A 72,089-nucleotide genomic window follows, 5' to 3' on the forward strand; every position below is an offset into this window, starting at 1 on the left:
AAACCCATTCTTACTCAACAAAGATCTAGAAACAAGATTCTTGTGAATGTCCGGTACATGCAATACATTGTTGAGAGTGAGTTCCTTTCCAGATGTCATTTTCAGAATAATCTTTCATTGTCCTTCAACTTTAGAAGTCGAGGCGTTACCCATAAAAAGTTGTTCACCATTGTCCACTATAGAATAAGATGTGAACATCTTTTTGTTGGCACAGATATGGCGAGTAGTACCAGTGTCCACCCACCATTCTTTAGCATTTCCGACAAGATTTGCCTTGGAAACAACTGTAGAAAGATTTATGACATCTACACCATTGAAAATTGTATCCATTTCGGTTATATCGGCTTTAGTAACCTTGTTACTTGTTCTTCTTTTGCCTTTGCAAAAATCAATTCTTAAGAACTTCTCTAGCTGTTTACCATGATTCACTGGCACAGTCCCAACATAAGGAGAGGTTGGCGTAATGGCAATCACCATATCAGTACTGGTTTGAACATTAGTTTGACCAGTTTTAGTAGCCATAAATTCTAAATTCTAAAATAAAATTATAATTAGAATTTTATACTACACAGAAAATTTGAACAAAAAAATACAGAATTTTAAATTCTGTAAAAATAAAAGAAACAAGAATTGTAACTTTTATTTCCAATTAATTTGAAAATAAAATAAAATTTTATTTAAACAAATTAAACCAAAACTACAGAAATAAATTCTGTTAAAATAAAAGAAACAAAACAAAATGTAACTTTTATTTTCAATTAATTTGGAAATAAAATAAACTAAAATTTTATTTAACCAAATTAATTCCACACAGAAAACTAATCCAAATTCACAGAATTAAATTCTGTAAAAATAAAAGAAACAAGAATGTAACTTTTATTTTCCAATTAATTTGGAAATAAAATTTTATTCAACCAAATTAATTCCACACAGGAAATAAAAGAAATAAGAATATACCTTTTATTTTTCAATTAATTTGGAAATAAAATAAAATTTTATTTAACCAAATTAATTCCACACAAGAAATTAAATTCTGTAAAATAAAAGACATAAGAGACATAAGAATATAACTTTTATTTTTCAATTAATTTGGAAATAAAATAAAAAAATTTTAACAAAATTAATTTCACACAGAAACTTAAATCTCTTGTAACACTCCAATAATTAAAATACTGAACTAGAATTTTAATTAATGAAATCTCAGAAAATAAATTCTAAAAACCAAAATTAATTTTCTGACAAAATTTCACAAAAATATATTTTGAATTGTTAATGACACCAGTATCGTACTACTAGTTGTCAAATAAAATAGACAATATATTACTACTATCCGTCAAATAGCATATAATCACTATTTATTTTTCCAACCAGAATATTATTTTGTAAATCCACAGAAAATAATTTTCTATAAATGAATAATGGAAAAAGGAAACAAACGAAAAATTCTGTAAACAGAATAATTCGAATCTTTCTTAAGATTGTTGGAACAATCTTCTGTGTAAATAAAATAAATCAAAACAACTTCGAACAAAATAAAATAAAACTTACAGAATTTATTTTGTCGAACCAAATAAAATCAAAAGGCCAAGTCGAGTGTGTGACACTCTGTCCTTAAGACAGATTCGCCCCGCTACGGTGCTTACGGTTGTGTGGCGTCTATCTCGCAGGATACAATGATCTTTACAAACTTGTTGTAACACACCAAACAAATTTGTACAGTGAACCAAATCTTGTGTTCTAATACTCTCTTTAATTTATTCTAAAACTAAAATGAAGAATAATGCAAAAGTAGAAAATTTAGGACAACAATGGGACAAAATTTCATACTGTTTTTCAGATGTAAACACTGCTGGAATAGCAAGTATATATAGGCAAGAAAACCTGACCCGAACAGGTGTATTTCCGAAGTGAACAGTTGCAAAACATGGACAGATTCAGAATTTGAATTCAAACTGTTTTACTGACCATTACACATGGAACAAAATTCCTTCAAAACACTTTTGAAAAGTAGCCGTTGGTTTGTGGAACACAAATAGCCTGCTGAACTTTATTATATAAACTATTTTGAATATATATAAATTAAACAAATTGAATGGTTTAATAAATAAAGAAAGAGGTACAAATTTTAGGAAACCACTTAGGAATCCAAAATTTGAATTTAGAATTAAATTAAATTCCCACAATTACAAACTTTAGGAAACCACTTAAGAACCCAAAATTTGAATTTAGAATTAAATTAAATTCTCACAATAATTTTTATTGAAAAAATTCAAATGAATTTTATCTAAAAAATTAATGTTAGACCCGAAAACGACGTCAACTTTCCATTCACTCATAAATGGTTTTGACATTCCATCTTCCCCGTGTGACTTGTCACGCGGCAAGAAACACTTCACCTCTTCAGACCCACCCCAAAAGACGTTTGGGGTTCACTCAATTTTGGGCTCAAAGTCGGCCTAAAATATGCCTTATATAAACCAATTTTCCAACAATTTGTTCTTGTGTTTCTTTGGTTATGTTATATATATGATTAGATAAAGTGTGCCATATTTATTTATTTGTTTGTAAATATCATTATATTTCTTTCTTCAGTGTAGAGGAAGCTCTTGCAAGATTGTATGTCAGACATGATGAGGGAAACTAATGGAGAAAATAACAAAGAGAAAAATCTAGTTGGGGGTGGTGCAAAACCAAAGGAAGGTAAGCGCAAGAAACCATATAAATCTAAGTCTCTAGTGTGGGATCATTTTACAAAGATTAAACAAACTAATGAGAGTAAAGCAGAATGAGCAAATTGCAACTATTGTGGACGTGAATTTGCTTGTCCAAGTGTTTTAGGTACTAGCACACTTTGGAGACACCTTAAGCAATGCTCTTATTATGACGGTAATAAAGACCCAACCCAACAACATTTGTCTTTCTCCTCAACAGTTGATAGTCAATCTCAAATTGTGAATTTGAAATTTGATCAAGAACATTGTCGTAGGGAACTTGCTTGTATGATTATCATTGATGAACTACCTTTTAGTTTTGTGAAGAAAGAGGATTTTAAAAGGTTTGTGAATGCCTTGCAACCAAAATTTCACATTGTCTCAAAAACCACAATCACCAAAGATTGCATAGAAATTTATTATTTTGAAAGGAAACTTTTGAAAGCAATCTTTCAGAGTTCAGCTTCACGAGTTTATCTCACCATAGATTTGTGGACTTCCATTCAAAACCTTCGGTACATGTGTCTCACAGCACATTACGTTGATAATGATTTGAAGTTACAAAAAAAAATTATCAATTTTCGTGTTCTTCCAAGTCCACATCGTGGTGAGGTAATTACACAAGCTATGGAAACATGCTTACTAGAGTGGCAATTGGAAAAATTAGGCACACTTATGGTAGATAACGCAAGCTCCAACGATGTAGCAGCTTTAAGTTTAAAAATGAAGCTTGTTAAGAGGGATGGGTTGTTATTAAATGGTGATTTTTTTCATGTGAGGTGTTTTGCTCATATCCTAAATCTGATTGTGAGGGATGAAATTGAGGAGGCTAAGAGTTCAATATTGGCTCTTAGAGATTATGTGAAATATGTGAGGAGTTCCCCATCTCGATTGCTTTCAAAAAATGTGCCAAGGAGGAAAGAGTTTTGGGTAAGAGGGCTTTGTGTTTAGATATACAAACATGATGGAATTCAACTTATATCATGTTAAACAATGCAATTGAATATCAATTAGTATTTGAGAGATTGGAGGAGAAGGATGTGTGTTTCAAAATCGAGGTTAAGAATGTTATGACGGAGGAGGTTTGGATGACAGTTAAAAGTCTTCACAAGTTCCTTGAGAACTTTTATGTGATAACAAAGCGTGTCTCCAATTCCAACTATGTGACTTCTAATTATTTCTTTCTTGAGACCAATAGGATTCAAGCTCTCCTATTGAGTTGGGCAAATCATGAGAACAAGTTCTTTTCTAGCATGGCCATGAAAATGAAATTGAAGTTTGAGAAGTATTGTAACATTGAGAAGATTAATCTTTTGTTGATTGTTGCTGTGGTTTTAGATCCACGATACAAGTTGAAGTATGTTAAGTTTTCTTTCACAAGATATTATTCCATTAGTGATGTTGATGCTATGATTAAAAAAGTGAAGCTTATCATGAAGCAACTTTATGAGCATTACTCCACCTCTGTGTTAGAATCTATGGAAAATGTGGGTGTCTCCAAAGGTGGAAATGATGTTAGAATGGATGATCTTGGGGTTTCAAGTGTTGGGGTTGATATGCATAAACAAGATTGGCATCAATTCTTGAAAGCTGAAGAAACTGTGGTCATTAAATCCGAGTTTGATCGTTATTTGGAAGATGGGGTTAAAGAGGAATCCGAACCCTTTGACATTTTAGCTTGGTGGAAAAGGAAAGCTTCTACATATTGTGTGCTTTGTCTTATAGCACGTGATATTTTATCCATTCTTATATCAACTGTTGCTTCAGAATCGACATTTAGCACCGGGGGTTGAGTACTTGATCAATTTCGCAGTTCTTTAACTCCTAAAATTGTGGAGGCTTTGATTTGTGGACAAGATTGGTTAAGGAGTTCATCAAGTCCAATTGATGTTGAAGAAAAATTAGAGGATCTTGAGAAACTAGAGTCAAGTAAGTTAGTCTTTACACTTGTGCTTTGTTTTTAATTTACAAATCTTATTATATTATCTCAAGTATTTTAATTTTCGCAGCTATAACGGATGAAATTGGTACTCTTTCTATATCAAGTTCAAGTAATGTTTGAAAGAAATTTTACCACGAGGTAAGAATAATTTAATATTTCATTTGACTTGTATTATTTTATTGGAGTTATTTGTAATTATGTTCTTTTTTTTTTTTTAGGGCATGGTTGCATTGAGATGAAGATGTGAAGATCAAAATATGAAATTTCTGTTGGATTGAAGTTTCTGCTAGACTGCTACTTGGATCACTTCTTTTTATTTTGTTGTTTTCAGTTTATGTATGGAATAATGAAGCACTATTTGATGTATGGAATAATGAACCATTGTTGTTTTCAGTTTATGTTTGGCATCTAGGATGATTTTGAAGTTTGTATTGAAGTTTGATGATGTTGAAGTTTGTTGTGTGGAAGTTTTATATGTACTAGTGTTTGTGGTTGTTGTTTGATTTATGCACCAGATTTGAAGTCTATTGAGAAAAGTGGGACTCATTATATGGAAAATTATACAATTGTCTGGCCATCACCAATGGATGACAAAGTTCAGTCAAGGGTTTAATAGCATAGTAGTCTATTAATGTTTGGTCAATTGTTTATGTTTAAAGTTTGGATTAAAGTCATTTTATATAATTTATGGTATTTCAATGTTATTTTATTTTATTTTTGAACTTAAACTGTTTATTGTAAAAGATTATTGTTGATCTTTAGTATAGCTATTAGCTAAACAGTGCTCAGGTTATTTTAGATTGCTGGACTTGTGAATTTCGGACAATTCGGGCAATTCAGGCTAACCCGAGTTCAAAATATAAAGCTTGGTCCGGCCTTGGGCAGCAATGCTCAGGTTGATGGTCGGGCTTAGGCGCTGCCAAATACAATTCGGGCTGGGCTTGGGCAAACCCCCAACCCGACCGAACCCGTCCGAGTTGCACCCCTAATCTCTACATCGCAGTCATGTTACAAATGTAAGATTCTACAAGAAAGGTTAAAACCATTGCTCTGATACCACCTTTATCATGATCTAACCCTTAGATGCTTAGGGCTAGAATCACAACTTATTAATTCTAATTGAAAAAATTAAGTAGCGCAAGCAGAAGCAGAATAAAAGTAAGAAAATAATTAAATAGAAAACTAATTCGTTAATAATCGAAAATACATCAATAGGGCTTTTATTATTTTATTATGCGGTGACAAAATTTTAGGGAAAAAAAAAAGAAAAAAAACAAAGCGTAACAGGTCGGCATCAAATTCCGTGCAGGTCCCATTATACAAGGTTACAGTTCTTCTTTACATCTCATTACCTGAAATGGGTAACAACTATAAGCAAATAGCAGAGCGAGAAATATTATGCCAAGAGTATAGGGGACACAAAATAACTATGGATAGTTATTTAAGTTAAAACATTAACATAACTTAATTTAAATAACCAATTATTTAAGTGACAGAAGCTGAAATACAGAAATTATGTAAATAAATAACCATAACTACGGTACAGAATAGAACAGAGGTTATTGGAGTAATAGTCAGAACAAATGTCAATGGATCCATGACAAACAGAGGGCCACAAAGTGACCAATCAGGAGCCAATGGTTTAATTAAGTCCCCCAAGGCATGGGACTCCTGTGGTGGTACTTACAGAAAATAATTGTTTATAAAAACATTGTCAAATAATTTCTAAAATTTAAACAAATATATCCATGAGTTTCAATTTAAGCAAATAGAGTTCAGAAAATAATCAACGTAATTGAAATATTAATATAATTTATAAAACACATTGTGTAAAATAAATTATGTTAACTCAAAACATACGTAAAATATATTATGGTAACTCAAGGTATAATATAACTCACTATAATATTAACCCTTTACTATTACTTTCCACTATCACAGCCTTCTTACTTATTAGTTTACTATCTCTAGTGTATCTTTTTTGTTGTTGCACTGATCTTAAGCAAATTCTTGCTATTTATAGGGAGGCAACCCGTGCCATCAAACCACAAGAGTCCTCCAAAACTAACACGTGTCCATAGCTAAATTTTCCTTAGATTTTTTATCAAAAATCTTCCTTAGATTGATACTTATCTTATTAAATTTGCATTAATTATACTCTGGCCCAGTTCTTTAAAATAATTATATATCATTCGTTTGATAAAAAGAAACAAACTAATCTCTAATTAAATTACACTCAACCACAACATCTAATATTTTATTTACTCTACTTATGTATATATATAATTTTACGCAGTATTTAATTAAATATTTAGAGTGTCACATTGTTTTCCTCTGATTCAACCCCTGAATCCCTTATGGATAATTACATTTCTCTTGAAGACGACAACAGTCCAAGTGTTGGTAACAATCTAACTGTTGGTAATAATCCAATCGATGGGGGTAGTGTCTCTATAAGGGGTAAAAGGCTTATGGGTAAGAAATCTGCAAACGAATTGCTTCGAAAAAGTGAAACTGTTCAAGTTGAAGTCCACAAATATAACAATTTGTTGGAAACATTTAACCAATACCTTATTGAGAAGGAAATGGAAAAAGCTGAAAGAGAAGAAAAAAGGATTCAAGCATTGCAGGAAATGAAAGAATTAGAAATCAAAAAGAAAAAACATTTGTAGAAGATGAGAGAACTTGAGATAAAAAAGGAAGAACGTTTGATAATGACTACAGACATTTCTCATTTGGACCCTTAGACGAAAGCATATTACATAATACGCAAAAATGAGATTTTCGCCAAGTGGTTGGCACATGCCAGCAACCCAAATTACTATTTTCCCCTGTCTCCTAATAAATAATTACGAGAGAATGCATTTTTTAATTTTGAAATGTCATTTATTTTTCAATGTAATTTTGAGTATTTTATATTTAAATTTACGGGTGAATTATATTTAAATTTTTTTGGAAAATTTTTAATTTTTTATGTTTGTCTAGTTGGGTATAATTAAATATATATATATATATATATTTATTTTTATTACTTTTTTATTTATTTATTTATTTTTTTTACAAATAGTTGAAAAAAGGTCACAAAAGACAAAACATAAACAAAAAAAAAAAAACTAAAAAATCTATATCTAAATAATACCTATAAATTTAAAGGGAAAGTTAGTTGAGATTTGGTAAAATAATATGTAACCATTGAAACACCATTGTTATAATTTGGCAAAATAACATTAGTCATTACCAAATTATAACAATGACAATGCTATTTTAGCAAACACCATTAGAGATAATCTAAGACAAACATTCCAAAGCTTGAGAGTGATCTCGGGGCCAAGCATACCTGGCCCAATTTGCAAGGCGGCTTAAAAAAAAAAAATTTAAAAATATTTTCTCAAAAACTATATTTCAATATAATAGTAATAATATAAAACAAATTCCTCTAAAAGTACCCAATATATATATATATATATAAAATAATATGGCATAGATATTGATCAACCAATGTGATTATTATATAGGATTAAAGAACTTTTGTACCCTATAATTTTATAAAATTTGACTTTAATATTCAATTAAGGGTGTAATGTGTATATTCTTTAAAATTATATGATGCAAAGTTACTTTATTTTCAAAGCATGAAAATTTTAAAATATATTTATTTATGTTGAGATTTAGTGGAAATATATTGAAATTTATAATTTTGATATAATTATACTAATCTCTTTAAGGTTGTAATTTATATAACATTTAGCTCGTTATTCATTAATAATTAATTAATCTTATATTAAAAAAAGTGACGTTGTGTAGACACCCCATTTTTGACCGACCTTAAGACTCAGACGTCACCGATTGAGCGCTTGGTGATGTTGCATAATGTGCTTGTTCAGAAGTTTCAGAGTCGCGGCCGTGAGCCCTGCCTCCGGACTCCCGAACCCTTTTCTGTGCCTTGTCTCGGTTTGCGAACCAGACTCGGTTTTCTCTGTTTCTTTTCCTGAGGGGAGAGAGAGGTCCCGTAGACCATCTCTCAATATCCGTAGACTACATTTGGTGGCCGTAGGCCATTTTGCCCATTTCGGAGTCCGGTTCCCGGTTTTCGGAGCCGTCAGGCCGTGTGCCTCGGTTCGGGACCGCTTAACCATCTCCTATTGCTCTGATTTTTGGCATACATCTTATTTCATACATTTTGAGGGACACTGAGGGCTGAGAAACCCATTTCGAGGTCAAATACAATTTTCGGTGCTTAACAGCCCATTTCCGGGACCCCAAACTGCGTGTTTTGGCTCCGGAACATTCGTTTTGCAACGGTTTTCGCTCATTTTTGGCAGGTACCTCTGTTTTATCACAGGGAAGGTCACTGAAGGGTGGGAGGCCAGCAATTGTTGCGACAGCCAGTTATCTCTCCTCCCGAGCCTCCCGGCGCCCGTTTTTCGCACTTCCGGGCTAATGTTGAATACCTTAGAGCTAGCGTTGCCAACTTTCGACCACATATCTGTGATCTACACATCAGAGAGGCCCCTAAAAGTTCATGGCCGGCCATTAAGGTCACCTGACCCTTTTGACCCCTTTCTTCCGGGCTAATGTTGAACCCCTTGGACCTTTTTTCTCGAACTTTGAACCACATATCTGTGATGTACACACCTGAGAGGCCCCTAAAAGTTCATGGCCGGCCAGTAAGTCAACTTGACCCTTTTGACCCCCTCTTTCCGAGCCATTGTTGAACCCCTTGGGCCCACTTTCTTGGAATTTCAATTACATGGTTGTGTTGTACACACATAGGGCTACCTCCCCAATACCTGGCCGGCCAGAAAATATGGTTGACCCTTTTGACCCCTAGCCGGCCGGCTAGGGGGTGTGGCCGGCCGGCCACCTCCAGCAAAAGTGAGCGGCCGGCCGTGCTCTCCTCACTGTGCCCCTTCCAGCTGTGAGGCAATATCCCCCAGATATTTTCTGTATCCGGGGGATATTTTGGGAGAGAGTTATGCTCTCCTTTGCACCCCCCTTTTACAACCCCTCTTTGATCCTTATAATGAGCTGGTGGTCTTCTTTACAAGGGTTAGAAAAATTCATCTCCAAGGCTAAACCCTAAACTCCATTGTTATAACTCCCAAAACTTCAAAAAACCCTAACTCCTTAACCTTCATTTCTTCTACACCACCAAGTCCTACCACCACTATCTCATTTCCAACAACAAAGAAGGGTTCTTGAAGGCCAAAGGAACAGCAAATCCATCCAAGAAGCAACCAAAGTCTAGATCTTCAAGGGTAAGTTACACTTTTACCCTTTTGACCCTTTTTCTTAATCAATATGTAAGCCATGCATGCTTTTTGTGTTGAGCTTCGGCCCTAACTGAAAAGGGCCATATTTTGAGCTCATCTTCATTTCTCATCAAGGGCCCAACCCTGTTTGAGCCCTCCATAATACACTTGCTTCATTGACCATCTTGTATGTCACAATTTTGCATGCTATTTTTGACCTATGAGTAATTTATTTTCGAGCATGTTGTAAACTGATTTGAGGCATATTTTGAGCCCCTCTTCAACATTGGAGAAGGGCTCAACATTGTTTGGTGTTTCCATATGTCACTTGTAGTTATATCCCCTATTTGGCCCCATTTTTGTATAAATTGATAGCCCTCTTTGCTTCTGTTTTTGGACCTTGGTCCGAACTTAAAGTGGTCTTGTTTTGGCCTATACTTCATGTTTCATTCACATTTTTTTTCTGTTTGGTGATTATTTTGTATACTTCATGTTTTAGCACCTTTTGAGCTTCATTTTACATCACATTTTTAGCATATTTGTATACTGATTTTGAGACTGCCATATACTGTAAATGTTCATATTTTTGGTCCATCTTCAGTATTGTAGAAGGAAATTTTTCAGTTTGGGTTTTTCTTATACCACTTGCTTCTTTACCCCTCTTTTGGCCCCCATTCTTGCATGCTATGCTTCCCTTATCTATGCTTGCTGTTTGGCCATGTTCATAACTGTGAAAGTGCATCTTTTGGGACTGTCTAGCTTCTGTCTTTGCATTGCATGTCCATATTGTGCATGTTTAGCATGGCTATAGGCCATTTCGGATGCCTAATGTTGCATTTCGGGACATTTCCTTGCATTTCATGTCATTTCGCTTCATTTCGGGACTGTTTTCCCCCATATTTTGCTGCTGAAATTCCATTGGCATGCTTGCATATCATTTTTGCCATGTTTCATATCATTTTATCATTGCCTCGGTTTGCGTGCCCGTGTGCACGCATCTCGAGGCACTCCGTTTTTATCCGTCGGCATCTTATGTGAGCGTGGCTGAGGCCCTCTCATGTTAGTATAAGTCCATGTTGCATTTTCCATGTCATTTTATCATTTTATCATTGCCTCGGTTTGCGTGCCCGTGTGCACACATTTCGAGGCACTCCGTTTTTATCCGATCGGCATCCGATGTGAGTGTGGCTGAGGCTCATTCATGTTGGTATAAGCCCATTTGTCATTGCCATGCCATTCTGTCATCGCCTCGGTTTGCGTGCCCGTGTGCACGCATTTCGAGGTATCTCATTTTCATCATTCTGTCATCGCCTCGGTTTGCGTGCCCGTGTGCACGTACTTCGAGGCATCTCATTTTCATTGCATTTATCATTGCCTCGGTTTGCGTGCCCGTGTGCACGTACTTCGAGGCATCTCATTTCCATCATTCTGTCATCGCCTCGGTTTGCGCGCCCGTGTGCACGCATTTCGAGGCATCTCATTTTCATTGTATCTGCCATCGCCTCGGTTTGCGTGCCCGTGTGCACGCATTTCGAGGCACCTCATTTTCATCATATCTGTCATCGCCTCGGTTTGCGTGCCCGTGTGCACGCATTTCGAGGCACCTCATTTTCATCATATCTGTCATCGCCTCGGTTTGCGTGCCCGTGTGCACGCATTTCGAGGCACCTCATTTTCATCATATCTGTCATCGCCTCGGTTTGCGTGCCCGTGTGCACGCATTTCGAGGCACCTCATTTTCATCATATCTGTCATCGCCTCGATTTGCGCGCCCGTGTGCACGCATTTCGAGACACCTCATTTTCATCATATCTGTCATCGCCTCGGTTTGCGCGCCCGTGTGCACGCATTTCGAGACATCTCATTTTCATCATATCTGTCATCGCTTCAGTTTGCGTGCCCGTGTGCACGCATTTCGAGGTACCTCATTTTCATCATATCTGTCATCGCCTCGGTTTGCGTGCCCGTGTGCACGAATTTCGAGGCACCTCATTTTCATCATATCTGTCATCGCCTCGGTTTGCGTGCCCGTGTGCACGCATTTCGAGGCACCTCATTTTCATCATATCTGCCATCACCTCGATTTGCGTGCCCGTGTGCACGCATTTCGAGGCATCTCATTTTCATTGTATCTGCCATCGCCTCGGTGTGCGTGCCCGTGTGCACGCATTTCGAGACCTCTCATTTTCATCGCATTTGTCATCGCCTCGGTTTGCGTGCCCGCATGCACGCATTTCGAGACCTCTCATTTTCATTACATTTATCATCGCCTCGGTTTGCGTGCCCGTGTGCACGCATTTCGAGGCACCTCATTTTTAGCATTGTGTATGTTAGGATCGCATCTTAGTTACATTTCATGCATATCATGCATATTGCATCGTGTCCGGAATAGGAGTTAGTCCGGGCACGGGAATCGAGGTACATTTCGTACTCCGAGTGACGGAATGTGTCTCAATTCCCCAGTCACCGACACTCCGGATTATCCATGATGGGGTTAGGTTTTAGCTGTAATTTCATGTGCATTCATCCTATATTGAGTTGTGCATTTCGACTCCTCGACCATCATGCCTCGGTATGCGTGATTGGTGGCACGAGGATCGAGACATGCATATATTTGTGCAAATACATTGCTATGCCCCTTTCTTGCTCTCTGTTGCAGCAAAACGCAGAATCAGCAACTTTTCAAGGCTTGGCACGCATTTCAAGAAACAGGTGTAAACAGAGGCTAATTGGGGCATTCCGGTGGATTTCCGCGCAAGACAATTCGGACATGCATCATCCATCAGAAGCAAGGCAGTCCCTGGCTTGCACGCCAGTTTATTTACTTTCTAGTTAATTCATTAGTTAGAATTCTGTAATATTCTTTTATTCGGGACTGTAATATTCGGACTGTATTATTTATTCGGATCCTCCGAGTGAGGACACAATTGTAATAAGTGTGCGTGAGTGTGATGTATGTCTTCCAACCCCACGTCTTTCTCCCTTTTATTTATCCGCTTATGATGGTTAGATTAGGGCATGTTTAAATAAATTAGCATTCAGTATGACAGCATGTTTGCATCATTCATCTGTATTGCATGCACCGGGCTCGGCGCACCATACTAACTGCATCGTACTTTCAATTCCAAATTGAATACATGGTAGCTGTAGCATTTCATGCACCATCTTAGAATAGCCGAGCCTACTATAGTTGCATTTTCGCATGTGTTGCATTAGGCATTTCTGTATACTTAGGATCATACATGATTTCTAACATAATTTCTATTTTGGCTTGGAGTACTCGGTGAGTTTTTATGCTTTAGCATCCTTGCATGCGTGTGAGTGAATGCCATGATAGCATGCTTACCATGAGACTATTTGCTTATCTGACATAACTGCCTGAATGCTTGTGGGTGAAGGTTGGGTTGTTTAAATTGGAATAAATCATCAAATGTTTCAAAGCCTACCTGCGGGTAGCAAACCATTTTCAAAAGCAAACATAGAATGTTTTGTTCCAATTCGGACGACCCGGTCTATATTTATATGCTGTGAGCATCACATAGTAACCTAGGCAAATAAACCGGAATAAGAACTCGCAATGTTTTCAAAAAATTGATATCATGGTTAGTAGAGGCCGGTCTATGACCGGGCGAGCGGGGGTGCTCACGAAGTGACCTTCCCCAATCGTACCCAAGTTCCCGAGCCGAGGCAACTTTGGTGATGACGGACACGTGGCCTTTTGGCACCGAGTCAGGGTTTCCTAAATTTCCCAAAATAAAATATTTAGGTGGCGACTCTGTATCTGGCAAAGCAGTCCATGTTTGGCACTTCTTTCAAAAATCAGTTTTCCTAAAACGATTTGCCGGATTTGGACTCTTTGGTTCAGACTTAAAACCGTGACATTTTGAGAGTCCGAGCTGTAGTGACCCTAAATGAACAGAACGGGACCTAAACCCTCCCGGGGCGTTCGGGGGACGTCTACACGTTGTCATTTCTTTTATCAGAGCTGCTACAGACCTTGAATCACATAGGCGCGAATGGCTCGAATGAGGTTGCCTGTCCATTCTTCACGTGCAAGAATACCTGTGTGGATCTCACGAGCCTACAAAACAATATTACAACCTAGAAAGACCACTTCTCAGGAGATCGAAAGACCACGACCTAGAAGATGGCAACGACGATGACGGCCTAGGTGGCCACTGATGAGGAATAAGACCACCAGTGACCATTGACCACCGTCTACCACTCTCAAATTCCTCTAATTTCACTGAAAATTTTGACTCCACCCACCAACAACGAACTGATTCATGGGTCACTACTGATATTGCTTCAAACATATTCTTTGCTTTACGTTGGTTGAAATCTACTTGTCTATAATTTTGCTCCTATTTTCTTTACAACGGTTGAAATCTTCTTGGTCCATAATTTGTTTTAACATGATTTTGGTGTTTTTGTATTGATGCATTCTATGTGTTTGTTGAAAGTCCACATAGAAAGAGATTGGACATTCATTGAACAAAATCTGTTATCCATTGAAAAAAATTAAGCTCTTTGAACATTAAACAAAAACCAATGATGGACTACCAATGATTTTGGAGTCATCTTACAACTCTTTTATGGTAGTGTTGCCTACTATTGGGGCTTAACTGGTTGCGTCAACTTAAATATAATTAAAAAAAAAAGAAATTAGAAGAGGGAGAGAGATTGGGGTAAGTTTGTAAATAAATGGCCAGGAATTTGTTTCATTTCAATTGGCTCTGATCTATCTTACAAGTAAAATATCTCTCTACATCATGTAGTGTTTAGAGGTTTGATAAAGTATATTGACTTCAATTTCTTGATGTTGTGCTATATCCCACTTGAAAGTTTAGAGAGCTCTTATCCTACATCAGTTTACATGATAATAGATAACCTAATGTAGACTTTTAATTGATTTTGTATGTGATAATTTTTGGTGGAATTTGATATGCCTATAACCAGAATTGTCTTTCTAGCTTGGTTTTGTTTCATATGTTTTTGATGGTCACATAAATCATTTCATGTTTCAAATGTTTTAAATTGTCAACCTAGAAGCTTCATTTTAGCAACAAAAGGATGGAAGGTTCAAACAATCTTAGTGAGGAAGTTCAAGAACCGGAAAGTGGTGAAGTTGAAGAACCAAAGCAGGGGATGTGTTTTTATCTCAAAGCAAGAAGTGTGTGCATTTTATGCAAAATATGCGAAGCACTTTGGATTTGCTATAGCTTATGGAACACAAAATTTTGGTAATGATGGGGAACTAAAATACTTTGGAGTTGAATGTACTCGGACGAGGAGGAGAAGAAAAAAATCGAAAGTAAACCCTCTGGAACCATCTTTGTTAGCCAAAAATGATTGTAAAGCAAAAGTAAGAGGGAGTCTACAAAAGGATGGAACATTTAAGTTAACAATCGTTGTGTTGGAGCATACTCATGACTTGGTTCCTAGTGACTCACAACATTTTGTAATGAATAAGAGAATTCTAACTCCTATGAAGAGAAGATTAGAAATAAACGATGAGGCAAAGATAGGGGTGGCTAGGAATTTTCATTCTATGGTTGTTGAAGCAAGGGGATATGAGGCATTAACATTTAACGAACGAGATGCAAGGAATCATATTAAGAAGGCTATAAGATTGAGGCTTGGAGTAGGAGATGCCGAATTAGTTGCACTTCATTTTCATAGGATGCAACAACAACATTCGAACTTCTACTCTGAAATGGACTTTGATGGAGAAGGACGCTTGCAAAACTTATTTTGGGTTGATGCAAGGAGTAGGGCAGCTTATAAAGCATTCGGGGATATTGTCACATTTGACACAACCTATCTCACAAACAAATATGACATGCCGCTTGCTCCATTTGCAGGAGTTAATCACTATGGGCAGTCAATTTTGTTTAGTTGTGGGTTGTTATGTAATGAGAACACTGAGACATTTGTATGGCTATTCAGAGCTTGGTTAAGTTACATATCAGACACTCCTCCAAATGCTATAATAACTGACTAGTTCAAAGCTATGCAAAATGCCATAGAAATTGTCTTTCCACAGGCTTAACATCGCTGGTGTTTATGGCATATAATGAAGAAAATTCCAAAAAAATTGAGAGGCAATTCGCAATATGAATCCATAAAGATTGCTTTGCAAAATGTAGTTTAAGATTCTTTCACAAAAAAAGAATTTGATGAAGAATGACAAGCAATGATTGTAAAGTTCAGTCTACATGATAATGAGTGGTTGGGGGTATTATATGGTAAGCGACATAAGTGGATTTCTACTTATGTAAAAGACATTTTTTGGGCTGGCATGTCAACTACACAACGAAGTGAGAGCATAAATGTATTTTTTTGATGGATATGTGAACTCGAAAACTACTTTAAAGCAATTTGTTGAGCAGTATGACAATGCCTTGAAAAGTAAGGTGGAGAAAGAGACCAAAGTAGATTTTAAATCTCGAAACAAATTGTATAATTGCCTAACGATGTATGCTTTTGAGAAGCAATTTCGTGTAGCCTACACAAACACAAAATTTAAAGAGATTCAAGCAAAAATGAAACGATTATTGTATTGTCGTGCGAATCTTGTCAAAGAAGAATGATCAATTTGTACTTATCATGTGAAAGAGGTTGTTCTAGTCGGTGAGCAGATGAAGAAAATAGAATTTGTTGTGTACTATAATTCCATTGAATGTGACATCCAATGTATATGTCGGTGGTTTGAGTTTAGGGGCATTATGTGTGCCCATTCACTTAGTGTGCTCCTTGAGAGGTGCACATATGAGGTTCTAGATAAATACATAGTGCCAAGATGGAGAAAAGATTTAGAAAGAGGGTACACATGCATTCCGACCACATACACTACATATGGGGCTGTTCTCAATGCAAAGGTGCATGATAACTACCACAAGACAGTGGATGAAATTATAGAAATTGTTTCCAATGATGATGCTAAGCACAAAGTCATTTAACTTGGGTTGATAGAAATTAAGGATAGAGTGAGACAGGTTGATGCGGGTTGTGCAAGTAATGTGCCACCTTCTACTAGTGGTGTCCCACCTTCTACTACTTCCCCCAAAACTCATCCCGGACCCAGTTCTACAAATGTAAGCATGACTCGCAAGGTGCTTAGTCCTATGGTTGCTCGCCGAAAAAGCCGTCCATGTATCAAATGGAAGGTTAGCAAAGTGGATGAAATAGTGAATCAGTTGAAGGGAAAGAATAAAAAGGCTACAAAAGTACAGGTAAATTTTTAATTTTGTTTGATATATAAATTTCAGAATTTTGCTTACTTCAATTACTCACCAATATGTGTTCCTATAGGGTCGTAAGTTAAATTTTACTTCTATGAATGGCATGCAAGTGCGTATGCACGAACCAATATGTGCTTAAGAAAGGACTTTTCATCTTTCCATTGTTTTTATTTTCATATTTGAAATTACTAATGAAGATACTATGTTTGTAAGGTGCCGCAAACTCAACCGTACTATATTCTATGTATGGATGGCACACAAGAGAGTATGTATGTATCGGTATGTTTTAAAGATATGACATGAAATTTTTTTGCTTCTTTTGATTTGCAGATATGTTTGCCACAAAATTTTTTCATATTATTACTTTCTCATTGAATTGGCACGAGGTAGCCCAATGCAAATGGTGGATAATATTGGAAGCGAATCTCCTAGTCATTCAAGAATGGTGAACAATATAAGCAGTCAAAGTGGACCAATTGCTTCAAAATTTGTTGACTTGAATATAGATGTGGATCCTTATGCCCCTTTTTATTTTTAGTTTTTTAGTAGTAATTTTATGACTTTGTTTTGTAAACTTTAGATACTTTGGTTTGTTTAGGATCCAATCAAGTCTCATCACTTGTAGTGTAATGGTTTAAAGTGATTTTGGCTGACAATATATTTTTTGGAAGGTGACTTATTATTCTCTTGGGTGTTTTGATGATGTTGATATGGTTTTATTTTGGCTTAATTCGGTTTTGGTTCCAGTTGTTTGGGTGCTTGTTTTTATAGTATTTGTGGTGGTGCTCTTTTGGCTTTACTTTGCTATTATAATGTGATATAATATAAGCATAGATGTATGGTTAGCTGAATAATGGGAAGCAGGGACAGATCCCTGATACCACAGATGTAGTAGAGTGGCTGTAGTTTTAACTTTCTTTGTGCTTACCTTTTGTTTTTTACCAAATGCTATCAAACCATTGAGAGAAATTAGATATTGGAGTTCTGCTTAATATTTCTTTGATAGTAATGTGACCTTAGATATAAAAGGTAACAGAGGCAAATATTTTCTTTTAAAAAGAAACAGAGGCAAATATAAATGCTCATTAGTGTATATTCCTAATAGGAACTGAAACATTTCATAGTTTGGTAATGTTTTTGTGGTGTTTCAAAATATTTTAGTGCCTTTTGATGGAACAATTTTTGTAATGTTTCATAGTTTTGTAATGTTTCAGTGGAATAATTTTCAAAATATTTCAGTGCCTTTCATAGTTTTGTAATGTTTCATAGCTGAAACGTTTCATAGTTTCATAGTTTTGTAATGTTTTTTGGGCACAAGTATTTCTTGATAACTTAACTGCAAAACCCATGTTCTTTTCCTAAAAGCACTCAGTCCAATCCCTCACATGGGCTTTATAACCTTCCTTGTTCACATCATTCCTATAACCTTCCTTCCTCACATCAGAACTCACAACAAAAACACTAAATCATAGCTGGTTCAAGAACCGAGCAACAAAACGCCACTGTTGAACACAAAACCAACACAATAACATATACACTCAAAACAAGAACTCTCAAAAGCACACACAAAAATTCTCAAGAACACATACAAAAACTCCATTGTTGTTTTGTCATAGATGGTTCAAGAACACAAAACCAGCAATAACATATACACCAAACCAAGAACTCTCAAAAACTCTCAAAACCAAATGTATAAGTTTACAACATTCATTTCAACATTAAACAAATTAACACCATTAACATGCTAAAACCAGTACACACTATGTTTGCCTTAAGCTGCTTCAATCTTCGCTCCAATATGTCCAAAGCTTTATTATTTCTTTTAGAATCATTCATCTCCTCATTTTCATTCTTCCTATGAATAGGATTAGGCCTCCATTGGATATTTGATGCATTGCCATGTTGGCTAGCAGGCGCCTACCATGCAAAGTAATCACACTTGCCATCTACACACTTGAAGTAAAACCTCCCTAAATTTTTCTGTGAGTTTGATATCTTAACGGCTGCTTTTTTTGCCACATTTGCAACCTTGATTTTCGAAAAGGTGACCATCATTGTTTGAACTAGTGGATATGTAAGCCATTGACATGTCACTCCTAATAATAGTATTTTATCAAATAATTAGGAAATTATTCAGCAAAAAAAAAAAAAAAGTGTTCATTAATAATGTCAAATGGCTCATGGAAGCACAAAGCATTTCATTGAGACATTTTATCATACACTTGCAATGCAAAATGTAAGTCTAGAGAGAATCACACATGCTTTGAATTCTCACACATGCCTTCAATTCATCATTTCAACAAGTTGATTTTTCTTTCAAAATCACAACACGTTTCATCATGTTTAAATTACTACTAAAGCTTTCTAACAAGTCTATTTCATAACATTTTTTTGAAGATATAGGTTCATTTCATGTACCAATTTTGCACTCATTATAAGTCCAGAACAACAAACCAACAATGTTAAGCTTGGAAGAAGGTTTCAACGCTCTATGGAAAATTCACAATGAAACAGAGCAAGAAAAACAAGATCTTTTTGGCACTCGAGGCTTGGAGAGGATTTAAAAATGAAACATTTTTTTGAAAAATCACACAACTTTTTATCATGGGGATTAAATGGAACGCATTTATAAAAATAAAAAAATATAAAATAATAAAAAACAAAAATATGACCTTTTCTTGGCTCTCAATGGAGGAGATTTGGGGATCTAGGGTTTGGGTAAACAAAGCAACGTGGCCGAAAAATGCCGAAAGCCCTCCACCGCCGGCCGATGGGTTGGTTGATTTTGCTCTGCTTGCTGGACTGAATCAGTTTATGGGTTTCAAGAGAGAGAGAGAGAGACCTAAAGGCTGAGAGAGAGAGCGAGAGAGGCTGAGAGTTTTGGGGTTTGAATAGTTTTGTGAGTTTGAATACAGTAAAGTGCAAGAGAGGGATGAGAGTAGAGAGTCAGTCACACGCGTTGAGGCATTCGCGCCTCACTTTGTCGAGGCACTAATCATTTTTCTTCTTTTATAATGAAATATATATTTTTAATTTAATTATTTTTATGTTTAATATATAACTTATATTGGTTTTGATCACTTTAATTTTATTAAAATGAAGTTTTTATAATCATGTTATCTATCTATACTATATATATAATCAAATGTAGTGGTTTTGTCAAAAATCTGTAAATATTCATTCCTAAATTCTCATAATTTTAAAATTATCTCTTTCCTACGTGGCAACCCTTTTTGATTGTCTTTCGTGTTTTCTATTTTTCTCCATTTTCTATTTGTTTGATTAATTAAAATGAAAATTAATTTCATGGCTTATGGATAAAGATTTGAATTTCAAAATTCCTCCATATAGATAAACATATAAAAACTGATAAATAATTTATGAAAATTAATTTCATGGTATACAGATAAAGATAAAAATTAAATACTTAATTTCATAACTTAGAGATAATTTAAAATTTCTTCCCATAAATAAGCATATAAAAATTGATAAATAATTTATAAAAATTAATTTCATGGCCTACTGATAAAAATAAAGGTTAAAAAATTGATTTAAAAAAAAAATTACTCATGTTTTTTGCCCTTCATTTTGTACTTTAATTAATTTCATTATAAATAAACATACAAAAAAATCATAAATAATTTATGGAAATTTATTTCATGGCATTTAGATAAAGATAAAAAGTTTAAAAATTATTTGAAAAATAATAATTTCATGACTTATAGATAAATAAACATATAAGAATTGATAAATAATTAATAAAAATTAATTCCATGGTCTACAGATAAAGATAAAGATTAACTAATTGATTTACAAAAAAAAATTAAAATAATAAAATTTAGATAAATATATGATTTGTTAATCCATATCTATCAAAAACATATCTATCTAAATCTTTATTTTGGTTTACTTATATTTTTTTTCTCCTATTATCACATATTATCTTTTTTTTATTTTGAATTTTTTATCTTGTGAAATACTCTTATCTATAACTTCTTATCTCCTCTTAACCTACCCCTCATAATTTTTATTATTTGTTATTATCTACCAAGTGATAAAGATATATATAAAAAAAGAATGGTTGGCTATGAATAAGAAGAATATTAATAATTAAATAATGAAAGCTGTATGGGAGAAGCAATACAAAAATCTCACAAAATTATTTTCCGTCACTATATTTATCCAAGGTAATAATTTGATATTCTTTCTTTTAATTTTTAAAAATAGTTTACATTAGATCATTACTATGTGTTTTTTCTTTTTGATTGTCATTTGTTATAGTATTTTTTCAATCCCATCTCTAAATTTTCTCTTTGAAATTTCTATTTTTTTAATAATAAAGTTTAGAACTAATTTCTTATCAAATTTGTTTTCCTGGTGCTTATTTTATTGAAAGATTGAGACAAATAAAACTTTCATATGATATATGAAATTAATGAATATAATACAAAGATGGTAGAGAAATATTACATATTTGTTGATATCTCTCTGTTATTATTAGTTGATTTATTAGATTATATTATCAATTTAGAGCCCATATGATTTAATTCAATGTCTATGACTTTAGTTATATTCGACCATTTTGTTGTTGAGTAACCTATATAATTTTTTTTTTTTTTGATATATAATGATTAAAGCTATCATTTGTTATATTTCTTCAAATACAATTCAAATAATCTGTCATCATTTTTTTTTATAAATAAAATGGATTAAACTATTTTCTTATATAATTTTTATAATCCTACGAAATTCTTATCTTGATTTTTTTTTTTAAATGTTGTAGAAACTATGCAAGTATTATTCAAGTTATGGAGAATGATTACTTACAAATTATAATTAAAAGTTGAGATTTATTCATGATTTGGTCCCACAATAATAATATAAATCATTGATTTAAAATAAGTAAATTTATGATAACTTATACAATTTATTTCTTTTAATGCTTTGTTTTTGTTTTTGTTTTGTTTTGTTTTGTTTTTTTTTTTTTTTTTTGCATGACACTATAGTCTGATACAAATTATTTATGTTGGCAAGTGATTGTAATACTATTATCCTAACAATCTTTATAATTAACAATTTTTTATGTATATCAAATTTTTATTGTGAAATTTTGTAGATTAATTATTGTTAACATCAACCAAGATGGCCTAACATCATGGCTTGCAGCTATTAAAATATAATTCAATATTAGAATAATTTATATATCACACAAAATGTATATAGTTTATTTTTCTGTGCATCGCACGGGTTATCCCTAGTATTTAAAAAATTTATTGTATTTCTCTAAACTTCATTAACAATTAGTATAATTTACGATTCACAAATTTATGAAGGACAATTACAAAAAAAGAAAAAGAAAAAAAACCCTTAAACTTAGGGTCTGAGACTTGTAACAAAATCAATTCTGAATTTTTAATTTTGTCAATTTAAATTTAAATTTTTTGATTTATTTTCAATTTAAATCATTTGCCTATAATTGTTAAGTAAAATCGATAAAAAAATATTAATATTTTAGCCATTAAATACAATGTAAGTATACATTAAATATCTAAAATATAATTTTTTATTAAGTTTAATGACTAGAATATTATTTTTCTATTGATCTTACTTAACGAAAATAGACAAATGATTTAAATTGAAAATAAATCAAATGTTTAAAATTTAAATTGACAAAATTAAAGCCTAGGATTGAATTTATTAAAAGGGTAAAACCCTTGGTTTTTTTTTTTTTTTTTAATTGTAATTTCCTCAATTTATAATGGAGATTATTTCATTTTTATCTCTATACTTTTATACGATTTTCAATGACCCCCCAGATTACTCTTATTTTTACGCGTACCCCTATACTATTAAAGTTACTATCAATTTTGCCCCTACCGTCACATTTGAAACGGAAAACGTTAAAAAAGTTACATTTTTGCCCCAAATTTCAAAAGAAAGATGCAAACCCACCGTTTGCTACCAGCAAACCACCACCACTAACCACTACTTTAAGTTCTTCTATCTCCTTCGTCATAACTCTGTTTCGCCTTATTTTTACGTCGTTGGATTCAACTCACAGTCTAATTTTCGTATCACATCTCACACGTCTCATTCTTACTCTTTTTGCATGCTATCAGAGCTCCGAAAGTTGATAAAAAAAAAAAGACTTTTTCTTCTCATTTTTGACTTTTCTTCAAGCCATCTTTCGGACTTTATATCTTTCTTGATTCTTGACGGTTCTACTTCATTCTTTCGCAATTCTCTTCGCCTTACTTCCCGCTTCGCCCTATACTACCTTGCTTTCTCACTTCTTCGTATAAATGGGCGGTTTTGGTATGCCGAAAGTTGTCTGAAAACTAATTTTGAAAATTTCAAAACATTACAGCCCATATGGTGCAATTCTGTGAAAAAAAGTGTTTGGTACCCTTCCGCCGCATCTCTCGCCACTATATCTTGACACTCCCATCTATAGAGCCGGTGAAGACCAACCCATCAAATCCGACAACCACTGCATTAACTGCGTTATCATGAACATGAATCGATTCCAAACATTTCAAATTCGATACTCTCCAAACCTTTATTGTCTTAACCCAAGAAGTTGAGTATAACAAAGATTTGTCTTCGCTCAAACTAAGACACGAAATCACATCGAAATGTTTGATCCAAACCGTATTTCGATTCCTTCTCACCTCAACATAATTGCTCGAATTGATGGAGCTATTTATATAAGGTTTCAACGCGGGTAAAGTCCCGATTCATTTGTGAATTGTTGGATTCTTCGCAGAAATTTTCCATAATCGAATCTTCCTGTCTTGATGGCCCGTGAAAATGATTTCATTTGTAATTATAATGGCTTTAACTAACCCACTATTCGATTTGAACCCAAAAAACTCCTTTTGATTCTTTCATACCCGAATGTTCTTGCTATTAGAACCAATGTATAACAAGTCGCTAGAGGTGGCAAGCGAGCATATATGGCCTTCTTCGCGAACAAAAGAACCCATTAGGCCTGCGTATGAATAGCAATCGTCGATTTGAGCGGCGTAAGAGGACCATGGAGATTTCGATAATGGCAAGGATTCGTTCCAGGAAGTCGCATTTGGTGAAGAAGTGTTAGGAGGGCTGGTGTCGACATTGCTGAATCAAAACGATTCGTTTGCAAGTTGGAAAAGTGTTAGGAAGGTTGGTTTGCATATTTATTTTAAAATTTGAGATCAAAATGTAATTTTTTTTAACGTTTTTCGTTTCAAATATGACGACAGAGGCAAAATTGATGATAATTTAAATAGTATGGGGATATACATGAAAATAAGAATAATTTGGAGGGTCATTAAAAATCGTGTAAAAGTATAGGGATAAAAATGAAATAATACTTTATAATATGCAAACTGCAAAATTTTAATTTATGGGACAGTATAAATTTCATAAAATTATAGGCCAAAGTGCCATTTACCCATTATATAAAGGAGAATTGCTTCCATTCTTGTACAAAACTATAGAGCAGAGAGAGAAGGCTGATCTAATCTGTGTTTCTGTACATATTTTCCCACTATATTTTCCCGAGATCCAATCAGCCTTTGCTCGCAAGAAAATCCACAATGTCTTCGACATTCAGCGGAGATGAAACCGCTCCTTTCTTCGGCTTCCTCGGCGCTGCTGCTGCCCTTGTTTTCTCCTGTAATCAAACCCTAGATCTCATTATCTCTTATATATATATATATTTACATTATTATGTTGCAAACCCTAGATCGTGAATATTTGATTCTGAATCTTCAGGTATGGGAGCTGCATATGGAACAGCGAAGAGTGGTGTTGGTGTTGCATCGATGGGTGTGATGAGGCCAGAGCTGGTGATGAAGTCGATCGTTCCTGTTGTTATGGCTGGTGTGTTGGGTATTTATGGCTTGATCATTGCTGTTATCATCAGTACTGGTATTAACCCTAAGGCCAAGTCGTATTACCTCTTTGATGGTTATGCTCATCTTTCCTCTGGTCTCGCTTGTGGTCTCGCTGGCCTCTCTGCTGGAATGGCAATTGGGATCGTCGGTGATGCTGGTGTTAGGTATTGATTTCTTGTTGGATTGTTCGTTTATTTCATTGTTTCATGTTGTTAATTTCCAGTGATAGTTGCAATTTCTATTTTAATTGTGAAAAAACATATTCAGATTGGTTATCAACTTATGATTTAGGGGTTTTTAGTTTGTATTTATGTTGATATTGGTCTCGAGCTAGGACGGTTAAATGTGAGTTATTTGAACAAAACCCAGGAATAGATTTGTGAGCAATAGGAGTAGTGTTTTCTATGGATGGAGATCACGTTCTAGAATTATTGAAAATTTAGTTGCATGAAGCCGGAGTGGGGGTAGGGAAACGAGGACATAGAGAAAACTCTAAGGTTGAAGTGCCTAGTGGAGAGGTTATGCATTGTATATCTATTGCTCTAAACTCTAAGGTTTAGAGCAATGAATTTGTACTAGTTTAGAGAATGGTATGGAAGAAATGACCAATCACACAGCACATGTTAGTGTATAAAAGACAATTGTGACCAAATAAGTGATTGTCCATAGAGTAGATCATATTGTGCCAAGGCCATCTTGAGTGATAGTTCCCAAAGTTTGTAAATGCAAATGTGTAACTCTAGGTCTTTATCCTTTGTGTGGTGAGGCGTCTTAAAGTGTTGAGGCAAAAGCATTTCGAATTTTGATTTTTTATATTTATTTAGTAAATAAATTAAATATTTTAAAATAGTAAAAAGAATTAAAATTTATATATGAAGGCTCCGAACATGTCATTACAGAGAAGGAAGCTTGTTCTCATCAAAAGTGAAATCAATGTTTTGAGCTTCAATTATCGAGCTTCTCAATTACGCACTTTGTCTTTTTTCTTGATTGGTCATTTACTTTAATTTCCTTGTGGAATATAGTTGCACAAGAGATTTTTCTTTATTTTTTATTTATGCTTAAACCATTTAATAGACTAAGTTTAACAAGAGTCTAAGTCAAGCTCTTCATATGCGTACTTTTCATTTGTTTATACGCAAAGGGCGTACAAGGCGTATGCCTCAGACTATGGTGTGCAAGCCTTTGGAGAATATCGCCAAAAATCGAAGCTTCATTGCATTTTGCATTAGCCTCGCCTCAAGGCAAGCCTCAATAAAGTTTTTTAAAACTTATTGTATATTCTTTTGACAGTGTATAGTGTTTTGGATGCCTTTGTTAACCAAATTTCTGGATGGTGTGTGATGGTGCATGCACTGCTATTGGCTTGTCTGTTGTAGGTAGAAGTTTTCCCTCATGTGTTTTAATAGACGTGTTTACCATGTTTGTATATGTTTATGGCATCATTAGCATGGTGTGTGGATGATATATATGCTACTATTGAAGGCAAAAGTTTTGCCTCACATATTACATGCCATTTCTATGGATATTGAACAAATATTCTCTGTGTCCTTCACCCCTTTGCGTTAAAGAGGTAGGCTAAGAAGCAAACACTTCTAAAAGGGTATCATGACACGCGTTGGACACACATTCAAAATGTATCATATTATTATTTTTTTAATTTCTTTTAGAACCAACACACTTAGGGCCTAGGGAACGCGTATCTCCACTTAGACATATATGAGATGCATTGTAAGTTCAAAGAAAAAAAACTTAAGTTCTAATGATAAAATAAAAATAATATGGATTTAAATCTATTTATCCGTCCTTGAGACTTTAAAAAAATTTGTAAACCAAACCAAACCAAACAAAGTCTTAAATCCCATCAAATGGGGTCGGCTATATGAATTCTTATTCTCCACGCGGTTCTATCAAAGGCCATTTCGTTAGCCAAATTAAATAGATTCATATCTCTATTTACAACGCTAGTCAACGTTAATCTAACCCTACTCGGTCCCCTAACACTTCCATCTACCGTCACTACATCGCATCTCTTCACTACTACCTCTGTTGGTTTCCGTTGAATATGACCAAACCATCTCAATCGATTCTCTCAACTTATCTTTTATCAGTGCTACTCCTACCTACCCATTCCCGAATACACTCATTCCTAATTCTGTCTAGTCTAGTCTAATCTTGCCACACATCCACCTTAGCATTCTCATTTTAGCAACATTCATCGTATCTATATGTTATTTCTTAGTTGCGCAACACTCTGTCCCATACAACATCGTTGGTCTAATAGGCGTTTTATAGAACTTACCTTTACTCTAGTGGGTATTCGTTTATCGCACAATACCCTAAATGCACTTCTGCACTTAAGCCATCTCGCTTTAATCTTATGGGCCGCATCCGCATCAATCTCCCCTGTTGTTGTGATAATCGACCATAAATAACGAAAATGTTTACCTTTAGGCAGTTCTTGGTTCTCAATCTTCACTTTCCCTCAGCTTTCATTGTTACTGTTACTAAATTTACACTCCATGTACTCTATCTTAGTTCTGCTTATCTGGAATTCTTTAGATCAAGGGCTTTTCTCCAAATCTCCAACTTTGTATTAACTCCTTCTCTAGTCTTATCCACTAACACGATATCATCTGCAAAAAGTATACACCATGGCACGTCATCCTGAATATTTATCGTCAACTCATCCATAACTAACGCAAAAAGATAAGAACTTAAGGTAGATCCTTGGTGTAAAATGTGGAAAATAAATTCTTATTCTTTTAATATAATAAAATATATATGTAATTGTTGTGGAAAAAATAAATAAGTTGTTGTTTTAATGTATGCATAATATATGTGTATATGTATTTTCTTCTTGTTTCCATGTCATGTCGTGTCCTATTTTTTGAAAACTATCTTGTTGGCTTGTTCATATTATGCTATGTATGTGTCCTAGGTTTGTATCAGTGCTTCTTAGGAGGTAGGCATGCTACATATCTATTAGAATTCTCTAATAGCTCATTTAGAGTATACTATATAGCAGGATTTTCATTTGCTCTGGTCTCTAGGAAGTCACAATTGGTTGCTGGATTCTTTAGCAATTTCTTCAATCTGTCTCCTATTTTGAAGGTTGGTTGGTTGGTTGGGCTATGGTCTCTCTTAAGGCAATCTGTAGACACTATTTTGCTTATTGCTTGAAGAAAAAGCATCTTGCACTTCATTCCTCTGATTATAGACCTTTCAGATTTATTGCCCTTATAGAGGTGTAATGCATGTTCTTGCTTGGAATGGCTGATACTGTAAAGGATTGGAAGAGTTTGCCAATTTGCATATGTGATATGTTCAATTCAATAATTGGTTTTGGTTAGCATTCATGGTCTTAATCCTTAAATTTCTTGTGTCAACTTTACCAGCCTGATTGCATAATATAAGTGGATAAAAAATAAGTTATTAGTAAGACTCCTGGTACATGTAATGGGTGCAAGTATGTGTCCAAAGCGTCAAAATCATCTAATTCTGAAATGTAGCGACACTGAGACAGTTAAATAATCATACTTTTAATATTATTCTTTTATTCCCCAAGTTAAACTGGTGTTTCCATTTGACGTCATGCATTAAGCATGGGAATATTGTAACACGGAAACGGTGTGTAATGGATCATTATGGCCGTTATGGTATTGCTATAGCCGTTACATAATACCGAAACGGCTATTACACATGTGAATTTCCGTCACACTGCTATAGCGGCCGTAACGGGTGGTGGTGACCACCACAACCATTACGTAACTGTTGCGTTTGCTTTTTAAAACCTTAATGGCGATACATTTTAGTGTACAGAATGGAAATACAATTGACGAGTTGTCCTATGGGATTATGTGAGGGTAACCATAAGAAATGACTTTGCAGTGCCAAAAGGAAAGGAAAGCACACAAACATAGGCAGACCCACTGTCCCTTATTTTTTTTCCAACTTAGGCAATGCATGAGTTTGAGAATGGTTAATTGCATTCTGGTTACTTAAATGGACGAATTTGGCTAGATCTATGCGGCTCTTACTTTACCTTTAGTTTATATCAAAGCCTTTGCTGATTCAGTTATAACCGATGTGGAAGGTTGTTTGCCCTGTGATAGCAGTGGTTGAAATTTCTTGGTTGGGAGTTGGGCTTACAAAGATATTAACTTGGCTTAGCAATTTAGGTGGGGGCAAGATTTTAAAAAGTGGCTGTGGTGGTGGTTCTTGCCATCCGTTACGGTCACGCTATAGCAATGTGACGGAAATTTACATGTGTAACAGCTATTTCGGTGTTGCTTAACGGCCGTAGAAATATTGTAACGGTTGTAACGGTACACACTTTTACAATATTTTGAATAGATTCCTTTTTCCAAAAAAAAAAAACCTTAGAAAAAAATAACAAATACTCAAGTGATCCAAACAAACAAAAAAAAAAATCCTTATACAAATTTTTTTCTTTATAATTTATTTTTTAATTTTTATTTCATTACGTTAGCATGTAAAATAAAAAAATATATATATATATATATATATAAATAGTGGTTGTATTTATTTTTCTAATCATTTTATTTAATATATAATTATAAATATTTTTTATTTTGTTACTGTAATATGTTGTTTAAAAAATATTTTTTAAAAAATAAATAAAATCAGTAGCTTAAAAATAATTTTTGTTTCTGACACAATTTTTATTTTTATAATCATTTCATTTAATACTTAACGGTAAATAATTTTATTTAGTTAATTGTAAAGTGTTGTCTAAAAAAATGCTTCAAAAATAATTTTTGTTTATGGCACAATTTTTATTTTTATAATCATTTAATTTAATAATTGTGAATATTTTTTATTCAATTAATTCATGTATTGGTTAAAAATAATTTGTTGGCATTTAAAATCAATTATTCTTAAAGTCGTTAACTATTGAAATAAAATGTGAAAAACTCTTTTTGTAGTGATATAAAAAAATGAAATATATGTATCATACTTAAAAACTAATAAAAATTGGTCAAAATCTATTTTAAATCCCAATAAATGTGATTCAGAAAAAAAAAATTTAATTATATGCTCATTGGTAAGTTTTTTTTTTAAATTGTGCGAAAAATAAAAAAAATTATGGTTTCGGTTACCTCAGCCGTTATGTTACGGCCTTCACACTCTGCAACCGCGCCACCGCAACTGTTATAGCGATCAAAACCACTTTTTGAAAACTTACCTGCAACCGCAACCACTTCTCGAAACTTTGGTTTGGAGTAAGAAATTTAGTTATGAAAGTTCTCCATATGTCCATCATGTACCAATATGCGTAGCGCAGAGATTCTTGGACATTCCCGTGTGCTTCCTATCATTCGGCTTCAGATTGAGATGGGAGGTGAGTCCACTAAAGGCAAAAAATAAAAAATGATCTTGGAACTTAAATTTCCCTTGCTTGAGAGTAGTGTTAGTTTCAGAATTTGGACGCTCTTTGGATTTGGGAATTATTTCTCTCCAAAACGCTTCACAGAGAAAAAACCCCATTTGGTGAATATTTTTTTGTAATTTTATTTTTTTTCTATCATCAAAATTTCCAGCACCTGAAAAATATGTTTTTGTTTTGCAGAGCAAATGCGCAGCAGCCAAAACTTTTTGTTGGGATGATCCTCATTCTTATCTTTGCTGAAGCACTGGCCCTCTATGGCCTCATTGTTGGTATCATATTGTCTTCTCGAGCTGGCCAATCCAGAGTAGACTGAGAAGGATTTGTGTTTTTTACCTTGTGTCCTTTTGTATTGCTTTGTGGTAACCATATTCGGAAAGATGAAAAAAATTTATAAGTTTTAAATCTTCTTTGGTTAGAACAGCACTCGAGAGTTCGTCAAATTTCTCTTGAATTCGAAGATTGTTGCTCAAAATACACTCATTTTTTGGCTGCTCATTGCTGTTTATAGAGTAGTAGACTGAGTATATCTCTGCAGAATAAAATCTCATGAAGGTGTCTCTGTTCGGTTTTTATCTATCGCGACTTCAGACCAGTGTGGAGGCTATTGTCTTGGAACTACTGTGTTGTATCAATTTTTTTTCTATGAAATCTTTGGTTCGACTAATATTTTTTGTTATGAAATTTTACCGGTATTCTTCTATGGTATTAGGATCTATTTCTGGTCTTGTATTTAGTGGTTATTTCTCTCTCCTGGGTTTAAATTTGGGGAATGGCTTTCCTTCTGTCCAATCATGGACTAGAGGGTACTATTGGACCTGTGGGGGTTCACCATGGGTCCTGTTTTGATAATTCAAACCGTGTAATGTATAGAAATCGTCGAATATTATATGCTTGTAAAAAATTACTTTGATCGGATATTGATATTTATGTGATTAATTTTGTTTTGTATGAAAAAAAATAGACGGTAAAAAATAAATAACTTACAAAAATCTGATTTGATTTCATCCCTTAAATTTCTGTTGTTTTCTTTTGATAAAGCCGTATACACAATTAATAATTTCATTTTCAAATACAAGCCTTTGTTTTAGCCCATACACTTATTTAAGGTCGATGATCATGGTTATCAAAATTCCCATCTGTATTAAGATCATACAATCTTAGTTTGACTAAATGATTCATATTGTACTAGGTTATTATGTGTCATTTGTAGGGGTGTACATGTATTGGATTGGTTTGGTTTTAGAGTAAATTAAGAACTGAATCGGCTTTTACAATCCTAGAAAAATTGGAATCAGAATCGGAATCAAACTGTTCAACTTGTGGAATCGAACCATTGCCGAATCAATAGAAACTGATTTAGTTCGGCTCGGTTTTATGGTTTTAGAAATTTTATATAATAATAAATATATATATTTACGTTAGTAAATAAATTGATAATAGTAGCTTGGTTAAGACGGTTAGTGTTTATCAATTTTATAAAGAAGACTAATGTTTAAATCTTATAAGAAACTTCTTAGATTTTTGCATATAAAAATAATAAATAAATGTCCTGGTCCGGTTCATAACAAAAGTTTTGGAATTGAGAATCAGATTGATTTGAACAGTTTCACGATTCTAAAACTAAAATCAGAATCGAAATTAATAAAAATCAAATTAATTCGACAGTATGAATCATAGACTGACTGAAGTGGTTTACTAGTTATATCGTTTTTTTGGAACACCCCTAATCATTTGTATTTATGCTTCTTTCTGCCGAATAGATTCTTATGACATTGAAGTTGGGTACATCAACAAGGCTAGGGTTAGATTTTATTGGAGATATATGGGTAGGGTTTGGTTTGGATTAGTTTAGCTCATGTTTCTCTTAAAATATGAAAGTAGACGAAAATTATAATCTTCCAATTTTCATAAATCTCATAACTAGAAATTGTATCTCATTTGGTCCTTGTTCATAATTTATAATTTCATTTAAAGTCTCAAAGCTTTCAAAAGACCGAAAAATCCTCTTTTAATGTATCTCCAAATTTAATAAATGGAATCTCAATTTAATTTGTAGTTTGATTATAGAAGAAGATTTTATTAGCGTATCTAGTCTAATTTATCTTCTACAATATTATATATATATAATCAAAATCTATATTTTTTGGGGAAAAAAATCATCATAATTAGATAATAATGTGAATTTCTTTGGTGTGAATTTTTTAAGAAATGTGATAATTACAAATGTGAATATTCATACTTTTAATATGAAATATTGTTATTTTTTAAAAAGTGTAAAAACTAGAGTGAATATTCACACTTTTAAATACAAATATTCAGATTATTCTTATATTCATAACTAGTGTGAATATTCACATATTTTATTCTATAAAATTACAAAAATTATTCGACGAAAAGTTATGAACTTTATAAAATATCTTTTGAACTTAATATGATACCAAAAATTTTATTAACTTTATTTTATTTTGCATTTAAAAAATTGAAATAATAATAATAAAAAAAAACTATGTGAAATTTCAAAAGTGAAAATATCTATACTTCAAATTTGAAAAAAAAAGGTGTTAAGTATTTATATTTTTTTCATTTTACAAATTTTATATTCAATTAAGATCTTAGTTGATAGATCACATTGAGTATTTTTTTAAAATATAAATTTTATCAAAAAGAGATGTGTTCATCCAAAGTTATGTAATTTTAAAGTTTGAAACATAAAAGAAAATAATAATTGCTATATAAGTATGTTTACTAGTTTTCTAGATTTGTGCTTATACAAATAAGGATTTAGTTTTCTTATATAATGGGACTTTATTGATTAAGAAAAATGGCACGGGACGTAATGAAATACAAGTGAATAACATAAAATTTATGAGTACAAACCACACCCCCCCCCCCCCCCCCCCATATATATATATATATATAATCTTTCAAGATGGGGATGTAGTTTTGCAATTAATAGCCATCTTGATGCAAGTTTTATTTTAAATTGAAAGATTTCCATTCGATCAAAAATTATGTATAATTTTTTATTTGTATAGTTTTATTCAATCAATTAATTCAGTTGTTCATTCTTGTACACTATCGACTGAAAGGTCATGAAAAATGATTGATTAATTACTCCCTATTAACACTTTTATAAAAACTTATAAATGTAATAATATATTTATTTTAAGGTCCACACCAAAAAGTGGTTACATATGTATATTTCCTCTCTCTCTCTTAATTTTTTTTTTTTTTGTGGAGAATATCAAAAAATTAGAAAGTAGAATAATAATTACCAAAGAGATAGAAGTATGAGTGATTTATATATTAGATCGGGCAAGTATATCTTGCACTTTCATCATTTTGTAATTATTTTGTGCTGAAACTATTTTTGTTTACGATTATATCATTTTTATTTTTATTTTTATTTTTATTTTTATTTTTATTTTTAAATTGAGAAATTTTGAGGTGAAGTAAAGGAAAGTTAATCACCTTGCTTGGTTTTCAGTTTTCCAAAACACTTTTCAGAAAATTCTACTTTCTTATTTTTCGTATTTTTTTGTTTTTATTGAATTTTTTTAATATTTTAAGTAATTTTTTTACTTTTTAGACACACCTAACATAAATACACCTAAAAAGTAAAAAAATTGTAAAAAAAATCTTTTAAAAATTCACTAAATACCAAAAATACAAGAAAAATACAAGAATTCAGTATATTTTTTGTATTTTTATGTATTTATTAATTTTTTAAAATATTTTTTCACAATTTTTTTACTTTTTATATACATCTAAGTAAGTTGCATCTAAAAAAGTAAAAAAAATATTTAAAATTTAAAAAATATTCACTAAAAATTAAAAAACACAAAAACTAAAAAAGTTAATTTTCAAAAAACTTAATCCAAAAAATTCAAACCAAACACAGTAAATGATTTTTTATTTTACCCGAGACTCTTTATAAACTAAAACAAACTCAACTCTATTAAAAAAAACAATGAACTCAACTTATAGCCTCTTTTACGCATAAAAACAAAAAGGTTTGGTTTGTTTTGTGTTTCCCAAAAAATTTTGGAAAAAATTCTTTACAAATAAGTTTTCAAAAGTAATCAAACCAAACAAATTTTTTCAAAATTTTTTTTCAAAACTTGTTTGGTTTACAAATTTTCCAAACAAATCTCTCTCTCATACACATCAAATCAATCACTTTTTCCAAAATTCTCTTTCAAAATAATTTTTCAAAACATCTTTTGAAAAAAAATCAAACCAAACAAATTTTCGTACTTTTTATCTCAAAACATATTTCTCAAATACAAACTCGTTTCTTCTCTCCCAAACAATTTTACTTCCTCTCTCTTACTTTTTCCTCCATTTCTTTTCCTTCTATTTCTATTCTATCTACACTTCACTTTCATTCCCTCCAAACACAATATTAGGTAAGTCACATTTCATATGCAGTATGCTTGCTACTTTTTCCTTTTTCCCTGAAAAGAGCACATTACAAACAAAAGTGAACATCATCTATCTTCTTAGATTTGCTGCAAAATCAATAACTTTAGGTGCTTTAACAAACAATTTGATTGTCTCTTTGGAACTTTTTCCCTTTTTGCCTGAAAATCCTGCCAAAAAAAAAGAGCACAATTAAGTTTTTTTTACAATTTTCTTTTCCAACTACATCATATTGTCACTTACTTTTTAAAGATTGAAAATCACAATTTGCACTAGGAAGTACAAAATTGATCATATACTAAATTTTAGTGATTAAAAAAAGTCATACTATGACATAGGATTGTGATTGTTAATTCATGAAATTCACATTTTATTATTTTATTACAATTTTTTTTATTCAGATTGCAGTCCAATGAACATTTCTATTAAACAAAATTGACAGATTTTTTTAATCCTACAACTAATAATGCAAAATAAACATATAATTGGGATAATATTTTTATATCCATTGCAAAATAAACATGAACGAGAGGAATTATTTATATCACTAATCTAACTGGATAATCAATCCTACATTAATGCCATGGATAGCTAATCCTCTCATCATTGATCCTATTAATCAAATAGGGTCTCAGTGAACATGATTATGCTTGGAGTTTAAAACTTAATTAACCTATTTGTATTTGGCTTTAAGCTCAAGCTTGATAAATTTATATGCAATATTAAAAAATTAAACTACCCCAACTTGACTAGATTGAATTTTGAGATCTATAAAAAAAAAAAAAAACCTAAATAAGTCAAATTTAAATACATTTTGAAATTTGTTAAGTTTTCAAAAACAAATTTAAATAACCATTCAGTTGGCTTAAAACGTTTAAAACCCTAATCCCACTTTACAAACTAGACTAAAAACAAAAAAAACTTCAGTTATTTTGGGTAAAGTACACTGACCTAAAGTTTGAACAAAATATAGCAAGTCCTACAGTTTAGGTATAATTACAACAATTTCCTTTTAGTAAAGCTAAAGGGACCAGAACTAATACAAATGATGTGAAAACACAAAAATAAATATAGATTTTAGTATAAAAAAGATTACTTTATATATATATATATATTTTTTATCAATAAGACTAACGAATTATTAATAAAAAGATAGATAATTAAGTGTTATATAAAATAAAACCTTAAAGAACCCAATATAATTTTGTTAAATTCGTAAAATTTATTATATTTTTTTAAAATCTCAAAAAATCAGTATAATTACCTTTTTCTTTTTCTTTCTTAGGCCTCGTTTGGGAACGCTCTATTTTAGTCAAAAAGTTACTAAATTAGCCAAAAAGCCAACAACCCACACCAAAAAGTCAAAGATTCTCTTTTCTCTCTACTTTTTGCACATCTTTTTGTAAAAAGCCACAAAGTCATCCCAAACATATTAGTTTTTTGTAGCTCATATTTTAACCAAATAGTCAAAAAGTTACTAAACTAGTCTGTTTCTAAACGAGGCCTTAATAGTTAATAGGCACTATGGATATGCTGTGGCTTGAAATCAATTTTAAAATTACAATATGCCTACAAATACATCACCCATTTAATCAACAATATGAAATAATTTTGGTCATACATCTAGGGTTCTTTCCTAGCTGCACTCATTCAATCTAAAGTTACTACTTTTTCTACCTTATTTTGCCTATCATGAATACTAAGGAGTTGTTTGACATATATTAAAAAAAGTGTATTTTTTTATATTTTTATTTTTTTAAATCACATCACTTCTCTGCTTTTCTGTATGTCTTTTCATAACAAATCAAGAAATATATTTATTTAGCACTTTCCGAGCAACTTTTAAAAGAATTGGCAATTTACCGTACTATGAGTGAACTTGTTTGTACTTATTGATTGCATATATATGAGACTGTCATAAAAGAAACGATTATTCTTAAATTGCTTTACTTATTCTGTGTTCATAATTTTATTGTGAAGATTATTCGGCTTCATTTTATTGAATTTTCCTTTGTTGTTCTAAGTGAAATTATTGGTAGCTAATAAACAATGAAATCCTTCCATTTATTTATTTATTTATTTTGTGGACAACAAACACTCCATTTAAAAGACACCAATCATAGTAACAATTATCAACTAACTCTCTCTATTTGAACAAACTTCTAGTTTAGTGCGATCCATACGTAATGGTTGTCCCTGATAACCAAACAAAAAAGAGATAGAGAGATAAGGCATAAAAATTTGAGAACTACACTGTCTATGGTGAACTATTCATATAACCAACAAGTTGAAGGACTTGTTTAGTAGTAGAAAATTATTATGCCTTCGTTTGGAGTGTGAGTTGATTTTTTTATTTTTTAATTATTTTAGTTTGGAGTTAAAAAGTCTCGTTTTAGATGACTTTTTTGACTTTTATGAGAGAAAGAATGAAATGATTATAGTTTGAATGTGACATTTTATCTTATTAATTTTTTATTCTATTTTATATTTTTGTGACTAAAATAATCCTTATCCAACCCAAACCTTCATGTCAAATGAACCCATATGAATGAGATGAACTGAAAAAATTAGGTCATGGCTCAACACAAGTCGTCATGTCCCATTTATATCCTTTGTTTTTAACCCAAAAAAATAATAATAATAATAATAATTAGGTTACATTCTCTTTACTGAGCTCAGCTTCCTTCATCTATGGGATTGGCATTCATTTTCATGGATTCTCTTTAAATGATAACTCATAAGATGCACCAATATTTAAAAATATAAAATTAGAGAAATTGCAAATCCAACACTGAAAAAATATTTATATTTTTATAGTGATGCAAATTTTTTATGTATATGGTGTAAGTCTTTTATATGTGTCCAAGTTGCACAAAAATAGATTTCATTAATTATTTTTTGGTTGTGCCATTGATTTGCAATTTTTGCAAAAAAATGTGTATGATACGTCTTTGTGATGTTTGATTATGACTTATTGTTATATTGATTATGACTTAATTATGATTTATTATAATTGTTATATATTTTGATTATGATAAATAAATTAAAAAAGTTCTGGAGTTATGCTTGATGTGGTGTTTGGTTTATAACTCATTAGGGTGTTTTATATCTTAATCATCTGTTATTGTAGTTGTAAACAAAGTATAACGCAGCAGAATAAAAATTATGGTCATACCTTTCAAACAGAGTCTGAATTGAAGGATCTCGTGGGTAAATCACGTGCTTCCTAAATCTGGTCAATCAACTCAGCAATGGGGTGATATTACAATAGTGAATATCACCCACACAAACCACAGTGCAAATGGTTTTGATCGTTGTTTTTGGGAGAGAGTCAGTATATGTGAAAAACTCAAACATACGTTATTTTTCTCTTAATCACCCATATCCTATATATCAAATATATAATCTATTAATCTCATTTATCCATATTAGTTATATGAGATAATATCTGATATCTATATCATCTATCCATATTAGGATATGATAGATATATATCCTGAGTGGGTGATAACGTATGTTTGAGTTTTTCCCATATACTGACTCTCTCCAAAAAATAACGATCAAAGCCATTTGCACTGTGGTTTGTGTGGGTGATATTCACTATTGTAATATCGCCCCATTGCTAGGTTGATTGACCAGATTTAGGAAGCACGTGATTTACCTACGAGATCCTTCAATTCAGATTATGTTTGAAAGGTATGACCATAATTTTTATTCCGCTGCGTTATACTTTGTTTACATTGGTATCATGCACACCGATCTTTGATTAGTGAGTTTGAGCATTGCCCAACTGCATTTGAGATGTAGGAAACTCTCAAGCAAAAGTTTGGTATTACCTCTTTGGCAAAGCTACGTAGGCTGACTATGAAGTTTGACTCATATCAGAAAAGGACGCATCACTCGATGAAGCAGCATTTGAGAGTCATGTCAGCCATGATACGTGAGCTTGCGGCTGCTGGGCACAATTTGACTCAAGAGCAGCAAGTACAGGCTATGATACGCTCTCTGCCAAATTCTTGGGAGCAGATGAAGCAGAACATGATGCATAATGAGAGTGTGAAAACATTCGAAGACATATCGCGTCATTTGGAGCTAGAGGCTGAGCACCTTGAGGCGGCTAAGTCTGATGGTTCTGCTATGGTGGTTGAGTCAAGCTCACGCAGAACTTCTCAGTTCAAACGTGGAAAAGCAAAAGGTGCCCCTAAGAAGCAAGCAGCAGCTACGCTTAAGCCCAATGGCGCTAGAAATTTCAAGCGTAGGGGCAAGAGAGGTGGTAAGAAGGCAAAGGCTAAATTGACATGCTTTAACTGTAACAAAGAAGGACACTTCGCTCGGGATTGCCCTGAGCAGAAGAAGGTACTCCCTTACTTAATTTCTCGCATTCAATGCTTTGTGTCTAGTCAAGCATTAATTGCTCATTCTCCTCATTTTTGGGTTGCAGACTCCGGAGCAACAGACCACATCGCGAGGGACAGAGTAGGGTTCGTTGAGTATCGTCGAGTACCTGTTGGGAGCAGAAAAGTTTACATGGGGAACGAGTCCAGTGTGGAGGTGCTTGGCATTGGCGCATTCAAGCTGGAAATGCGACGAGGGCGCACCTTGTATCTTCATGATGTTCTTTATGCTCCGGATATTCGGTAAAACTTAGTTTCAGTTATTAGCATGATGAGCCTTGGTTTTAGCTTTTGTTTTGAGAATAATGGTGTTAGCATTTATTTGGGAACAATTTTTTATAGTTTTGGTTATCTTTTAGATGGTTTTTTAGTTTTGGATGTGGATGATTCTAGTCTTAATAAAAATGCCAATGGCTCTGTTTCTAATATTGCATCTTTTTATGATAATGATTCTATGAGATGGTATGCTAGATTAGGCCACATAGGGTAAGACAGGATGACTAGATTGGCTAGAGAAGGTCTTTTAGGCCCACTCGCTAGAGTCACTTTGCCTACTTGTGAGCACTATCTTGCTGGAAAGGCAACAAGAAAACCATTTGGGAAAGCTATACGGGCATCTATCCCATTGCAACTTATTCATTCTGATATATGTGGACCAACGAATGTGAGGGCAAGGCATGGAGCCCCTTATTTCATCACATTTATAGATGATTGCACGCGTTTTGGTCATGTCTATTTGATTTCTCACAAGTCAGAAGCATTGGATTGCTTTAGACGGTATGTTAATGAGGTTGAGAATCAATTAGACAAGAGCATTAAGGCTCTAAGGACTGACCGAGGACGTGAGTATCTATCTGAGCAATTTAAAGTGCTCTGTGAGGAAAAAGGAGTTATCAGGCAATTGACAATTCCTAGGACTCCGCAACAAAATGGTGTAGCGGAGAGAAGGAATCGCACATTGCTTGACATGGTTAGATCAATGATGGCGCAAGCTAATCTTCCAATTTCTTATTGGGGAGATGCTTTGTTGACTGCTGCCTACGTCCTTAACCGTGTGCCCTCCAAATCAGTTCCTTCCACCCCATATGAGATGTGGACTGGCAAAAAGCCTAATTTGGGCAATTTGCGGCCTTGGGGTTCGGCAGCTTACATACACAAGGCTTCTCATAAGTTTGGGAAGTTGGGCCCTAGAGGAAAGAAGTGTATCTTCATTCGCTATAGTGAGCATTCTAAGGGCTATGTGTTTGTTGGGGAGCATCCGGATGGAAGTGTGACTGAAATTGAGTCACGAGATGTGGATTTCCTAAAGGACGATTTCCCTAGCAGAGGTGCGGTAACTAGAGAAGTAGAACTCTATGAGATGGAGGATCTACTTGAAGGCGCACCTAGTAGCCTAGTAGAGAATGAGGAAATAATTCCTCAAGCTCCTAGGGACAGTGAGAGCGATCTACCTGCCCATGGATTAGATCTAATAGATGAGGATTCTCAGGATTCTCAACTACGTAGAAGCAAACGTGGAGCTATATCCCATCGTCATTTTGAGATTGAAAGGGAAGCATTCATGATTGCTCCGAGTGATGAGATGGAGCCTAAGAATCTCAAAGAGGCTCTCTCATCCCCTGCTAGTAAAGAATGGAGTACTGCAATGGATGAAGAAATAGAGTCTATGAAAAAAAATCATGTCTGGGACTTGGTTGATTTGCCACCAGGGCGCAAGACTATTGGGAACAAATGGGTTCTCAAAATCAAGAACAAGGCGGATGGTTCCATAGAAAGGTATAAGGCTCGCCTAGTGGCGAAAGGTTACACCCAACGAGAGGGTGTGGACTATGAGGAAACTTTTTCACCAGTTGTAAGGTTTGCCTCTATTCGCCTAATCCTAGCCATAATAGCTCAGTTGGACTTAGAGCTATATCAGATGGACGTTAAAACTGCATTTCTCAATGGAGAATTGGATGTAGAGATCTATATGGATCAACCAGAAGGCTTTGTGGCAGTAGGTCAGGAGCGCAAAGTTTGCAAGCTTTAGCGATCTATTTATGGCTTAAAGCAATCATCCAGACAGTGGAATTTGAGATTTCATCGAGTCATTGTTTCTAATGGGTTTACGATGATTGATAAAGATCACTGTGTGTACGTTAAGCGGTCCAAGGACATTTTTATGATATTGTCATTATATGTAGATGACATATTATTGGCTGGAAATGACAAGGAGATGATTGTCGCCACTAAAATGTGGTTGTTCTCTACATTTGAGATGAAGGACATGGGTAAGGCGAGTTATGTGCTCGGTGTTAAGATCCTTAGGGATCGCTCTAGGAGACTTCTTTGTTTGTCTCAAGATACTTACATTAAGACTATTCTAGAGCGGTTCCAGATGCAGAGCTGCAAACCCATTGACACTCCTGTTGCAAAAGGCGAGAGCCTAAGCCTTGATATGGGTCCTAAGACTCAAGAAGAAAATAAAAAGATGGCCCGTGTTCCCTATGCAAATAATGTTGGAAGCTTGATGTATGCTATGATGTGTACACGTCCTGACATTTGTTATGCAGTCGGATTGGTGAGTCGTTACCAATCCAACCCAGGACCAGCTCATTGGAAAGCAGTTAAGAGGATATTACGATATCTTAGAGGGACTGCAGATTACACACTTTGCTACCAGAGTTCAGATCTATATCTAGTTGGCTATTGTGATGTTGACTGGGAAGGAAACCTAGATGAGCGTAAGTCTACTTCAGGATATGCTTTCATGCTTAGCGATGGTGCTATTTCTTGGAGTAGTAAGAAGCAATCCTGTATCGCCTTATCGACTATGGAGGCTGAGTTTGTGGCTTGTTCATCTGCTGTTCAAGAAGCCGTGTGGTTGAGGAGATTCCTTCAGCATTTGGATGTTGTCACACACACTTCAGATCCAGTGACTATCCATTGTGACAGCATGGCTGCACTCGCTTACGCTAAGGATCCTAAATACCACGGCAGAACCAAACACATTGATGTGAGGTTCAACTTTATCAGAGACATTTTGGCGCAAAAAGAAGTGATCTTGGAGCACATCCCTACGAGTCGCATGGTTGCGGACCCTTTAACTAAGTCCATTGCTAGAGATGTTTATCTTACTCATGTTAGGGCTTTAGGATTATGTAGGTGGTGATATTTTTATGTGTACTCAGTTGAACTCATTTTTTTTTTTTGGATATTTATGCCATTAGTATTCATATTTGTTTCTATTACACATTTTTGTTTACTACTTTTAGCAATGGTTTGTGAATTAGCATACACAAAATAATTAAATTGATGTTAGCAGGCAAGATTGGCTCACTCACACGAGCAATCTCCTTTAGCGCTAGGTAGCGAGTAAGGATGAGACTAGAAGCTAAAATTATCCACTAGCTATGTCGCCTTGGTTGGAGCCAAGATGAGGTCTTGTTAGAGACCGACCATAGATATGAGAGTACCCACTTTTCCATGATATGCCTGTTATGGATAGCCAGATACGAGATCTCATTTGATGCCTGAGAGGCGAGCAAATAGAGAATTCGAGTTAGACGTTAGGAAGCGACTTGTGCGCGTAAGAGCGACTAGACTAAGATCTGTATGGTGTGTGAGTTTAACATCACTCTTTGGAAGAGTAACTCCACTATAGCATGCATTTGTATTGCATGTGCTTATCGACCCGTTAGCGAGGTGAAAGAATGGATCCATGCTTCTTCACCGTGTGAGTCCTAAAAGTCATTTTTCCCTAAATGACTTCACTTTGTGCCTTTTGTGACCTTTGACTATGTCATAAGATGAGGAGTTGATGTTCAGCTACTTTGGTATGTTGCCTGCGGTCATGTATGATTCGGCTTTAAGGGACATTACTGTGGCATGACCCTTTTCAGCCTTTTGAACCTTATCCAAATGGGTTTTGAATTCAAATTCCTGAGTGGTTATCCAAATAAGTTTGAATTTGAATTCAAAACCCATTTGGATAAGGTTCAAAAGGCTGAAAAGGGTCATGCCACATGGACGCCCATTTCTAACAGTAGTGTTATTTAAGTTGTAACTGAAGATGTATTTGGTTATTCCTCAAATGGAGTTTGGTTGTGATCTATTCTATAGGTATCTTTGATTATGTCTTTGGTTGTATTCCATGGGTTTTGATTATGATCCATTATCCCGTCGTTTATGTATTATAAAATCTCTCAAATGTTAAATTTTGATAAATGTTGCTTTGTTGGTTAAAATATATTATTTTAGCACATCCAAGCCATTGTTTATGAACAAAATTATAAGAATAATTAATTATTATATGTGTGGGTGATTTTCTGACCACACTGCCCGCTTAGTAACCAGCTGGAGAGCACTGACAGAATAAATGGCACCTGACTGACCTGCAACAGAAATATAAGAATCTCGCGGTGGTTTCGACCACCCAGGGGCACTCCGACGATCAAGTCAGTATATCTCTCAAAGATAAATCAAATACTAAACTCACAAGCTTGGATATCAAAAGCATACCTCTGACCCATGGGGTGCCTCTCTTTTATAGCCAAATACAATCCTAGTCCCAATAGGAGCCTGGCCCTAATGGACTTAGGATTACTGCTAACCTGGGACTCCCAGTGGAATTAGGATAAACTCTCTAAGAGTCTTATCTTTATCCAAACTGAAGTCTTCTCCCAATCTAGGACTCTTGTCCATATCTTGGTTGAGTTCCCTCTTCATTCTAGGACTCTTGTCCCTTATCCACTTATCTCGGATTCCGATATCTTCGAAGATAACCTTGGCTTTACCGAGATCACCTCGGCGTCACGACTAGGACATGTGGCACTTCGGCTGACATGTCGGCGTCACCTTGCCACGTGTTGGTACTCAGAAAATATTTCTCCTCAACTGCCCCTTAGGTTCTATTACCTCGGCATTCTGAGGTGATGGAACTTACACTGTTCGTTCATCTGTGCCCTTCTGTCCGAGATCAAACTCGCCGACCTCAAAGTTTCCTAGACTTTACTATCCACTTCTGTCAAGTATCAAGCTTCATGCTTTCCAAGCTGCTCGAGATCACACCTCCTAACCGAGGTTCCGGTTCCATTAATTCGTAAACTCCAAGAGCTTTGCAACTGTTCCACTCACACTCTCTGGTGAGTTCCCAAGTTCTAGTTATCTATTTGACTCCGGCGATTTTTATATCGGCGTTCATTTCACTTGGTAGGTTTTATAAACTCTTTGCTTGCTATTAAGCTCAATCTTTCATAACTCTTCTGATTCTGTTTACTTGCCTTCTGTTGCCTACTATTTTTGTCTGTTTTCAAGTCTTGAATTGTTTGAATGCCTGGCACCTGTTCTTGTCATATCCGCTTTCTGTTGCTAGCATCGTGTCTTTTCTTGTTTCTTCACATACTTACTTAGTGACTGTGTACTTGGCTTTATTCTTGAACTTTGTCATCTTCTTAACTCTGATTTTTCTCTTCTTGTTTTTCTTGATGTATTTCCATATTCCACTGTATTTGATAGCCATGTCGGGTAATTGACTTCTCGGATGGCCCTGAGCTCCAGAAGTCTATCTACTTCTATTGCTTCGACGTGCATCAACGTCGGTCATTTTGCTCGTTGGATTTATAGGTTTGGCTGACCTCAATGTTTGCTCTCAAAAAAGCTTCCAATTCCCTTTCTTCTTCTTCGGCTAAACCTAGGCCGAGAAGAAAGAAGTGTTCTTTATCCCCCTCCTGGACGAGGATTTTCAATGCCTCTTCACACCTCTCGACTGGCTCCTTGCCGACATCGTCTAGTACCTCTACGCCCTCGTTTTCAATCTCTGTCTTCTCTAGTTCTCGAATGCTACAGGCGAATTTCATTGCTGCCATGGAGCAATTCTCCGCCTGCAGTTGATCCCCTCTGACTTCTTCAATCCCATGTTCTATTGGAAACCACAGTAGTTGATGCAACGTTGAGGGAACTGCCCCCATTGTATGCAGCCATGGCCTTCCCAAGATGATATTGTATGGTGAGAGCGTGTCAATCACCATGAATTCTGTTTTGATCTTCTTCTAACTGCTCTTGCATGATTCTATACTTAGAATATTTTGCATGCCTTTCATACTTTGCCTCCTTTGTGCAATCTTCTCGGAGTTACATACCTCGGGTATAATAGCTACAAAACTTTTACTTCGGCAAGATACTGACCTGCAAACTTTTCATAAATTCTAACAAGTGTGAAACATATACTACTCAATGTTAACTTTGCAAACTTTTTCTCAAGTTTCAACAAGTGTTTAAACGATGATCTCGGTCTAGCCTACTTGTAAATTGCTACAAATTTCAATAAGGGTTAACATATACTGTAACAAGGATCAACAAGGATTAACATAACAAGTGTTAAACAATAATCTATTTGTAAATTGCTACGAATTTCAACAAGTGTTTAAACAACATACTTAGCTTTTTTCTCAACCTGTAAATTGCTGCAAATTTCAACAGATGATCATATGTCGACTTAACATTATCTTGTAAATTGCTACAAATTTCAACAAGTGTTAAGCATCTTTTTTGGTTGGGCCAACCTGTAGATTGTTATAAGTGTACAAACTATGACCTCGGCTTCACTTCGACTTGTAAATTGCTACAAATTTCAACAAGTGAAGAGAAACAGTCATCTCGGCTTAACTTCAACTTGTAAATTGCTACAAATTTCAACAAGTGAAGATAAGGAATAATCTCAGCTTAACTTCAACTTGCTACAAATTTCAACAAGTGAAGATAAGGAATAATCTCAGCTTAACTTCAACTTGTAAATTGCTACAAATTTCAACAAGTGAAGATAAGGAATAATCTCAGCTTAACTTCAACTTGTAAATTGCTACAAATTTCAACAAGTGAAGATAAGGAACCAGCTTAACTCCAACTTGTAAATTGCTACAAATTTCAACAAGTGAATTAAGGAATAATCTCAGCTTAACTTCAACTTGTAAATTGCTACAAATTTTAACAAGTGAAGATAAGGAACCAGCTTAACTCCAACTTGTAAATTGCTACAAATTTCAACAAGTGAAGATAAGGAATCAGCTTAACTCCAACTTGTAAATTGCTACAAATTTCAACAAGTGAAGATAAGGAATCATCTCGGCTTAACTTCAACTTGTAAATTGCTACAAATTTCAACAAGTGAAGATAAGGAACCATCTCAGCTTAACTTCGGTTAAGCATTATCTCAGTTTAACTTCGGTTAAACATCATCTTCGGCTTAACTTCGATTAAGCATCATCTCGGTTTAACTTCGGTTAAACATCATCTTCGGCTTAACTTCGGTTAAGCATTATCTCGGTTTGACTTCGGTTAAACATCATCTTCGACTTAACTTCGATTAAGCATCATATCGGTTTAACTTCGGTTAAACATCATCTTCGGCTTAACTTCGGTTAAGCATTATCTCGGTTTGACTTCGGTTAAACATCATCTTCAGCTTATCTTCGGTTAAGCATTATCTCGGCTTAACTTCGGTTAAGCATCATCTTCGGCTTAACTTCGGTTAAGCATTATCTCGGCTTAACTTCAGTTAAGCATCATCTCGACTTATCTTCGGTTAAACATCATCTTCGTTTAACCAACTTGTAAATTGCTACAAATTTCAACAAGTGGTAAACGCATTCTTCTTCTCTACGCCCCCAGTGTGAACTTAAAATCCACTTGGGTTCTCATCATACATGTAGCTTCGACCTTTTCGCCGAAGTTTAATTCAAGCCGAGGTTGTCGGCCTTGGTTTCTCTATTGATCTTACTTGGCTCCAACCTGAGTTTGATTTTCGGCCTCGCATCGGCGAGCCGTTTCTCTTTTCTCGTTCCGACGCCTTTGTTCCCGGCATGTCCTCCTCGGCCCTAGCATACTTCTCAATTCTGGCCAACTTTAGTCTAATCTTGTATGTTTTCTTTTTATCTTCTAGGATCTGAGATCTGCTCATTGTGCTCTTCTCTTATCGGACTCAAGTGCCGAGATCTTGCCTTCTAGAATCTCGGATTTGCTCACTTAGGTTGAGCTTTTCTCTTCTCGGACCTACTCATCTAGGCCGAAATCATGTCTTCTAGAATCCGGGTTCTGGAATTCGGGATCTGCTCACTTAGGTTGAGCTCTCGTCTTCTCGGGCCTACTTGTCTAGGCTGAGATCATGTCTTCTCAGATTCGAGATCCAGGATCTGAATCCGGGATCTGCTCACTCAGGATGAGTTCTTCTATACTTGAATGTTATCTCCTTGGGAGCGCTCATGCCCCCTGTCTTTGCATCCCTTCTAGAAGGATCTCCGTTCCTCCGCAGGTATCTATCCTTCCATACCTGGAGGTCTTCTTCGTTGCTTCGATCTGTTATCTTTGGTGCGTCACCTTCCTGGCCAGCGTCTTTCACTCCGTGACTCTGGTCACGAGTTTCTGTTTTGCTATTGTCCCCTTCAACGTCGAGGTTGATAGATCTCCTATTTCCAACAAGAGCGTTGTCTCCAGTCTGATCCTTCTGTCCGTCATTGGCCATCTATTCTTCTTTCTTTCCCACAGACGGTGCCAAATTGTGTGGGTGATTTTCTAACCACACTGCCCGCTTAGTAACCAGCTGGAGAGCACTGGCAGAATAAATGGCACCTAACTGATCTGCAACAGAAATATAAGAATCCCGCGGTGGTTCGACCACCCAGGGGCACTCCGAGAGTTTATCCTAATTCCACTGGGAGTCCCAGGTTAGCAGTAATCCTAAGTCCATTAGGGCCAGGCTCCTATTGGGACTAGGATTGTATTTGGCTATAAAAGAGAGGCATCCCCATGGGTTAGAGGGATGCTTTTGATACTCAAGCTTGTGAGTTTAGTATTTGATTTATCTTTGAGAGATATACTGACTTGATCGTCGGAGTGCCCCTGGGTGGTCGAAACCACTGCGGGATTCTTATATCTCTGTTGCAGGTCAGTCAGGTGCCATCTATTCTGCCAGTGCTCTCCAGCTGGTTACTAAGCGGGCAGTGTGGTCAGAAAATCACCCACACATTATACTATGAGATAAAAGCAAAAAATGTAAAAAATATATAAAAATGTTTAGAAATATATAAAAGATGTATTAAAATTATAATTTTTTTGACACATTGTATTTCTTATTGACAACTCAAGTGTCCTATTTGTTTTATTCCATAGTCCATAGGAATTGGATTACCAATCCCATAGACCTTACAAGAATCATGATTTGTTTGGAGAAATAGCCAAAGTCTTATGGGATTAGGAATAGGGATGATAAACGAATTAAACAAATTAAGTTTGACTTGTATTTGGAGTATTAAATGCTCAATTGAGCTCAACATGTTAAATAAATGAGTCAAATCTGAATATATTTTGGAGCTCGTTAAAGATTTTAAATCAAACTTAAATAATTAATTGTTCATTCCGCTCGGTTCGATAAGCTTAAAACTATATAAAAATACCAAACTATTTGAGCTCAGCTCAACAAAAGTTTGTTTGAGATTGATTCAAAAATTTGTTAAAATTTTCATATTAAGCTTAAATATTTAATAGTTTAACTTGTTCAATTGGCTCGTTTATTACTCCTAATTAGTAATACACTGTAGTGAGGTAATTAGTTATCCCATAAGAGATGTGATATTCAAATCCAATCCCACGAGATTGTAGGTGATGTTTCCTTTCTTTTTATGTTATTTTAGATTTTTAATTACAACCAACTAATACCATCATACTACTATACAAATAAACACAATTTCTGATTTGTTTCCTCCTATTTAAACACAATGTTAACTGATTTTTTTTTTTTATTTGTGGTTATATGTTACTGATTTGTTTCCTCCTATATAAACACAATGTTAATTGATTTTTTTATTTTATTTGTGGTTATATTTCTACTATCTGAATATTTTTTTTTGTGGTTATATTTCTGCTATTTAAATTCAATTAATCTGCTACGTATTTTTTTCCTCGAAATAAAATCATCTGTTCTTTTTCCTGTGTTCTCCTTCAAACCATTTTCACGCTGTTATTCTTGTAAACGCTGGGATATTCTTTTTAATTTTCTGTACAGAAGTTTATATTAACTTTTTTTTTCCTTTTCATTAAAATAAAAAATGTTTATTATTAAATATTATTAAATTGTAACTTGTTTTATTTAATTTCAAAACATTAATTTAATTTTATATTATAATTGATGCAGAAAAATTATTTAATAATTGTGTAATTTTTATTCATTTTATTCAAATGAAGGATTTCGTAGACATTTATGAATTACTATTTATTAATTTTTGTACAAATAATTTTTTCAATGCATAATCTTTTTGCACAGATTGTTATAACATTATAACTGTGTAATTAAATGATTCCAAAAAAAATCCGTCGTTGTTATTCATTACGTGAATAGAAAAGTTTATAACAAAATAATAAAAGTAAAACAATTACAACAAAACTCACCAAATAAATAACCAAAACAAAAAAAGAGAAAAAAATATAACCACCATATCTGTGAACCATTTTACTTGATTTTTAAACAAGTTAAGCATCCTTGTCAGGTGGTATTGGAGGTGGAGGGAAATACTGATGGTACAGCTGAGTGACTCGATGGTCAATCAGATCAATGCGGTTCCTTGTCAGTTCAGCGCGTCTCTCTGAGTCTATACAAAACTCACCAAATTGATGAATTAGTGAGTTCTGAGCGGTGGCAATTTCATCGAACCAAGTACCAAATTCATCGAACCAAGTACCCAATGTATTTAGCTGATTAGCCATTTGTTGTTTCCATTGTAGGCGCTGATTGCACCGTTCTTGTTCCAAGGCTAAATAATCAGTCCAGTAATGGGGTTGTTCATTTGGTGGCATGGAATTGTCATTGGATTCTTCCTCATCAGGTATTGGTTGATTTTCAAGATTAATAGAGCCCATCAAGGTGTTAGCACCACCAGCTCGGGTCAGTGTATACTCAGAGATTGGTGAAGTGATTTTGATCCATCCTTCACCTTCAAGGTTCACATCATGGGCTTTGAAAATTATGGTTAACAAAGCTCCAAAAGGTAGTGACCGGCCACTCAGAGTATCCAATTTTGCAAGCATCATTTCTTTTAGTAATATAAAACATAAATCTAATTTTTGTCCAATTTCAAAACAATATAACAAGTAAACTTGAAAACATGAAACACTATTATAATGTCCTTTTTTGGGAGTGATATTTTCAACTATCCATCGATGGAGAATACGAAGGTGAGGTTTTAAATGGCTGACTTGTAAATTAGTACCGCTAAATTGATTGTCACAAATTGTGGTATAAATTTGAGTGACATCATCAACAATTTTTTCTAATGCGGCCTCATTTTGAAAATAACATTGTAAATCTCCTGTTTCGACTCCAATAATTTGTGCAAAACGACGGAGAGAGAGTGTGATTCTTTTCTCCTTAACATAAGAGGTAAGACTAAACGGTTCATTTTGTTGGTCACCCAGTGTCAAGTGAACATAAAATAATCGTAGAAGACGGGGATATATCTTATTTGGTAAATTATTTAATGGTAACCATTCCATTGTATCTAATTTGCCAAGTAAGAGTGAATCATATTTAAAAGGTAGTTTTACGTTTCTCCCCGTAATAATTGGTCGAGTAATGAAATGTTCATAGGCTTGTTCATAATGATATGTTGCAAAATCAATAGTTGGATAGCCATCATGTTGTTGCTGTGGTGGTGGTACAGGGTTTGAGGATTCACCAAGTTCGGGCCTGGTTTGTTTTGTTCTTGGCATGATTATTCTTGGCATAATGACTGCAAAAGTGAAAGAAAATTGTATATTAAAACATATGAGAGGTAAAAAATATGTATAAAAAATATATCAACCATTAGTACATTTTTGTGCATACAAACTTATTTTTATGTAAAAAATAAATATAAAAAAATTTGGTAACAAAATTTAATTAGGCAGATGCCATAGAAACAGATTTTTATAAAAAGAAAAAAAAACCATAGGAAATGATATTTCTCGTTTATATTGGGTTTGTTTCATTCAGTTTATTATAACTTAGAAACTGATAATCAGAAAAATAAATGATAGTGTGACAAAATTAGAACAGAAATCAGAAAATGGAACAGATGAAAATGGAACAGATATGAAACAAAGCGAACAGATATGGAGGTGGAATGGTGACTGGGCCGGGATGACCGGCTGGATGTCCCGTGGGATGATCGGCCGGTTGTCCTCGTCATCCCTTCCTCACTCCCTCTGAAGCTAATGTCTGAAGCTAATATGAAGATGAACTAGCATCAAAAGTAACCTATAAATTATAGAAGTGGAGAAGGAGGACCTAATGAGATGGTGGATATGCTTCTATTTCTCTAATTTTTGTTTTCTGATGTAACTGGAGAAGGTGTTTCTGAGATGGTGAAGTTGGTGTGGTAAACGGAATAAGATTCAGATTTAATAGAAAGGGTGAGGTTCAAAAGGTTCAGTTTGGAATTTTTTTTTTATTTACTTTTTATTTGTTAAATATTATTTGATTTTAATATTATTACTTTTTATATATATATCACATCCGTGTACTAACTACACAGCTGCAGCCTTTCCTTTTTCTTTACCTCAGTGTTGAACACACAGCTATGAAACAATAGGGGGTAGGTAATAAGTAAATGAAATTACTATTTTACCCTTTATATTTTGTTCTATGTAATCACTTTCCATTTAAGTCAAGAGGGGCATAATAGTCATTTTGTATGTCAATCCCACAATTATATGAGCTCAACGGGTACAGTAATACATTGCATTTCTGTTGCCACATATGGACGAAATTTATAACATGTAATAAATGGAAAAAAAATTGATAATGTTTTGTAAGATTTACGTTATGATTTGTATTTTAAAATATTAAATTTAGTGTATTTATTCATTATTTATTAATATGTATTTTCAAAAGTTGTTGACTTTAACAAAATGTTAGAAAAAAATTAAAAACGTATTTTTACAAATGAATTGATAGAAAAATTAATTGGCATAAAATAATTGACATAGGTTTATTTTAAAATGAAAAAATTATTTCGAAAAAACAATTATTCAAAAAAATTACAAAATAAAAAATTAATTGACAAAAAAAATCAATTTTTAATTTCAGTATTTTAAAAGGCCCATGCTACATCCCCCTAATTTTTGCCTCCCTAATCCCCTTAAATTTCAAACCAAGGCAAAAAAAAAAAAAAAAAAAAATTCCCCAAAACGACGTCGTTTTGGGGATTAGGGGGATTAGGGGGGACTTTTTTAGAGGGACAAATCATTTTCCATTTTAAAAATAGTTTGGTTATTATTGTTGATAAAAAATATGGATATCGATATGTGAGTTGTGTGTTTGATGATAAATTATTAGTTGAATTAAGTTTTGAAAACTATTTTCAAAACACATCACCAAACAAATTTTCACCTTTCACATGTCACATCAAACTTTCAAAACTTAATTCAAAATACATCTTCAACACACAATTCAACACTCTATTTAAAAACCTTAACCAAACAAATTTTCTACACTCAAATCATAATTTTACAACTCACAAACTCAAAATACAACTCATACTCTCAAATCACATTTACAAAACACAACCAAACGCAGGCTAATTTTTTTATGGGAAAAATTACAAATTCACCTAAGTTTTGTCACTTATGATTTTAAAAATTATATTCCAACCTTTCATGTTTCTAATAACATAACAAATGATCCTCTTTATTAGTAAATTATCAAGTTAAGTAACAGTTTTAATGATACTAGAAATATATTTTAATTAATAATTCAACTAATTTTATTGTTATATAGAAAAGTAATTAAGAATTTTATTTTTTTGTTAATTTTGTTAAATAAAAAATTCTTATAAGGAGATATTTGTTATTTTTAAAATTATAATAGACAATTCGTATTTTAAATAATTTTTTACAAATTTATTTATTATTTATTTATTTTTCATTAAACACCACCCACACATTACAATAATATTACGAATTAATTAGCTAGAAATTACTTAAAATTATTATATTATAATTTAAATTTATTCTATATATGAATTTAATTTTCATCTTATAGTGATGTTTTAGGAAGTTGGTAAAAAATTAATTTTTTAATTTTTTGACTTTTTTAATAATTTTTTTTGACGAAACAATTGATTTCTTTGACTAACAAAGCTGACTTTTTTGGCTAACAAAATTAAAAAATCAAAAAATTAATTTTTTTAACCTTTTCTCAAAGTGCTCCATAATTATTTACCTAAAAAAAATTTGAGTGGATAAATCGGATCCCAGACTTATTCCACACATTAACAAAGTACAATAATTGTCAACAGAAAAAAGATTGAGAGCTCTAAATATAGGGCTCTAAAAGGGCTCTAATGAGTTGGCATCCACCCATGATGTGATGTTTGTGTCTTATTTTGTTTTTTTTTTTTTTTTTTTACTTTGACACATCACTAGAGCTCAAATTAAAACTTTATATTTAGAGCTCTATAGCATTTCCCTTGTCAACAACAACCATTTTCAAAAGCTTCAACTGAAAGTACTTCAACCATTTTCAAAATATTTGACCGGACAGAGTCAATGGTCAGTTGCGTCTCCTGGTAGCCATGGTGGTGGATTGGATGGTAGTCAAGTCACCCACAATGTATTTGAAAACAACGAGTCCGGGAACCAGCCTTATTCATCCAGATTTTTCTGGTCAATAGTTGTGTGGTAAGCCGTACTTTGACCCCCCAAACAAAAAAAATATTTAGTTTAGGTTATTTTAATTTAGAATTAAAGATTTTATTTAACAAATTTGTTTTTTGAGTTTTTAGATTTTTATAAATGTGATATTTTATCTTATTGACTTATTTAACTTACTTTATTTTTTGTGCTTTTTAAATCTCAACTGAGATAGCCGAACGAAGTCTAAATTTGTATAGTGTCCAGTTTATATATATAATAAATTTCAACCATAAAACAATAATTTTACATAATTTTTAAATCGGTCTTGTTTAGCAATATCACTTTTTAATTTAAAAGTTAAAAAATTATTAAAAAAATTAAAAAGTCAACGATATATATCAAAAAGTCAAATATTTTATTTTCTCTCTACTTTTTGCGCATCTTCTCGTAAAAAACTAAAAAATCATCTCAAACATATTAATTTTTTTTATATATTTTTTTTAGCCAAAAGGCAAAAAAAATACTAAAAAAACTTATTTCCAAACGAGGCCGTAGTATTACTAATTTGAACATTTTGGGATTAATTTAAAATTTTATACTATAGTCTATACCATGTAATTTTTAAAAATTGTCCCAATAATTTTTTTTTTTTTTTGGATCAAACAATAAGAGAGTAATTACAAATATGAGAATATTTACATCATCAAATAAACTACTGGTACAAAATAATTAAAAAGTCAATGAAGCCTAACATTACAGCTGGGCATAAGATTATTCGACTTGCGAAAACCGCCCAATCCGAACTGTCTGCGTCTATTTGGGCAGTTTTGCAAAATTGTTTGGGTTTGATGCGGTTTAGGATTTTCCTGTTTTGCAAATTGCAGGCGGGTCGCGGGTTTTACTCGCACCAACATTCACCCGCCCACATCTGTATATAATTTTTTTTTTCAAAAAAAAAAAAAAAAACTTCTTGTAAGTTTTATAAGTGTGTAATCATAATCTTCTCTTCTCTTACTCACTTTAATCTGATTATCAAACCTGCAGGCTCTAACATTATAACATTATAATAATATCACACACTGCCTTGTTTGAAATATTCATTATTCAATTAGAATTTTTTTTATTTTTTTGCAAATCTAGTTATGTGATTTTTTTTTTCTATGTTAGTATTTATTTAATTTTCATTCTAATTTTTTTTAGAAAAATTTACCTATAAATCTCATCTTGAGGAATTGTGATCCATTTAGTCCTAAAACTTTTTTTTATAGACCAATTAGTCTCATTGATTTTGAAAATGTAGATTTAATATATTATTTAAAAATTAGATTTACGGTAATATCCTTATTTCTATTATGTTCATTCTCTTTTTCCTTTTTCTTTTTTGTGTTAGAAAGGTAGGTACACAATATATGGAAATCAAATTTGGGATAAGTTTTTATATAAAAATCTTTTTTATTTGAAAAAATTTCAAAAGGAATACAAAAATGACTTAAAATATGAGATTCTTCAAATATTCCAAAAAGATGTGAGATTTTTCAAATATTTCAAAAAGAGTACAAAGACTACTTGGTAAGTTTTGGCCAAATGTATAATTTCAAATTATAATACTTCAATATAACAATCAAACGTAACACTCCAATGTAACTAAAAAAATAATAATTAGTGCAATACTCTAATATAACACATAAAAAAACTCATTGTTGTACTTTTTCCAAATATAACACTCCAATATAACTCTCCAAAAAAACTCTTTCAATAACGCTCTATTGTAGCACACAAAATAATTCCTTATTATAACACTCTAGTGTAACACACAAAAAATTTGTTCAGTGTACTTTTCTCAAGCGTAACATTCTAATATAATACTCTAAAAAACTTGTTAGTGTAACACTCTAATGTAACACACAAAAAAAAAAATTAATGTACTTTTCTCAAATGTAACACTCTAATATAATATTCTAAAAATATTCCTTAATGTAACACTCTAATGTAATACCCAAAAACTCCTCAGTGTAACATTCTAATGTAACATACAAAAAAATTCCTTAATGTACTTTTTTCAAACGTAACACTTCAATATAATACTCCAAAAAAATTCTTTAGCTTAACACTTTGATGTAACACATACAAAAACTCTTTGGTGTACTTCTCCCAAACGTAACTCTACAATGTAACACAAAAAAAAATTCTTAGTGTACTTTTTCTAAACATAACACTCCAATATAACGCTAAAAAAAGATAAAAAAAAAAAGAATGTGAGATTTTTCAAACCATTCCAAAAGGAGTACAAATATCCGTTAATAAGTTTGTGGCAAATGTATAATTTCAAACTGTGAGTGTTACGTTTGGAAAAAATATACTAGGAAATTTTTTTAGTGTTTTTGTGTGTAACATTGGAGTATGTTACATTAGAGTGTTACATTTGGGATTACACTGATTATAATGTTACGTTTGGAAAAAGTACAATAAGGTTTTTTTTTTTTTTTTTGGTTATATTGGAACATTATGTTTGAGAAAAGTACACCAAAGAGTATTTTTTTAGTGTTACGTTATTACATTTAAAAAAAGTACACCAATGAGTTTTATAGTGTGTTATATTGAAGTGTTATATTAGAATATTACATTTTTGTGACGTAGAATTTGTTCTATAATGAGGGAAGATCCAAAACTTCTATAGTGCAAATTGCTCAAATGTGTAATTTACATTTTGAAAAATTCACTTTTATCCCTAAAAAATTAAATTCAAACATGAAAGTGACTATCATTTTATGTAATTTCCACTTTAATGGATCCTTTAGGTTCATAAGAAAAAAAAAAAGAACCAAACAGTTCACAAGATCACATTTTGGAATTTATTGGTGCTTCACCCCTTTTTGTAATCCAATTTTTAATGGAAGATAATGTTGAATCTCCCGCAATCAAAAATATTTAAAAAATGATTAAAAACAAGCAAAAAAATAAATTTTTAAAGAAAAAAACTCAATCCGCAAACCGTCCGCACATCTACGAACCCTATCAGTACAAATTGCAACTCGCATTACAGGCAGTTGTAAGTTTAATTTTCCCCAAACATGTAGACAGATTCAAACCGTAAACTAAACCATTAAAAATCGATCTGCGAACGCTCCTACCTAACACAACTAATATACAAGCTCATCAAGTTCAAGCCCAACAATCAAATAAATTATCACCACACACCCATATGGAGGAGAAATAAATAACTACCACAAAAGGTGTCAAACCCCGCTACATAAAAGTTGAATTCAAGAACTCATATCACAAAATGTGTTATACCACCACTAGACCAATTCTCTTAGTTCCAATAATTACATTTACGTGTTATATTTAGTTTATTATTTTAGTTATCATATATGTGATTAATATAGTGGTAACATAATGAATTAAATACAGTAAATGTTGTCATTGTATCGTTATTGTTTGTCTAAACATAAAAGGAATGATCAAAATTTAATATTTCAATGGTAAGAATAATTTTATATAAAATTAAAAGCAAGTTCAGAATCAAATAAAAAATTTAATTTAAGTGAAAAAATTAATTTCAAGAGAGTCATACTAGGATTAATCTTCCAGTATTATAAAGGACAAGCAAACAAATTTAAAATCCAAAAAATTGTATTTTTATTTATTAAAAAAAAAAAGCCCCTACATCGCTAGATATTACAGTTCATTTAAAAAAAAAAAAATTATTAATGAGAACAATTTCAATATAATTGTAATATCATATTATTATTAACATGAGATATTATCATCTAATAACATAGGCCTCGTTTGGGTATATGGTTAGAAGCTGCCTTTGTGCGTTTTTTTCAAAAAGCCTAACGTTGGCTTTTTTGTGCAGAAACTCATTTGGAAGCTGGTTAAACGCGATATGATAATTGACGAATATACCCTCCATTCACTTCAAGTGAAATTCTATAATTACCAAATGGGGAGGAGTATTTTGGTGATTTTATATTATGACATGGTGACGTGACAGTATTAAAAATTATTAACTAAAAAAGTTAAAAAATAATTTTTTACCAACTTTCTAAATAATTTTTTTAAAAAATCAAAAAACTTAGTTAAAAATCAAAAAATAACTTTTTACTATTTTCTCAAAACAAGCCAAAATATCAAGTAAGATGGATGTAACACAATATGCCTTCATTTGGGAAGTCCAAACTTGGGCTTTTTTTTAGTTATTTTAGCCATAAAAACAAAATAAGCTTTTTAATCTAATAAGACATCACATTTAATTCATAATTATTATATTCTTTCTCTCATAAAAAAGTCAAAAAAATCAAAAACTCTTCTCAACTCAAGTTTTTTAACTCCAGACTAAAATAATTAAAAAAACTAAAAAACCAAAAAGTCAACTCATTTTTCAAACAGGCTATACAGGAAAAATGTAGTCGGCCAACTTAAATCTTCAAAAATCTTAAATTATTTGATTTTACTACAGTGAATCACATTTATATACAATAAAATACTTGCCAAAAAATCAACCCATTTTTCAAACAGGCTATACAGGAAAAATGTAGTCGGCCAACATAAATCTTCAAAAATCTTAAATTATTCGATTTTACTACAGTGATCACATTTATATACAATAAAACTAGCGGTAATCCATGCGATGCACGGAAAAATAAACTATATACATTTTGTGTGATATATAAATTATTCTAATCTTGAATTATATTTTAATAGCAGCATGCCATGATGTTAAGTCATCTTGGTTGATGTTAACAATAATTAATCTACAAAATTTCACAATAAAAATTTGATATACATAAAAAATTATTAATTATAAAGATTGTTAGGATAATAGTATTACAATCATTTGATAACATAAATAATTTGTATCAGACTATAGTGTCATGCAAAAAAAAAAAAAAAAAACAAACAAACAAAACAAAACAAAAACAAAAACAAAAACAAAGTATTAAAAGAAATAAATTTTATAAGTTATCATAAATTTACTTACTTTAAATCAATGATTTATATTATTATTGTGGGACCAAATTATGAATAAATCTCAACTTTTAATTATAATTTATAAGTAATCATTCTCCATAACTTGAATAATACTTGCATAGTTTCTACAACATTTAAAAAAAAAATCAAGACAAGAATTTCGTAGGATTATAAAAATTATATAAGAAAATAGTTTAATCCATTTTATTTATTAAAAAAAAAAATGATGACAAATTATTTGAATTGTATTTGAAGAAATATAACAAATGATAGCTTTAATCATTATATACCAAAAAAAAAAAATTTATATAGGTTACTCAACAACAAAATGGTCGAATATAACTAAAGTCATGGACATTGAATTAAATCATATGGACTCTAAATTGATAATATAATCTAATAAATCAACTAATAATAAAAAAGAGATATCAACAAATATGTAGTATTTCTCTACCATCTTTGTATTATATTCATTAATTTCATATATCATATGAAAGTTTTACTTGTCTCAATCTTTCAATAAAATAAGCACCAAGAAAACAAATTTGATAAGAAATTAGTTCTAAACTTTATTATTAAAAAAACAGAAATTTCAAAGAGAAAATTTAGAGATGGGATTGAAAAAATATTATAACAAATGACATTCTTATAAAAAAAATAAAAAGAAAGAAAAAGAAAAAACGCATAGCAATGATTTAATGTAAACTATTTTTAAAAATTAAAAGAAAGAATATCAAATTATTACCTTGGATAAATATAGTGACGGAAAATAATTTTGTGAGATTTTTGTATTGCCTTCTCTCATACAGTTTTCATTATTTAATTATTAATACTCTTCTTATTCATAGCCAACCATTCTTTTTTTATATATATCTTTATCACTTGGTAGATAATAACAAATAATAAAAACTATAAGGAGTAGGTTAAGAGGAGATAAGAAGTTATAGATAAGAGTATTTCACAAGATAAAAAATTCAAAATAAAAAAAGATAATATGTGATAAAAGGAGAAAAAAAATATAAGTAAACCAAAATAAAAATTTAGATAGATATGTTTTTGATAGATATAGATTAACAAATCATATATTTATCTAAATTTTATTATTTTAATTTTTTTTTGTAAATCAATTAGTTAATCTTTATCTTTATCTGTAGACCATGAAATTAATTTTTATAAATTATTTATCAATTCTTATATGTTTATTTATCTATAAGTCATGAAATTATTATTTTTCAAATAATTTTTAAAATTTCTATCTTTATCTAAATGTCATGAAATAAATTTCCATAAATTATTTATGATTTTTTTATATGTTTATTTATAATGAAATTAATTAAAGTACAAAGTGCAGGGCAAAAAACATGAGTATTTTTGTTTTAAATCAATTTTTTAACCTTTGTTTTTATTAGTAGGCCATGAAATTAATTTTTATAAATTATTTATCAATTTTTATATTCTTATTTATGGGAAGAAATTTTAAATTATCTATAAGTTATGAAATTAAGTATTTAATTTTTATCTTTATCTGTATACCATAAAATTAATTTTCATAAATTATTTATCAGTTTTTATATGTTTATCTATATGGAGGAATTTTGAAATTCAAATCTTTATCCATAAGCCATGAAATTAATTTTCATTTTAATTAATCAAACAAATAGAAAATAGAGGAAAATAGAAAACACGAAAGACAATCAAAAAGAGTTGCCACGTAAGAAAGAGAGAATTTTAAAATTATAAGAATTTAAGAATGAATATTTATAAATTTTTGACAAAACCACTGCATTTGATTATATAGATAGCATAGATACTTGTCACTCATTTGTTATTTGTGTAATAGGATTACACGCGAATCGTGAGTCCTTTCCTTTGAACTATTGCGATGATGACATACAAAATAATAAATATCTTGCGACAAGAATAAAAATATGGAAAATCTAGATTGGAAAGATTTATTTGGGTCTATAGAATTTATCACGGATTTTATTTTAATATTTTAAATTATCCATTTTATCAAGTATTTTGTATTTTTCATTTACACAAAAAAATTAGATTGATCTGATAATTACAACTTATTCAATTTATTATTTTTGCCATCAAAAAATGTATAGTTTATTTTTTAAAAACACAATTATCGTTTATTTTTTTAGTAAAAAACACAATAAATTAAACAAGTTACAATTATTGGATCAATCTAATTTTTTGTAGATAAAATGCTCGAAGTATCCAAACAACCCCTTTCAATCCAAATTATTGTAAATTGTTTATAAAAAAAGGAATTCAAAGTGTGGGGATATAATTTTAGTATTATCCACGTGATTTGGTTGTGAGAAATTCTATTTTCACATAGGAGTGTAAAAATGGCCTGCGGCCCATGGGTGACCTGGTTAGGCCCGAGCCTAACCTAGGACCTTGAGCCTGGGCCTGAGCCATCATTTTAAAGCCCGACCCGCTTATGGCCTTCCCAAAGCCCGATCCGAGGCCTGGTTTGCCTGGGGTCCAGTGTCATTTTTGGTGGAAAAAAATAAAATTTTGGTGAAAAGAATAGTAAAAAATTTTAAAAAAATGTTCAGGCCTCACCCATGCCCAAGCCTCACCCTAGGCCCACCGCCTCGCCCCCCCTCTGCCCAAGGCCTAAATACCCCCTGAGTCTAATTTTCTAGCCCATGAGCCTTCCCGGCCTCGCACATCAAATTAGCTCAGTCTACACACTTAATGAAGCTTTTTATATTACATTTTTGTCTCAAAATAAAAATACCAAAATACCCTCATCTTTCCAATGAAAACCTTAAGTTATCGCCCATTTTTGAACCCAAAGGGTTATGAGACGTGATTCTGATTCATTTGGCTAGCTTCACAGGTTTGAACGCATTGAGCATCCGATTTGGTTGAAGAGGAAACAAGAATTGCTACAATAAATGCAATAATTGTTTGATGAAGAATCATATTCAACACTAATTGGAAGCGAACGAAACAATCATAACATCTCTGCACTAGATAAAAATTAGTGTCAAAAAGTCAAAAGAATCAATAACTTAGATTTGAGAGAAAAGAAGCTTATTGGCCCTTGAAGTTATTGGGATATTAAAGGGTGTTGTTGATGTGGTTGTTGAGAAAATTGCGTTTCTTATTAAATGTCTATGTTATATATGATGATGCTTACTCTGCAATGCTTGAATGGCCTGTAATTGCTTTGTGATTTCGAAGTTGGAATATGCAATCAAGTCTTTGGCAATTGGAACCAAAACCAACGGTGTTCTTCAATCTTTATTGACAACTATATATTAGGTTTGCGTAACCTAAGTTATCTCCCTCTCTACAGTTGGGGTTGTTATTGGTCATTGGTGGTAGAGATCAGATTGCGATGGTAGAGGAAGACAGCAACCGGAGGTAGGGGTTGGGGATGGCTGGAGGTGGCAGAGACTGGTGGTACTGGTGGTGTGAAGAATAAAGGAGATGAGGGCATTTTTGGTAGAATAAGTTGTGTATTAAGTTAAAAAATGAGATTTCAAATTTATTAAGTGCGTGTTTTGAGAAACAATGTACACAAAGAACATTTGATGTATGGAAGTAGAATTTCCCCTTGGTTGTTAGTCGATGTGCTATATGGATGGCAGTGTTTGGTCGAGGTATGATTAGATCACACCAGAACTCGAGATATTCGAATGAGGGACTTGAGACATAGATGATGACAAACTCCTTGTTTGGATAAGTTTGGACTCTTGAGAGAGTTAATCCCATTCCAACTAGGAGAGAGGAGTCCAAAATAAGTGTTATTTTTGAAAGGGATAAGAGTAGAAGTGAGTCTTCTAAGACATGGAGAGCACAGTTTGTTATACAAGACAGACACTCCTATAGATCAAAAGTATATTTTTACTTGAGAGTTTTTATTCTGTCAGATTATCTTGTGAGATATCGATTTATTGGTCAGGTCGTCAGAATGCCCTCTCGGTGGATAGCCATCAGTTTAGATATTCTGTTTATAGTGTGTAGGTATTGGACCTATCTAGTGTACGAGCTCTTTAGCTCTGTTCCCTAAATCTTGGAGTGAGATTCACATTGGTTGTGTGACCATATTTTAACACACATAATAAGTTTGTTAAAACATCTTCTGGAAGTTAGTTAAAAACATTAGTTTAATGATTAAAAATAAATGTACAAACTAATGTTACAAAAACTAGCTTGTTTGATATATTTTAAATTTTTTATTTTTAAATGACTTTTTAATATTGATATATTTGATAATTTTGCTTGTTTTTAGTTTCTTCAAAAATATTTTTTAGAAAATTTTATTTTCTTATTTTTTATTATTTTTTATTTTTTTACTGGATATTTTTAATATTGTAAACCATTTTTTAATTTTTAGACACACTTAACATAAATATACATAAAAAATATAATTTTTGTGAAAAAAATCTTTTAAAAATTTACTAAATATCAAAAATACAAAAAAAAAAATACGAGAATTCAATATATTTTTTATATTTTTATGTATCTATTAATTTTTAAAATATTTTTTCATAATTTTTTACTTTTTAGATACATCTAAGTAAGGTGCATCTAAAAAAGTAAAAAAAAAAAAAGTTTAAATTTTTAAAAATATTCACTAAAAAAATATGAAAAACAAAAAACTCAATTTTTAAAAAAATTAATCTAAAAAACTCAAATAAAAAACACACATTAGTTTTTATTTTAATTTTTTACTCTGATTATAATCCAAGTGATTATGAGGGGCACTTAGGTATTGATAAAGTGAAATCTCAAATTCAAGTAAATGAAGTGGAATGGCCTATTCTAACCCTCGAACGCTACTAACCTACTAACATTAAGGTCAAGTTTGGCATATCTTGAAAAAGATAAAAAGTTAAAAAATCACTATCTTATTTAAGTCACATCATCTTATTTAAGTCACATCACCTCTCTAACACATCACTTCAAACCCAACCCAAACCCAACCCATATTTCATAAAAAGTCAAAAAGTGTACTTATTTAGATCATCCCAAACAATCCCTAAACCTAACATTAAACTATGTGAAAAAATAAGCACTAAATTTTTAGATTTTTTATACAAAAGGATCAATTTATCTTTGATAATAATGCATTATAATAAGAAGATGGGTAACAAGGGTAAAATCAAAAAATCACGAAGTGGATTTTTTTTTTACGAGAAATTAATCGATTAGTGACTAATTATTAATTATTTTTTTAAAGAATTAAGTATTACAAAATAAGTCAAGATATTTTATAATAAATAGATTTTTTTAACAACGGCCAAATGAAGCTGAGTCATGTGAGTTGGCCGCCTAGATGAACGCCAACATTGAGGGGTGATTTGGGATGTTATTTTTTGATTTTTTATAAAAAGATGTGTAGAAAAGTAGAGAGGAGATGTTAATTGATGTAATCTAAAAAAGATAAAAAAATAAAAAGATGGACTAAAATAGGTTATGCCAAACAAGACTTGAATCACAAAAAACCGGAGGAGAAATTATATTGTGCTCCTAGGACAAATATAGGAAGGGACAATGGATTCTTTTCAATTGATATACATGTAATTGGACGGTTCAATCCAGCTCATTGTGAGCTCATTTTTTTACTTGTTTTAATGATTCAAATCATTAATTTTGTAGAGCCCTCAAAAAATATCACGCATGCCAAAAATCATATTGACCAGGCATAAGGAGCCACTAGATTTGTCACATTTAGATAATCTCATTTTAAAAGTAATTTGTTAATTATTTTTTAGACAAATATAATCTAATCAAGTAATTTTCGATATTCAATCGACTTGATTTTTAATATGCATAGTCTTCTCAAGGTACCCTACAAAATGAACGATTTTTAGTATGCATTATTTTGTATCAATAATTTTTGAAAATATTAATTAGTAAATAAAAAAAAAACAAGACTAATAAATAACGGCCGTAAATTATTCAACAAAAAAAATTTAGAGTCAACAGAACAATATAAGTCGCGTAGAGTACTCTTCTAGGACTAACTTGTCCTAAAAGAGACGGCACGAAAGTCGAATTTTGTGTATCATTTCACAACAACTACACGCATCACATACTTGCTCTTTGAGGCGAGCCCTAGATATTTGTGAAGGATTTTGTGGAAAAAAAAAACAATTTGTAAAAATAGTTTAATCTCTATTTTTTTTTTAAAAAAAAAAAAATTCAGGTCTCAATCATATTCCAAAACTGTATTTAGATATTAAATTTATAAAAATAAAAAATAAAAAAATTTACTTTTTACTTATTCGCACTTTTATTAATTTTTTGGGTAAATAAAATAGTTGTCTTGAGGTTTGGTGAAATACATCAAGCTCTACAAATTTGATATAATTGTATTTAAGTTGTATTTGAATCATATATTTAGATAGATTTAGATAGGTAATTCTTAACTAAAGGTACGATCCAAACACAACTTTTTTTTTCTTAAATTCATAATTCAAACACAATTTTAGACTTTCTTAAAATTTTAATTGAAATAACACTTACATAATCATACGAAGAAAACTTAATGTTGCCATCTATTTTACACATATGTATACTTTACCCATGTTTGTCTTTGTGTCTACATATTATTAGTATTAAAATCAATTAAGGTTTGCTTTTTGTGGCTTTTCAGTTTTTAATTTTTTTGACTTTTTTAAAAGCTATTTGAAAATTTGTTAGAAATTATGTGATTTTTTTTTTTTTTTTTTGCTGATAACAAATAATTTTGCGACTTTTTTTTATTTTTTTGTTGACATCCCAAATGACCCCATACTATATACTTATGACAAACTCGTCGCATTTTTTTAAACATTAATGTTGATCAGTATAATTTAACCTAATTTTCTTTTCTTTTTTTTTTTAAAAAAATCTAAAATTGAAGCAAAGTCCAAAATAAGTCTCTGTTTGACAAGTGATTATTTTAGTTTAAAAATTACTAAAAAAAAGTCCAAAAAAAAAAAATTCAACTCATGCAAAAGATTCAGAAATGCTTTCATGTTCATACCGGCCATGTTTAGTTTGATTTTATGAAATAATTTTTTATTTTTTGATTTTTAAAAAATAAAAATTAGTTTGACAAAATTAAATATTAAGGGAATATTTTTAAATTTTTAAAAATTATTCCTGTTCTCCAAGAATAAAACTATATAAAAATGATAAGTATTTTTTAATTTTTTTTACCAAATTAACTTTTAATTAATTAATTAATTTATTTGAAACTAGATTGTGAAATCCAAATCAATTAGAGCCACTATTTTGACAAAAAATTATTCTCAAATATATATATATATATATATATTTTTTCATATCATATATATTATTAAAAGTAGTGTTTTTTCTATACTTAGGTGGCACATTATAAGGGTTTACTTTTTTCTAAGAAAGTCACGTCAGTACATATTTTCTTAATTACATGTAGAGTTCCACACAAACTCAAGCCTAATTTAAATTATACTAACTTTACCAATTTTATATGGACTCTATTTGACAAATATTTCTTTTTCATATATTTTTCATTCTAAATTAAGATAATCCATAAATCCAATCCCAATTTTCTATTTCACGTTTTTCTTCTTAATTCTTTGGGTAAAATACACTTTCACTCCCATGAGTTTTGGATTTAATACATATCATCCCTGATGTTTGGAAAATTACACTAACCCTCCTATTATTGTAATTAGTTAGACGGAAATAACGTTGGTATCAAAAAGATATTGAATTCATACACTCTCTTTTTTCTTGCTTTGTTTTACTTCTTCTGTTGTTTTTTTTCTTTTTTTTCCTTTGCTTTATCTTTTTTTTTTAAATTTAATTTCCTCTATTTTTCTACTAGAAGTTGTTGCCTTTTATATAAGTAGAGAGTTCGTGAAATGAGACTATTAACGACAAGAGTGTGAATGTAATTTCTATAACATCAGGGTGTAGGATGTAATCAAACCAAATCTCAGGGGATGTCAGTGTAATTTACCTTAATTCTTTCAAAGGTGTTAGGATTTTTTTTTAATGCTAAATTGCCCTCTTTTTTTTTTTTTCCGTGCATAATTCAATACCCAATACTAATTCTATATTATAGATTTGTCATTTAAATTTTTTAATCGTTCTATAGATGAAATTATACTTCATTTCTTACATTATTTTATATAATCACAACTCACAGGAGGAAAAACCTTGACATCATATTACAGATGATTAATCACTTCACACACAGAAATGTATCTATCGTTTGAATGTTTTCATTATTTTATCTTTTTGGATTTATATATTGTTATGTGATTCTTTCTTGATCAGTTGTTATTGAATTCTTTTATATAGTTGATATTTTTAATTTAGTTAAGAGTGTTTATTTTACAATCTTATAATTTAATATATACAATATATCATATAAAATCATTATATGATAATCTAACTATAACATATTTATATTTAATTTTTTTAATAAATTTTATAAGTTCTATGGCTACATATTTTTATTTTCCAAATTAATATAAAAAAATTAAATAGTTAGAATTACTTTTAATTTTATGTTACTAATTCTTCTTCTAATTTAACTATTATTTTTAATATCAAAATGAGTATTTATTTTACTATTTTATAATTTAATATATAGCATATAAAATTATTATATAATAATTACACTTTTATAATATGATAAAACTAAAATTATCAAAATACACAAATAATTTAACTGAAATTAGTATATATAAATATTCAAGTAACAATTTTATAGAACAATAGTGTCAATATTATCAAAATAAATAATTAAAATTGTATTTTAAATTAGAATTATTATTTTATAACACACTCTAAAAAAAAGGGCGTGGTCCGTCTTCTCCATAATTCACAGGACACCCTTTTGTGGGCCCTGTGAGCCTAAGGCCCATTTTGAAAAGATGGTAAAAATTAGTTTTTTTGTCTTTTAATCAAGTTTTTGACTTTTTTTAGATAAATAATTTGAAAAGTTGGTAAAAAGTGACTTTTTGACTTTTTTGATTAATGTTTATTTATAATGTCAAATCATAATAAAATGACTAAACTATCCTCATTTATTTAAAATATTTATAACTTCACCTATGTAACACATTTTGACTTATGAGGGTAAAATTATAATTTCACTGTTGGCTAAAAACCAACTTCCCAAATGAAAAAAAAGACAAAAAAATCAACTTTTGACTTTTGCTACAAACCAAAAAAAGTGACTAAAAATCAACTTCGCAAAATAGCCCATAATAACGGTGTTTCAAACTGTTCTCTCATGGTCCTCTCAAAAAAAAAAAAAAAACTGTTCTCTGATGGGTTTCAGAGACAAAACATATAAATATATATGTAAGAAATTAATTGGATCAAAAATCAATAGATATACAACTAATTGTGTGAGTTTCATGAAATTGATGATAAATATGATTTTAAACTAAAATTGTTCATATTATAAAATAAAATATGATAAGTTTTTATATCTATTAATATTTGATTAAATTAATTTTTTTTATATGTGTCCTTTTTTTTAAAACTCATGTGATAAACAATTTAAATAACTGTTTGTCATGTACTAAAAAAGTAAAAAAGTCATTATCCTATTTTGGGTCAATTTGAGAAGGGTTAATTTGGTTATTTTATCCATAAAAGACAAAATAGATTATTTTAGCCATAAAAAATAAAATATCACATCCAACTCATAATCATTACACTCTTCTCTTACAAAAAAATTCAAAAAAGTTAAAAAGTCCTTTACAAACCAGACTTTTTAGCCCGGCTAAAATAGCCAAAAAAAAGTCAAAAAGCCAATCCAATTCCCCAACCAACCCTTAAGTCACATCATCTTATTTAAGTTATATCATCCCTTTATCACATCACTTCAAACCCAACTCAAACTCAAACTATATTTCATAAAAAATCAAAAAATACATTTATTTAGAATATCCTAAACCATCCCTTAACAATTATAGACAAGATAAATCACTTTCTAAACGAATCTTAAATGAAGAAAAAAGGACAAATCAAAGAAGCATATAGAAAGAGGCTCCTGCACCTGTAACCTCCTCCATCTGCATGGATACATCTATCTAATCTGGATTTTGCCATAGAAAACCATATCCCTTCGTCACGTCGACCCCAACCACCTAACCTCAAAATTATATTCTGATTTAGGGTCGGTTCTTTTGCAACTAATTATTTTAATTAATTTTTTACAAAAAAAAAAAAAAAAAAGACGCATAAAAAAAATAAAGAGAAGAATAATTTTTTGACTTTTTTAAGTTCCCAAAATAACACTATTGCATTATCTTGATTTTTATTAATTAAAATAATTAATTTTGAGTAATGCTATATCTACTTAAAATCTTAATAATAATCTTATTAAATACATATATGTTCAAACAACATTGGGTGTTTAAGAACTCGTTTGGAATGTGGGTTGATTTTTTGACTTTTTTAGTTTGGAATTAAAAAGTCTCGTTTGGGATAGGCTTTTTGACTTTTTTAACTTTTGTGAGAGAAAAAATAAAATGATTATTGGTTAGATGAGACATTTTGTCCTATTTAACTAAAGGGCAAATTACAAACACCCCCTCGAGATTTGGTGAAAATACAGATTCTTCCCTAAAGTTTGAGAAATTACATCCCGCCCCCTGAGATTTATATTTCCATAACAAATTGCCCCCTGAAGTTTTTATTTTCATACAGATTCCCCCCTAATTTCTCCTAATTTGTTATGAAAATTTGACCTTCAGGGGGCAATTTGTAATTTCTCAAACCTCAGAGGGGGAATCTGTATTTTTATCAAACCTCGAGGGGGTGTTTGTAATTTGCCCTTAACTAAAATAACTTATTTTGTTTTATTTGACTATTTTAGCCCCAAAGGGCATGTCAAACGAACCCTAAATATTATTACTTTTTTTTGACAACCAATCACAATTTCTCTTTTGTACTTTTAGTAAGATTTTTAATAAGTTATTAGTATATGTAAAATTATTCATAAATTTTAATACCAACATAACATGTGTTATATAAACGGTGGTGCTACATACACCAATTAGTGTAAATACTTGTGTACCAAGTAGTGTTATGATATTATTATTGGTCACATTTATACAAGTTACAAATATTCAAAACAATACAAATGATACCACATCATCTATTAGTATACTAGTATGTATATTAATTAATACATATAGTATTATTCGTTATATAATAGAGAAATGATCCCAAATAATTAATTAAATATTTTATCAAATCTCTCACATGGGTGTAGGACCCACACCCATGTGAGTTTGTGTAGGTCAGACAGAGATTTGGTAAAAAAAATTACTAAATTATTTGAGATTCATAATATTTTTTCCTTATTTTATCACCTCCAATTGTACCTTTAATACGGTGGCAAACAATAATAATCAATCAATTCTCCTGAAAGTGTGAAAACACTTTACATGGAAGTGAGCCACATCATTAAAAATAAAATTAAAGGTAAAAAATTAAATCGATATAACACTACTCTATATAATAAATTGATACAAAAGCCTATTTTGAAAACTTGACTAAAAGTTACTTTTTGACTTTTACTTTGTTTTAGGTCATATCACTTTTCTATTTTTTCACATATTTTTCAAAAAATAATAATAATAATAATAAATCAACTCTTAATCTACTTTTCAAAAAAGTCAAAATATTACCCTAAAATGACCAAATAATTGTTGTTTGGGATGATTTAATAAATATACTTTTTAACTTATTATGAAAATATGTACAGAAAAATAAAGAGATGGTATGAACCAAAAAATATAAAAAGATAAAAAATGTACAAATATAATCAATTAGAAAAGGCCAATTTTGATTGCTTTTAGCGCACTAGGCATGAGTGATTATTTAGTGATTTTATCAAACAATTATTCTCGTTATTTAATTAAAATAGTGAGTAAATTATTAAATTTCACCTTCATCAAATTAATTATCAAGTTAGTTATTTTAATTTTAGTAACTTGGACCCAACAAATATAGTTAGTGATTTTACCTAGTCAAACATTAAAAGAATATTACTGTTCATATATGAAATTAATTGAGTTGAGTTTATAAAAAATAATTTTAAAGTAAAATGAATATAAATAGTATAGAAAAAGAATAGAGAGTTTGTTAGATAGCATATTTAAAAGGTGTATAATTAAAATAGAAAAGTAACTTTTAAGGTAAAATATAACAAATTTTTAATTAATTTGATGGAGATGTTCACATTATTTATTATGTAGTATTTATCAAGTTATTTAAAAACTCAACAAAAAAATATTAAATATCACTATTTTAACTAATGAATATTAAGATAAAATTAAATAGCATTGCCCAATAGCAAAAAAATATGTCCTCATCAGACTGTACCACCACTGTACAGAACACGACCGCATGAATCACACTTTCCCTCAGAAAAATATTATTTTCTCTCTTTTATTCTATTCTATAATTACCGACTGAGTCGGTGTAGATGAAACCAAATCTCATCGTATCTAATTGTTTTATTTGATCATTAATAGATTAGGAATGGTTATTTTTTCCCCCTCTTACTCTACATCCGCATCTCCTATTCCGTTTAATATGGTTTTACTCGTTTCGATTAAGAAGTGGATAGGGACGAGTTTTACTTCTCCTGTCTTAATTTATCAGAATCTCACTCTAATTATATTTATTAAATATATTTATATGTATGTAATAAATATATATATATATATAATTTATTTATTATTATTATAATAAAATTAAAATACTAAAATATTATACATAATGTTTATTTTTATTAATTTATTTCTATCTTATATAATATAATTCTCATTAAGTATAAATTATTATTCGTAATATCCTATCGGCATGCCATGTCACAGCGTTGCCCTGCATGTCATGGTTGGCAAGCCATGGCACGGCGTTGCCCAGCATGCCAAGGCCGGCATGCCATGGCACGACATTGGCCCGCATGCCCCGGCACGGCCTTAGCCAGCATGCCATGGCACCGCCTTGGCCGGCATGCCCTGCCACAGCATTGCCTAGCATGTCCTGCCACTGCCGAGGCATGCCACGCCGCGGCGTTGCCCAGCATGCCATAGCACGGCCTTGGCCAGCATGTCTTGCCACCGCCTTGCCACGCAAGCATTGCCATCGCTCTGGCCAGCATGCCTTGCCACAGTGTTGCCCAGTATGCCAAGCCATGGCCTTGGTCGGCATGCCATGCCACAGCGTGGCCCTAC

General features: G+C 32.0%; 2 protein-coding genes and 1 pseudogene across 2 annotated transcripts; 2 read left to right on the forward strand and 1 right to left on the reverse strand.

The window, feature by feature from the left end:
• Nucleotides 1-15,393: 15,393 nt before the first annotated feature.
• On the forward strand, nucleotides 15,394-15,909 carry LOC145791250 (protein FAR1-RELATED SEQUENCE 8-like). Its single transcript, XM_082871582.1, has one exon. The coding sequence runs from the start codon at nucleotides 15,394-15,396 to the stop codon at nucleotides 15,907-15,909; it is 516 nt and encodes a 171-aa protein (XP_082727708.1).
• A 7,593-nt stretch (nucleotides 15,910-23,502) lies between these two features.
• On the reverse strand, nucleotides 23,503-24,249 carry LOC114292487 (protein JINGUBANG pseudogene; annotated as a pseudogene).
• Nucleotides 24,250-24,532: 283 nt separating this feature from the next.
• LOC114319810 (V-type proton ATPase 16 kDa proteolipid subunit) lies at nucleotides 24,533-31,106 on the forward strand. The gene is made up of 3 exons (XM_028266867.2): nucleotides 24,533-24,808; nucleotides 24,908-25,193; nucleotides 30,623-31,106. The coding sequence occupies exons 1-3, from the start codon at nucleotides 24,730-24,732 to the stop codon at nucleotides 30,753-30,755; spliced, it is 498 nt and encodes a 165-aa protein (XP_028122668.2). The 5' UTR covers nucleotides 24,533-24,729; the 3' UTR covers nucleotides 30,756-31,106.
• Nucleotides 31,107-72,089: the final 40,983 nt, after the last annotated feature.

Source organism: Camellia sinensis, chromosome 5, assembly GCF_055761805.1.
Source record: "Camellia sinensis isolate YWXY chromosome 5, ASM5576180v1, whole genome shotgun sequence".
Taxonomy (NCBI): domain Eukaryota; kingdom Viridiplantae; phylum Streptophyta; class Magnoliopsida; order Ericales; family Theaceae; genus Camellia; species Camellia sinensis.

Excerpts from the sequence above, each read along its gene's own strand:
- LOC145791250 (XM_082871582.1), top strand. The coding sequence starts at position 15,394 with ATGAAGAGAAGATTAGAAATAAACGATGAGGCAAAGATAGGGGTGGCT.
- LOC114319810 (XM_028266867.2), top strand. The coding sequence starts at position 24,730 with ATGTCTTCGACATTCAGCGGAGATGAAACCGCTCCTTTCTTCGGCTTC. Across the intron at positions 24,809-24,907 it reads TGCTGCCCTTGTTTTCTCCT|GTATGGGAGCTGCATATGGA; the intron begins GTAATCAAACCC and ends CTGAATCTTCAG. Across the intron at positions 25,194-30,622 it reads GTCGGTGATGCTGGTGTTAG|AGCAAATGCGCAGCAGCCAA; the intron begins GTATTGATTTCT and ends TTTGTTTTGCAG.